The sequence below is a fragment of the Terrapene carolina genome, unplaced genomic scaffold (assembly GCF_002925995.2).
Source record: "Terrapene carolina triunguis isolate 2854851 unplaced genomic scaffold, T_m_triunguis-2.0 Scaffold193, whole genome shotgun sequence".
Lineage (NCBI taxonomy): Eukaryota > Metazoa > Chordata > Testudines > Emydidae > Terrapene > Terrapene triunguis.
The window spans coordinates 3,210,991-3,280,480 of record NW_020664544.1 but is presented as its reverse complement, the minus strand read 5'-3'; the positions used below and the strand labels follow the sequence as shown (position 1 = coordinate 3,280,480).

At 54.8% G+C, this 69,490-nt stretch overlaps 2 protein-coding genes across 2 annotated transcripts; both read left to right on the top strand.

Annotated features, from left to right (window-relative positions):
- Positions 1-9,890: 9,890 nt before the first annotated feature.
- Positions 9,891-41,106, top strand: GRB7 (growth factor receptor bound protein 7). Its single transcript, XM_024205203.3, has 15 exons — positions 9,891-10,090; positions 24,966-25,164; positions 26,446-26,587; positions 31,913-32,069; positions 32,486-32,607; positions 33,155-33,232; positions 33,554-33,691; positions 34,642-34,752; positions 35,328-35,426; positions 35,642-35,722; positions 37,129-37,245; positions 37,875-37,935; positions 39,032-39,119; positions 39,952-40,045; positions 40,625-41,106. The coding sequence occupies exons 2-15, from the start codon at positions 24,974-24,976 to the stop codon at positions 40,769-40,771; spliced, it is 1,626 nt and encodes a 541-aa protein (XP_024060971.2). The 5' UTR covers positions 9,891-10,090; positions 24,966-24,973; the 3' UTR covers positions 40,772-41,106.
- Positions 41,107-44,215: 3,109 nt separating this feature from the next.
- Positions 44,216-59,895, top strand: LOC112110290 (retinol dehydrogenase 8). Its single transcript, XM_024205212.2, has 6 exons — positions 44,216-44,312; positions 45,452-45,613; positions 49,158-49,337; positions 54,033-54,126; positions 55,823-56,006; positions 59,656-59,895. Exons 1-6 carry the CDS (start codon positions 44,216-44,218, stop codon positions 59,893-59,895), a joined length of 957 nt encoding a protein of 318 aa, XP_024060980.2.
- Positions 59,896-69,490: the final 9,595 nt, after the last annotated feature.

Here is a 69,490-nt window from a genome sequence, read left to right as displayed (position 1 = left end):
GCCCTACAGGTCTGTGCGAATTGGCCTCTATAAAAGCCAGGGCTGGTACTCACAGACAGTTAACGACCACAGTCCCTTGCTAGGCAGGCAGGTAAATACCCTCAGCCCCAGTTTAAAAATTGGGAAACTGAGGCACAAAGGGGTAGGGGAAGAGATTTGCCCGAGATCCTCATCAGAAAGTCAGTGATGGGGCCAGGAATGGAACCAATCTCTCCCTACCTGATGGCTGCAGGGTTAACATACAAGGAGGAGGCATGACAGGGAAACCAACCTGAGACCCACAGCTAAAGAGACCACCTTATGGACCCCACAGCCTTCCCAGTGCCTTTTATCAGCTGCCTACTAAAACCAGCTGGCTGAGTTTAAAGAAAGAAAGAAAATCCAGCTCCTCCTCCATGGACGCTCCTGGTGCTTTTCCTAATCAGAGGGGTTTGCTCCTGCGTTCTTCGCCAAGCTACTCTCTCCCCATCGCTACTTTTCACCCCACCTCCCCAGAGGTGGCTGCATCCTCGCTTGTTCTGTATACAACCTGTGACGCAGGCTGGGATTTTTCCCAGTGAAAGGCACTGCACAAATGTTAACATTTCGGTTCCAATCCGGTCCCCAGCAGGGAACAAACGTGAGATTTTGCAGGATTAGCTAAAATCTTATTAGCTTCCTAGGAAAAACGCACAGAGTTAAATTAACTCATTGCTTAAAATGGAATTTATGATAGGCTGACTTTACTGCTCCTTTTTGCTCTGGCTGGGGGCCTGCGTGCTGGATGGAGTTTAATCTAGTGAGAGCAGGTGACTAGGAACCAGGACTCCTAGGATCTATTCCCAGCTATGCGAGGGAGTGTTGCCAAGTGAGGTGGAAGGTCACAGGTTTGGCTGGCAGAATTTCTGCCGTTCCCAGGTCTGCCACTAACTCACTTTGTGGCCACACGCAAGTCACTTCAGCGCGCTGTGCCTCAGTTTCCCCCGCTACAAAGTGAAGATACTGATCTCAGCCTCGAAGGATGGGCAGGCTTTGAGGCTGGATTAATCCACGGTCAATAAGCAAGATGAGATTCTCTGATTAAAGATATTTGTTGGCGGTTAAAACACGTGTCCTCGCTGGGGGTCTAGAAAGACGTGTGCTCCAGCTCACAGCAGAAAACGCAGGGGGCACCTCAAGAGCTTGTGGGTGCCGGTAGGGGTGTGTGTGTGTGGGGGGGGTTGCTGTGCAAAGGATCCCTCTTCTTCAGTCTCTCTTTCCCCTTCTGCACAAAGCTAGCAGCAGCAGCGAGCTATAGCTGGGAAATTACAGCAAAGCAAGAGCCCAGATAAGGCTCCCAGCTGGGGCCGGTGGTTTGGAACAGAAATGGTCATAACTGCTAGGAGAGGACAAGAGGACGCGGAAGGGGAGCGCTAGGAAGTTGGCACCATGGGCGAGGTAGGGTGGGCTCATTGCCCCCGACGGATGGGGGATTCTAGTCTCTCACTTTACTGCTAATTGTCTTTGTGGGGGGCTGGTCAGTGGGTCCCTCAGGCCCACCCTTGGGGGTCCTGGCACTGATTTCAGGGTCATTGCTGTTTATAGACGATTGGCACAAGGGAGGGAAAAGGGGGGTCACATACAATGCCATAGCCAACACCATGGCTGGGGGGTGGGAGGAGCCAGAGCCTTTCACCGGCAGGGCCTGGTGGGATGCAGTGACGGTCTAAGAGCAACGCCCAGACACCATGGTGATGGGTGCAGTATAAGAATCTAGACAGCCAGAGGGGGGCCTCCACTCAGGTCCCATGGCGCTCCCCCCCGTCGCTGGCACTAACCACTCCCCTCACTGGTAGTGAAGCTGAGAGCTGCATGGGCCATAGAGAAGCTCTGGGCTCATGAGGGTTGGGGGAGCTGTTCGCACTTGGTGGTTCTCCCTCTGGGTGCCTGGTGTTCTCCCAGCGCCCCGGGTGCGGCTGTGTGTGCTGGGACTGAGGGACCCTTCCTGTCCTCTCCCACAGGAGAATGTGGAGCTGGGGATGTCGGGGCGCAGGATTCGGGCCTGGATCCGAGGGAGATCGCTCCGCCTCACCGCTCAGAGCCAGGGGAAAGGTAGGGAACACCCCGCCGCACGTGGCCAGGGCTGGATTTCCAATTAGGCACAGTAGGCACATGCCTCGGGGCACCTAAAAGTTAAAAGTGGGTTAAAAGTTTCATTTTTTTTTATGGAAAATACAAAAGTCAGCTATAGGCGGAGGGGGGGGGCACTGAAATGGCACCTAGGGCATAAATCCAGCCCTGCATGTGGCTTGTGACAAACCCACAGGAGCTGAGGGACCCTCCCGCGAAACAGGGTCCCAAGGAGCCTCACAACCCCACCGCATGGCGGCTCACCGTCACCTTCCCTGCCCCACACGGGGAAACGGGGCTGGGGATAGAACCCAGGTGTCCTGGCTCCCTGTCCTGGGCTCTAGCCCCAGCCCCCCACAAGCGCTGTGTTCTCCCTGGAGTGCACCGGACGCTGCCCCCTGCCATCCCCGCCGGCCAGCCCAGCTCCTGGCCCTGGGCACTGCAATCCCACAGCCTGGCCAGGCGACTCTGCCGCACCCGTGGGGGACTGTTGCTAAGAGACGGCTCAGGAGCGTTTCAAACAGCGCTGAGGCAGAGACCGTCCTCGGAGGGCTGCTGGTTGGGGGCGGCGCGGGGGTCCGAAACTCCAAGAACGTGAAAAGGTGCCTACGGGCCTAGTGATAATCCACAGCTAGAGGGACAAAGCTACCTAGAGAAATATCCGTCTCTACGCCCCCGGCCACACCCATCCACTCAAGTGATTGATTTCTAAGGCTCCCAGTGTGCCAGTCGCCACCATCTTACTGTTCTGACGCCAACAGCCACAATCTCTCATCGCTCACGTTTCGACGGCTTCGGTCTCTTCCGTCCCCGTGGGTCCCAAAGCCCTTTGCACCCACGGGAATTGCTTGGCCTGCCAGTGGGCTGGGGGGGGGACAAGACAGCTGTTCAACCGCGCACTGTCGCACTGAGGACATGAGGACAAACGGATCGGGGCAAGGTACCTTGGCAGAGCTGGGTGGATAGGGGAAGCTGGAGGTCAGGACGGCTGTGTGCATGTATCTGGGAAGGAGCGCAGCACGCAGGGGCTGCTTGCACAGCGATCGGATTAAACTCCGTCGAACCTGGGGCAGCCACTCTGCCCAGCTAAGGCTGCAGCGACAGGGGACGGAGGGGGACTTCGGTCACCCCATCGCACTCCCTGCTGGGAACCCCGCTTTCAACTGGGAACGCCCAGTTAGTGATCTAACCTCTGTCAAGTCCGGTGCCACCTGGCGGGAAGTCTGTGTGATTGCAACACTTGGGTAAAAGCAAGAGGAGGCTGTTTATAGACAGGAATCAAGTCTGACCCTAACCCCGGGCCACAGATGGCTTCACGGCCATCAGTGCACTGCCCGCCACTGCCATGCAGACCAGCAGGGCAATGGTTAGAGGCAGAACCCAGAACCTCTTGCTCCACAGCCCCAGCCTCCTCCCACGGGTGCTAAAGGAGCACACCAATGCGGCTACACGGGAGACCCCGTGGAGTGAGTGCGGAGCTGGGATGTCCTGGGTTCTAATCCCAGCTCAGGACTGAGAGCCAGGACTCCTGGGTTCTATTCCCAACTCTGTGATGTGGGACACGCCCCTTCTGCCTCAGTTTCCCCACCTGTGAAAGGAGGATCAATGTCCTGACTCCACTCCCAGCGAGAGGGGCAGAGGGTTAACATGTGCAAAGCTCTTTGGGATCATCAGAGGGGCGGGGGAGCAGGCCAAGAGCAGCCTGAGCGAATGGGAGAGGCAGCATGAATGAGCGATGGGGAATTTACAGGGCTTGTTCCCTTCCCCTCCTGGTGGGAACCCCAACACCCTCAGGGGAGGGGGAAGCTGCAGCAGATGCTGGATTGCAGATGATTTATTGAGCAGAGGGTCTGCTTGAGTTCTGGGAAAATTACACTAGTGCTTAGAGACTGCTGGGTGCAGCAGCTACATGGGACAGCCCCTTCCCCCAAAGAGCTAACTAAGCAAGAAGATCATTATCCCCCTTTAAATGGGGGCGGGGGAAAACTGAGGCACTGAGTGGGGACATGACTAGCCCAAGGTCTCACAAGGCATCTGGAGCAGAACTAGGAATTGAACCGAGGTTTCCGGAGTCCCAGCCTCAGACCATAACCCGCATCAGGATGTCCGAGGGCCAAGCCTGGGATGCTGACTCGGCACTGGCTGGTCAGGCTGATTGACTAATTCCTTCCCACCCTGCATCTTCTCAGCAAGCCATTTCTCAGGCTGGTGGAGCAGCCTCAGCCCCAACCGACGATGAGGGTGGAGTGGCGGAGGGAGGGGGTGGAACGCACCCACTCGGGATGGGTTTAGCTGATCTCTGGGGCTTGTGTCCAGGGGAAGGGGGCAGACGTTGAGGTAAGGCTGGTGCCCTGGGTACGGTCACTGGGCTGGGCAGAGCGGCCCAAACTGGCCGGATGTAGGGCTGACTGTTTCTCGGAAGAAGGGATGGTGGTTTGTGGTTAAGGGCCAGCACTGAGCCTCCAGACTCCAGGCTCTATTCCTAGCTAGCTCTGGAAAGACAGCGGTTCCTAGCGCATCGGAGCAGGGGACTGCGAGTCCAGGACTTCTAGGATTTCTGACTTAGCTACAGCTTCTCTGTGGCCAAGTCACCTAGCCTGGGAAGTAGGACACCTGGGTTCTATTGCCAGTTCTCTGTGCTAGGTCCCTTATTATTAATTATTTGAATTGAGGTTGCAGCTAGGAGCCCCGGTAATGGGCCAGGTGCTATGCGAACATATCCGTGCCTCGGTTTCCTTATCTATAAAATAATGAGCAGCATGACCCTCCCCTCTTTCCCAGCAGAAGGCAGAATAATGCTTGTAAAGTGCTTAGAGATCCTGCCACAGAAGAGTCAATTATTACCCTCTAGACTAGAGGCTCTGCTCTCCTGCCGAAGGGGGAAAGTACTGCCAGCTGCTGTCGTTAGGCCACTGGTCTCGCCTAAGCATGGCTTTCCAGGCTATGCTTCTCCCCAGCAGGGCGTTGGCGCAGAGAGCCGAGAGATTGCTTGCTTGAGGCTGTGTGTGCTGGCAGATTGCCCAGGGAGGGTTAGTATGCTGTCCTCGGTGCTCTGGACAGGGGCTTCGTTGGAAGGGACGTTCCGGACTCAGAAAGGGGCGTCAGCATGGACCCATCTGCGCAGGGACCAGCGAGGCATCCTGACCTACTCCCCACACTCGAAAGGGCAGCACTGAGCAACTGCCCCAGTGCAATATGGGCAACTCCCCCCTCCTTTCCTGGCTCAGGCCTCTGCAGGAGCAGGGTGCCAGGCCTCATGGTGCTGCAGGAGCAGCAGTACCAGGCGGGATGGAGCAGTGCTTGGAGCCAGCATGGCTGGGGAGGACAGGACTCTGCGTTAGGTTCCTGCCAGGAAATCCGGCTGCTAGAGTCCAGCTCTGTATCCACTGGGTGCCACGATTTGTGGAGCGTTTTGTCGAGGGATCTGGCCATCTCGGAGTGCTCTGAGCCCTCTTGTCACCAGGGGTCTAGACACCAGCTCCCCATGCCCCTCAGAATGGGTTTAATGGATTATTGTTTATTATTCATGTTGCAGCAGAACACAGAGTATCCAGCTGCATAGCCAGGCACTGCACAGATGTCCCTGTCCCAAACTGCTGACGGTCTGAACAGACCAGGCAGACACAGGGCGGGAGGGGAAACTGAGGCACTGACTTCTGCATTGTCATGGATTGTCCAGGCATTGCACAGAATTAACAGACAAAGCCTGAGTCCCTGTCCCCATGTTGCTGTCCTGACCCCAGTGCAGGGGAAACCGAGGCACAGAGTAGAAAAGTGACTTGCCTGATGCAAGATTGAGGGGGGCAAAGCCAGGATCAGCACTGAACACCCCAACGGGGTTAGCCCGCAGAGCTGGGGCCAGGTGTGTTGGGCAACAGACACGCAGGGGATGGGGCCGCCTCCCCACGCCCAATGAAGGACGATGGCTGCTTCAACAGCATCTCCTGTCCCCACCCAAGCCCTCTCCTCCAGCTGCAGAGGGAGAAATGGGGAATGTGTGCTGCAGAGCCATGGGTGAGTGGGTGGGGGTCTTTTTTAGCTCTGACGTCTCCCCATCCGTCACAGTTGTTTCTTCCACGGCCGGGGTTGAGAGAGGACGGCGCGGGGGAGGGCACTGATTGTGTTTTGAATTTTGAACATTAATCCCTGCACGTTGCACAAGAGTCTGGTGGAAAATGCTGTCCCAGCACTTTGTCAGGATTTACGACTCTACTGCTGCTGCTGGCTGGGCACGCACACAAAATCTCTCTGTTAAGAGCACCAGCTACCTGGAGGGGGCGCCACTGCAGCAGCAAAGGCACCTGGGCAGGAGCATGTGTGGGCACAAACAGGCTGTCGGCATGCAAGTCAATATTATGTGTGCCCACAATGCACGCTCACCGTGCACCAGTGTACACCACACATACTCAGACCTGCACTCTGCACAGTCATCCTGCACAAGACTATAGCAGGGCTCGGAAAAGAACTAGATAAGTTCATGCAGGATAGGTCCATCAGGTGTCCCTAGCCTCTGTTTGCCAGAAGCTGGGAATGGGCGATAGGGGATGGATCACTTGATGATTCCCTGTTCTGTTCATTCCCTCTGGGGCACTGGGTATTGTTTGCTGTCAGAGACAGGATACTGGGCTAGATGAACCATTGGTCTGACTGCTCTTAATCGTCTTATGTACAAACCTGCAATACGCAGCCAACCCTGAACTCAGACATGGACTATGCACACCCACCACTGAGGACGTGGGCAGTCATGCCCAGTGGTTAGAGCAGAAGTCAGCAATCAGAGCCAATGGTTAGGACTGGGTTAGCTAGAGTAAGGCAAGGCTGGATCGAAGGCAGGAGCAGGGCTGCAGGCACTATCACAGCCAGGGGTGGCTCCAGGCACCAGCACACCAAGCATGTGCCTGGGTGGCAAGCCGCGGGGGGCGGCCTGCCGGTTGCTGTGGGGGCGGCAGTCAGGGAGCCTTCGGCGGAATGCCTGCGGGAGGTCCACCAGTCCCACGGCTTCAGCGGTAATTCGGTGGCGGCTATGCCGAAGCCGCGGGACCGGTGGACCTCCCGCAGGCATGCTGCCGAATCCACGTTACCAGCGGACCTCCAGCAGGCGTGCCGCCGAAAGCCACCTGCCTGCCGTGCTTGGGGCGGCCAGAAACATAGAGCCGCCCCTGATCACAGCCGTGAATAAATTATTCCAGCAGGTGAAGCAAGCAGTGACCTGTGTCTGCTGCTGGCTTAAGAACAGTTCGCTGACTCTCCCAACCAATCAGGCAGCTTATAGACCAGCTACCCTGGTTAGATCGCCTGAGTCGGCCTCTGCAGTAGGCCCCTGATTCCTGACCCTGCACACAAACATGTGCGATGCACAGTCACTGTGCACATAGTTGCACTATGCACAACCACCGTGTGCAAAGCTGCGCCATGCACCTACGCGGTACACAAGCGCACACTGTGCATACACCCAAGCACAAGTACCTGTGCCACAGATGGGCAGATAAGCTCAGCAGGACGAAGCCCAGCGCTGCGCTGTCAGGTCATGCAGGGGACTCCCAGCCCCTTTGCTGTGCAAAGGGATCAGCCCGGACCCCAGAAGGGGGCTGTGTATGGAGAGGGACACCCCTGGAGGCAGTACAGAGGCCCGACACGCAGGGCAACCCTTGCCCCTGCCCTGAGATTTCCCCCACTGATAACAAGTTGGAGCCTGAGCTTAGGGGCAGCTCTGTTCTGTGACTGTTCAAATTCGTCTTCCAGCTGTGCCTGACTAACGTCTGGGCTGGCTGGCACCTCCCAGCCCTCTCTCCGTATCCAGGCAGGGTAATAAACACCCTGGAGTGTATTAGGCCCGGACACGGCTGCTCTCGTTCTGCCAGTCTCCCTGGTGAGCCCTGAACAGTGCAGGTCAGACATATGTTGCTCTTGGCCAGGGGCCAGGCATTGACAGGGCCCTCTGCGAGTTATGAAATCCATAATGAGAGTGCCGGCCCCACCTCGCACCCGCCCGCGAGTTCAAAGGGGCACGGAGAGTCCCGGACAGGGGAAGAGACAGTCAGACCAAGAGAATGGAGCACAGGGGGTACTGGACACAACAGAGCCTCCATTGCGTGGGGCTCCCAGAGTTGGAGCGGCAGGAGGGCAGTGGGTTGAGATCGAGGGGCAGGCAGAGTTGTTGTGGGGGGCAGCCCAGGGCTGGAATAGCCAGGGGGCTGCGGGCTGGCGTTGAGGGGCATCAGCCAGCCACGTGAGAGAATATTGCAGAGCATCTGTCCACGCTAGGCCTGGCCTTCTTTGTCCTTCCTCGTCACCCCCCAAGCGCCCCTGGACCCAGGAGACTCCAGATTTGCCGACCACCTTGGAATCCCTGGAACTGCCCCTTGTAAGCAGCTGCCGCTCCGGGCCTGGGCGGGTGCCTGGCATCTCAAGTCCTGGCGGGTGGCGCACGCCCCTGGGGTCGGGGCGCTGCGTTGGGGAGGGGTGGCATGGAAAGACATTCGCCTGCCTGGGGGACTCGAGGACACAGACCCCCCCAGGGAAGCTGCAGAGCTGGAGGGGGTTGGCGGTAAAGCTGCTTCCACATCCAGGGCTGCTCTGAGGGTCGGTCCATAAAGCCAAGGAAAGGCCTAGGATGGGGGACACACCTCGACGCATCCCCACCAATGGGCTGTGCCTCTCCCCAGCTCCCCTTACACCCGCCGATCAGTCAGGAGGGGTTCATAACGCCGGGAGGGGGAGTGCTCTCAGACGCACCCAGCCGGGCAGGGAGGGGGAGGCACTAACCACACTGGCTGCCATAGGGCATGGGCACCCTGCCCCAGCACAATGGGCCCATTGATTCAGGGCAGGGCGAGGAGTTGCGAGAGTCTCGTCTGGGCCAGGGAGGGGCCCGTCGGCACCTGGCTGGTGCCAGGGAACATTCCTGCCAGCGAGGGCGATGGGGCTCAGAGCCGGGTCGATTCTGTGCAATGCGGAAGCCTGATGCGCCCCAGAGGTGGTTTGCAGGCCCGGCTCGTCCTTCGGGACGTAGGAGCCCCAATGCCTGTGTTTGGTGAGGGGCAACAGCCTGGATTTATGTTCCTTAGTGACCGGGCAGAGCCTGCCCTGGGTGGGATCCAGAACAGGGCCCGTTTCCTGGCCAGGGTGAAGGGCCCCAAAAGGGGAGACTTCGGGTTGGCGGGAGGGAGAGCAAACATGGCAGCGGCTCAGAGCAATGGGCCTTCCGGGGGGCACTGCTCCCCTTCCTCCCACCCAACCCCCCCGCCCCGGCTGCTCAGGGCAGCTTGCGGCCCCCGAAATGCCCGCAAAGGGTCGAGAGGCAGGTTGGCACCCCCAGAGGGCAGGGCCTGCCGCAGAGAGGTCTGTTCCCGGGCGGGGGGGCACACACAGGCTGCTAAGAAAGCCCTGAAGAATTAAGCCTGTGACGGGGGAGAGGGGGAGACTGGTCCAAGGTCACACAGAGCGAACCCCGCTCTCCTGGCTGCTAGCCCGGTGCCTTAGCCACTAGGTCAGCCTCCCTCTCCAGGGCTGTGGTGATCACAGGCTCTTTCACGGCCTCACGGGCTGAGTGAACCCACGGCCCTGTCTCCCTCCTGGTCCAGCATTCCCCTGGTCCCCTGAGGTTGGGACAAAGCCTGATGCAAACAGCGGGACCATGGGGTGCGTGGGGATAGTTGGCATCTCCCAGTTCCCGGCTATGCCGAATCCTAGAGGCTCGGCTAAGGAGAAGGGGCTGGGCGTGGGCGTGTGCACGGGGGGAGTTATCAACAAAGCTACTGAGTTACAAAGTTAATAGCAAAGCAGGCAGCCGCAGCGGGGCCCTGCACCTGCCACGGGGCCTTTTGTTGATCCTGACGGGCCGGTGAAGCTGTTTTTCCTCTCCCCGGCGTGATGTCAAGCAGGGGGCGTGTGCTGCCAGCCGCCAGCGAGGCAGGTAGATAAAGGATTAGAGCGAAACAGGAATCCCCAGTTTTTCCGTCAAGCCAGCAGAGACGGAGCGTCTCCCCACCTCTGGGGCCAGGTAAGCGGCTGGTTTGCTCCCCCCACACACTAGTCTGGACGCGGGGGCACGGTTTGTAACGCGGGGGCGAGGGCAGGTGTGTGACCTCATGCTCCTCCGGCCGGCAGGGCTCAGGGGCAATATCCCTAGTTTCAGACTAACGCGCTCTCTCTTCCGCCATGGCTCTTCTCTAGCTTCGTCGGTTCTTTGTTCCACCCTCCCCTTCCTCACCTTCTTCCTCCCTCCATTCCTACCTTTCTTCCCTTCGTTTCTCTCCCCCTACCCCGCTTTTCCCACCTGCTCCTGCCGCTCTGGCCCAGCCAAGCGAGACGGGAACCGGGCAGAGGAGACGCCCTCGGGGCAGGAGAGCTGGGGCCTGTGCGGTGCCTTGCTCCTGGGGTGTCTGCAGAGGCGGGTGATAGGTGGGAACGAGACCCCCGTCGGCCATCGGGAAGGGAGTAGCCACAGGAAGGGATTCCCGGGGAGCACCTGTTTCTGGCTGCAGCAACTGCAGGGCAGACCCTAACGAAGCCAGGGCCTCCAGCGACATCGTCACCTAGGGAACAAACTCTTCCCTGCAGGGCCAGGGGGCTGATCGTGAGTCTCAGGAGCGAACCCGGAAGCCCGGAGTCCAGCACCTGACTGTGTGCTGGGTTTATTATCTCAGCGGCTGAGGGGGCCCCCCCCGGCCTCTATCTTTGTCCTCCATCGATCATCTCCAGCTGCCTGGGTTACGGGCAGATCTGGCACCTCCGCGATGTGGGGCTTGCCCCAGGATGCTGGAAAGTGCCTGCAGGGGCAGGCGATGGTCAGGCCGTATTAGGGGTACCCAGGGCAAACAGGCACCATTGGTACTGAGCAATCTGACGCTAGCGAGCGCTGACCCGATGCCACGGTGATGGGCAGGGGTAAGGACCTAGTTAGGCCCGACTAGGAAATACAATAGAGTAGGATGGGAGGAGGCTTCTAGCGGGAGCGGCTTCTCCCCAGGAATATCCCAGCGGGGCCAGGTTACCGAGGAGAACAGCGATGGCTGGAGGACCTTTCTGAGGGCCGGATTTTGAGCTCGCAAAGAGGAAGGGCACGGAAGCCGGGGGACGAGGGGAGCCCTTCTTTACTCCTGCCCTAAGCTGGGTCTCTCGTCACCCTGCTCAGAGCCAGGGCAACGGACGAGCAAGACATGGCACAAATGGAAGCCCGCTCCAGTGTAGCCAATGGGGCCGGCCGAGCCAGCCCGCCTGGGACCCCCTGACTGAGCCCTGCTGGGGCAAATATGCTTTGGCCTCTTCCCTCGGGTCATTTCCTCTGCTGCGGAGCCTGTGTCCAAGGATGTCAGCAAAAGGCCCGCATCCTTCCTGCATCCCAGCAGGGCTTTGTCCCCAAAGCCAATCGTCCCTTTCCCTCCCATTAACCCTTTGAGTGCTGCCCGCCCACTCGGGGACTGCTCAGGGCCGGCAGGACCCTACGTACATGTCCGTGCCCCCCCGAGGTCCGTGAACCAGAGTCTGGCTATCCACGCGGCTGCCAAGCGAAGAGTTCTGCTCCTGCTGAGGTGGGGAAACTTCCCAGCCTCTCCCAGCCAGTGCCCTTCAGTCCTGTGGTTGAAATCACACCAACCCCTGCTGGGCCGTGTGGCCTGGCACCGCTTGGAAGTTGCTTGCACATTAAATGCAGGCAGACAGCCTTTTTATGAGATGCTTTAATGGCTGAGCTGGGGGGTGGCGGGCAGGTGAGGGCGTAGGTTACTGATTAAAGCCCTTGGTTTGTGTTTGCTGGGGGGCCGTCAGTGCTGGATGGTCTCTCAGCGGGTGGCAGGGACAGAACATCCAATGAATTAAGCTCTGGGGTACCCGTCTTCCCCACCCGCAGCCCATGAGCTCAGCCAGGCACGGCTGTCCTGAGCTCACCAGCAGGCTGCAGAGCACTGGGGCATTCAGGGCAGGGATGAAAGAAGCAGCGCGTCCGTGAGCCAAGAAATGCTGCGCTCTGGCTGGTTGTTGCTGGTGCTTTGTCAACCATCACTAAGGCCCGTACGGGCAGGCTGGGCGGCTGCTCTAGTCGTGTTTAAACTTTAAACAGCTTTCATGGGCACGGTTGGATTTTAAAAGGTTCGAAATCCAAGAGCCTGGGAGGTTCTAAAAGGACCAAGCTCCTTAAGCCTATGAAGTTATTGATATATAACTGTGTTTTGATAAATGCCAGCAGTGCACAAAGCGCTCCAAGTCATGGGGCCAGAGCATCAGCCAGTGTAAACTGGCCTGCACTCATTGCACTCTGCTGATTTAGACAAGCTGAGAATTCGGCCTGTTGTCCCTGCCCCAAAAGTGCTTACAGTCCAAAAGGAAGTTCTTAAGGGTTCTAAAATCCAGAACCCACCGAGGTTTAAAGCGGTCTCCATTGTAGAACCCAGGAAGTTCTAAATGGTTCTCAGTTTGAAAACCCACAAAGTTCAAAAAGTTTGAGGTTCTAGAGCCTGTACTATCCTGAGAGATTCTTTGTATTGATTAGAAACTTAGAAAGTCAAAGAACCTGTCCGTGTAAGGCACATACTCTAGAACCCAGGATGTTGTCAGTAGTTGGTTGGGGGCTTCCCACCTGTCCAGTTCTGAGCTCTCAGGCATCTCAATCTTGGAACCCCTCTTTCCCTGGGAGCACTGCTTTTCATTGCTTTTTGTTCAGGCTCCCTTGTGGCAGGAGATCACACAGATCTGTGAGGTCCCGGGGGCAGCGTCTTACAGGAGGTGGTTGAGATAATGGGCTGAGTTTCAGGCATGGCATCCAGGTTGCTTGGAGCATCAGACAGTGTTTCTCTGTGCGGTTAAGGAAGCGCCTTCGTGCTTTGGTCTGGCTTCGTTTGATTCCAATATACCAGTACATTTCCCCACTTCAAGCCCTCCCATCAGATTCTCCATTTGCAGAGCTCTGATCCGTCACAGTCTTTCCGCCTTGTCGTTTTGTCAAGGATAAGCTGTTTCCACACCGGGATGCCACTCTATAATCTGCACTTGCCCATTGCAGCAAGGTCTGGGGAGGATGCCGACTCGAGGGCCGTCTTCTCAAACTATTTGGATCAGGTGTCTCTACCCATATTTGTGGCTCCTGTCTCTCCTTCTTGTTTGCTGACAGCTTGGAATTTACAGAATTCATGAATCTGAAGATTTGTGATGATAAGCACAAATCGTAACGAGCTAGCTGTGTTTCAGGGGAGATGTAAAACTGAGGTCCCAGCCACTTGTGGCCATATCATTTTGCTCATGCTTCGCATTATAGGCCTGTATTCTAGCCAAATTCCAGCTCTGCCTCCTTAAATTCTCCTTCATGTTTCAACTGGATGCGGCAATCGTCACTTAAACTCTTGTGTAGCATTGCGGCGACTGTTAAAACAGCTGCTGTGTTTCACCCTAGAGGTGGCTGCATTCAATGGAAAGTGAGCGGAATCCTGCACTTAGAAAACCAGGCTCAAACCTCAGTTTGGCTTGCGTTAAATCCACAGTAAGTGGGGGCCACTCTAGATTTCCACCGGCGAAACCGAGCTCTGAACCTAGTTGTTTGGAAAGCCGCTTCGCAACGTCAGGCCTTGAAATTGCTCCCCCCTCCAGCGGCACGCGTGAACTTTCAAGCACAAACATCTTGGGAAGTTGCTCTTGACAGAGCATGAGCCTGGGACCTTGACCAGAGACAGACAATGGACTCTGAGCTTCCTGCCCTACCAGGCAGGCAGCGACCTGAGAAGGGCTGTGGAGAGACAAATATGCCCCCCTCCCTGGGGACTGTAAATAATAAATGAATGATTAAACCCTGAGATCAATGAACCTCTCGCCTTGGCCTGTTGAACAAATTAAACTTTAAATGGGGCTGCTTTCTCCAGGACGTGCTGTTGTTGGCCGTGTACAGATTTCATCAGGGTTGGTTTTTTTAGAGGGGGTGTGTGTGCGTGCAGGTGCGTGCGTGTGGTCGGTCTGTGTGTGCGCAAGTGTCGGTGTGCTAATGGTCTGTGTGTGGGTGTGTGTCTGCATGGGTCTCCTTTTATTTATGCATCTCTCTCTCTGTGTGTGTGTGTGGGAGGGTGTGGGTATGTGTTTTGCATCCTAGCCAGTGGCTTTGCCTTTAGCCAGGAAGTTGTTTTCCAGGAGTAGGCTCCCAGGCAGAGAGCAGAATACGTAGTTTGCAAATGTAGGAGTGGGCGGCAAGTGGCCCAACTTCCTGCTACACTTCATGTCTGGGCCTCTCAGCTGCCCTTTGTAGAGGTGCTTGGAGATCAAAGAAACAGACTTTTCGATGGAGTATTCGGGTACCTGGCTTTCCGAGGTGCAGTTGAGATTCTGGAAGCATTGATGTCTCCGAGTGTCTATCCGTTTGCAGTGTTGTTGTAGCCATGTTGGTCCCAGGATGTTAGAGAGACAAGAGATATTATCTCACCCACCTTATCTGTCTGTCTATCTATGCTCTTTACAGAGTGCTTCTTCTGGTGGTGTCTCTCCCAGGTTGGCGCCCGCCTCCTTTCACCGGAACACATTCAGTTACTTTCAACCCTGTTTTGCCAGGTTGGAGAGTGACACCCCTGCCCCACCCCCAGTGCCTCTGTGAGCCTCACGTAAAGTAACGCTTTGGGGCAGGTCCCCTGGGTGAGGGGTGGAAGGAATCGGGCCTGGGACTCGGCAGGCAGACTCTAAGAATCCGCATCCACATTAAAAGGGAATTAAATGGTCTACACTTAAAACTTGGGTCAGCGCCTAGCAACCCCCTGACCGACACAGCTGGGCCGCCTTAATTCCCCAGGGTAGACGCTGCTATGGGGGCAGAAGAATGTTTCCGTTGATGTAGCTAGAATCGTTCTGGGAGGTGATGTTCCTCCACTGATGGAAGACCCCTTCTGCCGGTGTGGGTGGCGTCTACACTATGGGGTTATGCCGCCATAGCAAAGCCAACAGAGCTGTGCCAATATAGTCTCCGGAGTGTAGACACAATGTAAGTGGCTGCATTCAGCTCTGCATGCACAGCAGGGCTTATGGTGTCTTCAGAGCGTTGGAACCATGGGCCCCCAGCCTCCCCATTTTGAACCTGTAACCAAAGAACCTACCCAGCCCAGCTGGTTAATTTCAGCCTTTCGCTGGTTTTGTTTGGCATGGTGGCTCAGCACAACTTCAGCCCACAGGAATTTATTTCATGGTAAGAAGTCCTGGGCTACCAGGACACTGTCATGCTTCAGGTTACAAACCCCTCACCCAACTGGGGGCCAGGAAGGAAATGTCCCCTGTTGGACTGTATGGATCAGGGAGGAGCATTATTATGCAGGGTTGAACCTCTGTGATCTGAGGGACCTCATCCTCCTCTCTCACCGCAGTTTCATGCTGGCCTAGCTCTGTTGGTCAATGGAGTTATTCCTATTTATACCAGTGTGAGAGAACTTGTATTCCCCTGTGTCCATGCAATACATTGGTACAATGGTTGCTCTAACACTTAGAAGGGACCAGATCCGGCATTGTCTAAAGGATAAAGCAGGATCAGGACCTGAGAATTGACAAAGAACATCGGCTGACGCAGCAAAGTGTTACCAAAAGTCCTTGTGCCGGTGCTTATGTCAAAACAAGAAATGAGTAGAGGAATAAAGAGCCAAAGTTACTGGGAGACGGCAAAGCTGTAAATTGCTGGAGACCAATGATGACAGGCCGTTGATCTTGAGGCTTTTGGGGGCTTGGTGCTCGTTGTAAGTAGTAACTTGCTCCTGGGCTGTACAGTACATACTGGGTGGGTGCATTCTTGGTATTTCCATGTGGGCCATGTTTAGATGAGGAAGATGGGTCATATTTTAGAAAAGATGTTAACTAGAGAGGATCCTGGGGGTCCTCGCAACCAGCCACCAGGTTCTTAAAGGCGTTAACCCTTTTCTACACTCCTGCATAAAACTGTGTAGCAGACACGTCGTTGGACACGTGCTATTTTTCTACCTAGCTACAGGGTGTCTGTCACGGAGGCACTGGAGCATCGGTGCAAGCAATACTGCATTCCTCCTCGCACCCCGTGTGAGGCAGGGCAGGTCTATTGCCCCCGGTTACACACAGGAAACTGAGATGCAAAGAGACTAAAGGCCACGTGGTTAAAGGTATTTAGGCACCTTCTGGGGAGCCTCTCTGCATTGTTAGTTACCTAAATACCTTAGGAATCTGGTCCTAAGTGGCTTGCCCACGGTCACACAGGACATCTGTGGCAGAGACAGGGCACTGAATCCAATTCTCCAGCTCTTTAACGGCTAAATTACCCTTCCTCCCTGTAGCCTTTGCTATGTCTCTAGTGCACTGATCTGAGCCCAAGCCCCCCTTTCTGTGCACACATAAATCAGTCTGACAGGTCAGCGAGCACTCAGCACCCAGGTCCTCAGACCCTGCTGGGGGGTGGGTCATCAGAGCCCGAGTCCCACTGCGACTTGCGTCCCTGCCCTATCATTGTGCAGTGTGGACGCCTTAGCGCGGCTATGAGTACCAGGTCCAGCAATTGTAAACCCAGTTTTAAAATGCAGTGTGAACGCTCAAGCGCGGGCTTGGAATTACCAAGTCCACACACCTGGATTCACAATGCAGTGTAAACATAGGGTCATTCCTCAGCTTTGGGGTCATTGTTTTAGCCCTCAGCAGGACTCTAGTCTCATATGACACTAGGGTTGTATCGTCGCTGGTAGCTACTGGATTAGCAGTCTAGTCAACAGTCAAACTTTAGACTCAAACATTTCCTGTACACTTGTGCAAATCCCTTAGAAGTTTGTGTGAACAACTAATAAAACTGAAGCAGTTTACATGATTGGTTCACACTCACATAACATTTTTATTATAAACATCTTGAAAGTACCTGTGATTACGGCACCCAGGTGCTGATAGACATCTGGGGTGGGGTTTTCAAAAGCCCCTTAAGTGACTTAGGAGCACAAGTCCCATTGAGGTCAATAAGGCTTGTGCTTCTAAATCACTTAAGCTGTTTTGAAAATCATATCTGTAAAGTGTAATACAGTTAATGTATCAGGTATTTCGGGCGTGGAAGAGTTAAAATTCTGTGTGGTGTTTCATGCACGATGCTATATGTGATATGACATCAGAGAAACGTAGCTACCTTGGTTTGCGCTTCTATAGCAGTTTCATCCCTGAAAATTACGGTGCTTAACAATCCAGGGTCAGTATCTTCACCTGCATTTTACAGCTGGGGAAAATGAGTTACAGAGAAGGGAGGGGACTCACCCAGTGCGCCAGAGGCAGAGGCCTGTCTAGAGCCGAGGAGTCCTGACCACCAGTCTTAGGGTGACCAGACAGCAAATGTGAAAAATCGGGACGGGGGGGAGGGGGTAATAGGAGCCTATATAAGAAAAAGACCCCAAAATCGGGACTGTCCCTATAAAATCGGGACATCTGGTCATCCTAAGCAGTCTCCTGCTCCAAGCGTATATGTATGCTGGATCCAGACCTGTAGATGCGTCTATGGGGAGAATGTTTTTCCCTCTGTGGAAATTCTGCTGCGTTTGCAGCCTCTGGCTCCTCAGAGGACTTTAACCCCAGGACTCTGTCTGCCTCTCGGCCCCTCGTGGGTTCTGTTCTAATCCAGCTCATAAGTTTCTCTCGCGCTGCAGTACGGTATGTGCTAGCGGGGAGGTTGACGAAGCAGCTGCCGTGCTGGGCTGAGTTCCACACACAGATGCGTCTCCACGCATCCCCCTAATCTTCTAAACATGCCCCCGTGTGACTCTAGCCTGGCTCCAGGATTCCTTCCTTTTCCCAGATCCCCCCAGTGCCACAGTCAGGGCAGAGAGTAGATTCCAGGCGCCTGCCATGAACCTCAGCCTCGGGATGTTTCATGCTTTGCTGGGCGCCGCCAGCATGCAGGGCGCTGCACAGACGGGCAGCCCCTTCTCCAGGGACTTGAGGATCTAGCGCAGGGACAGACCCACTGGACCACATTCAGAACCAGCATAAACAGGCAAAGCCCTGATCCCTCATTGCCCTAGCTAGGGGGGCCGCTGGGCGCAGGAGCCGTGAGGTGAAGTGGGGAACGGCCAGAGATTATCTGCACTCTGCTGGTCCTCTACCCCTGGCAAAGCCCCATAGAAGCCTTGAAGCAAGGGCACAATTCAAGGCTGGCCGAGCCAGCCCAGGGAACCTGCAGACCCTGCAGAGGAGAGCTGGCATCTCTGTTTACAAGTGCCTGCTGTTCCTCATCAAACTGAAGTTGCTTTTTTGCGACCTTGGGACTTCCCAGAAACGCACTCGACCGTAGAAAAGGGTTCTTAAACTGGAGCCAAGGAATCAAGCCAATTGGATTACATCCCTCAGCAGGTTTATTGCCGTGGCAGCTACAGGATTTGTTCCAGCCGGAGCTAATGGCTGGGCTTGGGCGTCTCCCTCCTGAGTCTGAGCCGGCGGCTGTTCATTTTCACCTGCATCCATGCGGCATGAGGCGCTATCTGAATAAGCCTGGCACCTACCAGGATACAATCGCGAGAGGTATCGATCCTCATGCAGCAGGGCACAAAGCGACGGCTAACTACAGGGGTCAGGAAGGAACTTGCCCTCCTGGGACAGTATTGCAGTGCTCGGTGTGCTGCATGTGGGTGGAAGGAAAACTGCACCTTCCTCTGACTCATCCAGCTTTAGTCACCATCTGAGGCAAGTTACTGGACCAGCTGGGCCCACTGGTCTGCCTGGCTGTGGCAGATCAGGTGTGATGCAGGGCTAGATGGGCAGCAGGGAACAGGGGATAGCAGACTGGATGGAGCCAGTGGGCTCACCCAGCACTCCAGATTAGGGGGATGATGCTGGGCCAGATGGACTTCTGGACTGATAGTCCCTTTGATTTCTCCCATTCACCCCTTAGTCCTGTGCCATGTGAAGCAGTATGGCCTTGTGTAGCAGGTTCTCCCCCTTGACAAAGGCTCAGGACCACACAGCGCCCTCGTTACGACCCGGTGTCTGAACGTCCCGGCCAGCTGGATGTCCCAGATACCAAGGGGGTGAGCTGTAGTAGGGAAGAGCCAGCAGTTCATCATGCTGGGGAGGTCCAGCTGCAGAACTGGTTTAGCCAGAAGCAGGGAGGCGTATGGGCTGCGGGGTAGGGGGAAGAGGTGATCAGCTCCAGTAGGCTGTGTGAAGCAGTGTCTTACCTGCACTGCATGTACCGCTCATGTGCTATGCAAAGATCTCCAAGCACACTCAGGCTGGTACTTTGCTGGTGGTTCCAGGGGGAATCCACTCCTGTGCAGAGGGGTCTAAGCACCACCTAAATATTGGAGGCAAAACCCATTGCTCTGCCTTGGGGAGGTTTTATGATAAATTAGTTTAAAACCATAGAATTTGTTGCCTACTAAACGATCCCAAGTTTAGCAGATTGATTGTGATTGGGAATCATGTCCTCTTTTTCCCAAATGCAGCCACCTTTGGAGTAGAAGGTCACAGCTGTTTGTAACAGCTCACAGCAACACTATATAACAGGTGCAGTCAGAACATGAAGGAGAATTTTGCACCCCGTTGAATCTCTGGGGTGGAATGTAGGTCAGCAGAACCAGTTACCCTAGACTGGAATTTTGCCAGGATACTGAGGTGAACACCTGGATTCCAGTACAAGGTACAACAGGATTTAATCACTATAAGGGCCTCAGATTTGCATCACATCCATGTGATGGGGACAACGGAGAAAATGTTCACAAGCGCCCGAATGATTTAGGATTGAAGGCCCCTGGACTTTCAGTGCCGAAGGCCATGCCTTCCTCGCTTACTGGAGAGTCACCCTGTGCCTGCGTGCGAAGAGTGCCATTTTCCAGATCGCCAGCACGCTTTCTCCCACAGGATCAGCACAATCTCCCATCCAAGCACAAACCCAGTGTAATACTGCTTAGCTTGGACCTCAGCGGCAAGCATAATGGTTGTAAAATCAGCTGGCTCCCAAGCCCTTGTGCTGAGCCTGTGTATGGGGCTAAGTCGTATCCACTGTGTGCTGATTCTCCCCTCTCTGGGCAGGTTCCATTTGGGCCCTATGTTGAGACAATTAATAACTTGGCACCTGTCTCATCTTTAGGCACCAAAGTACCTTTAAAATCTGACCCTCAGTCCTTACTGGACAGGGTCCATTCCCGGAGGGTTCAGAAATCCTAGCCAGGATTTACTGATGATCTTGCCAGGGAAAAACTTTTCTCCCAGGACGCCTAGGAGCCAGGCATGGGGAGGGCACCTGCTACCTGTGAGCTTGCTGCAAAGTCAGGGGCGGATCCCTCTTCCCACTGGGAAGGGGCTCTGGATGCAGCGTAGCAACTGGAATGGGCTCGCTGGGCCCAGTCCAGCACCGGGGACTGACGCTGCTTGAAGGGCGTTAGATGAATGGGGGACTCCTGCCACCAGCTGAGTGGTTCCACCTGTCGGTGGTTCCCAGTCCCCCAGCCCCTGCGGAGGGAGCACCGCACCCCATTTCCTGTAGGTTCCCTAGGGATCAAGGTGGGGCCCTGCAGCCATCCCTAGTGCACCCTGCTCTGACATGGTGGCTTCTTTGAAACCAGAAAGCAAAGGGCGGGATCGGTCACTCCCTCCCTTCACACCTCCCGTCCCATTCCCTCCCCAACACTCCTGTTCTGTCCAAGGCAAGTCAAAGGCCTGGGATCTGCCACCCACTGCCCATTACACTCCCCCGCCCCCCTCTCCCTGGGGGCAGCCCCCCCATGCCAGGGGGCTGCAGCGGGAGCAAACGCCCAGCATAGTTGGGTGGGTTGTGGTCCCACACCCAGTGCCTCGGTGGTGCCTGGCAGTGCCCGTTGCGCAATCCGCCTGGCGATCGCTGCTTTGTTTTGCAGTTTGTCTGGGGTGGGTGGATGTTTTCGAGCGGGATATAAAAGGCAGGAAGCCGTGAGGGTGAATCACAGCTCAGGGCCCGCCTTAAAGGAACCCTGCCCCATTCCCTTCGGGCCAGGGTGGCTTGAGTCAGAGCAGTGCGGGGGAGGGAAGGAAACAGCAAGAAGTTGCCAAGCTGAGAATCCAGGTGCCCCCTTCCCCTGCCCACATCTGATGCTCCCTCCTCCTTCCGGCCCAGACCCCCTGCTGGATGGACAACATTGCTGTGGCTGGAGATGTTGGTGTGGGGAGGGCTCTGACCGGCTGGCAGGGAGCCTAACATTGCAGGGGGGGTGCCAGCGTGGCAGGGGAAGTGTCCTTTGCCACCCCCCACCCACCCCCCGTCATGCCCATGGAGCCGCAGACGCCTCAACTTTAATACTTCAGTGATTTTAATGACGTTCTCCCAGGCCCATAAAACCTGTTTGTGTAGTGACACTGGGCGGCGGGGGGGCTGTTTATCTCCCCAAAACTGCGTCAGCCGCAGCCACAGCCAGAATGAGTTGGGCTTGTTGTGCTTTCCCTTCCGTGCCCCCGGCAACGGGCTGTGAGCAGAGCTAGCTTGTAGACAGCATCCCCCCAGTGCAGTGCGAGAAGGGTTAACTCAGGGGCCAGGGGCCGGCTTATGTGTGGCCCCCCCCCCCCCCCGCCCTTGGAGTCCCCTACTATCCCCACTAGAGATTATCCAGCCCTGGAGAGACAACGGGGCTGACTGTGGTGGTGCAGGCCCCCAGACTCACAGCAGCCTGGGCTGCTGCATGACAGCATCCGGCTACCACTCACCGGAGCAGGGATCCAAACTGGTGACGGGCTCTGTGGCCCACAGCCATCCCCCTGGAGCCATTCGGTCCCCATGGAGAGCTAGAGGGCAAGTCTGGTCTGGCAGGCAGGACGCTGGCTTGAGCACTGGGGTCGATTTTCAGCTCTGTTACAGACTCCCGGGACAGGTCACTTGGCCACTCTGTTTCTCAGTACCCCACCTGTACTCTGGGGATAAAGCCCTCCCCTGCGGCACAGGGTGCTGTGATGAAAGGCCACACAAAACCCACCAAACACCCTATTCTCTCTCCTGTCATCTCTCTGAGTGGGGCAGGCTAGCTCCTGCTGAACACGCCTCCCTTGTCTTTACTCCCCTAGCACCACGCTCTGGCTTCACCTTCCCTGGGAGCCAGGAGAGGTCACGTAGGTAATTAGCAACCGAAGATGCCAGCGATCCTGTTTCCTCTGGATCGATCCCTCCAGCGCAGGGCCCTGCAAATTATTTCAAGCATCCCCGGGTCAGTCGGCAGTGCTGAGACACCAGGGAGTGCTGTGGGCGGGAGAGGGAGTCCCCTCTCGCTGGGGGCGCAGCCTGCAAACAGGGGTCCCGGGGTGTGAGGGAAGGAAGAGGAGGCGGCTGAGCTGATAGGAGCAGTGGTGTCATGGGAGCCTTGAACGGGTCGCGTCCTGCTCTCACCTGGGTTGGCATGAATCCTGTGAAGTCAGGGGAGTAACAGGGATCAGAATCTGGCCCCGGAGCCCACAGGACTGGCCTCATTATCCAACCCACCCAGTGTCTATTTCACGCTCCTGCTTACCAGGGCCGGGCCTAGTGGAGAATCCGGCTGCCCCAGCTTGTCTGACTCCATCACAGCTTCTCCAGCTCAACCCCGCGTCTCACCACAGCGCCCGGACCCAGACGGAAGGAGGCAGACGCAACATCACGGCAACACAGACAAATCCAGAAAGCTGCTTTTCTAACCTATCCGTGGCTCTTTGGAGCCCAGCCACCATGGTGATGGGCACCTTAGGAAAACTGAGAGTCGTCGGGCCAGCTGGAGGGGCCTGGCAACAGACTAGGAGTGGCCAGTGGGGATCATCTGGACATCGCAGTCCAGGCTGCTAGCCAGTTTGACCATTGGCCCCTTCAGCGACCAACTAGATGGAGCATGTTGTGTATTTGGTTGCCCCCAAGGATATAACAGAGCAGCTAACTGGTTGCCTCTGCATCTGTGGGTCAGCCTGGGCAGAGGCGCCCGGTCCGGAGCTAGTAGGCTGGGCCATGCCCACCCCAGTAGCAGTTACTCCACAGCAGAGTGTGTGGGCAATGCCTGCCCTGACCTCCGCAGCCAACACAAACCTCTGGGCAAGGTGGAAAGGGACCCAGTACAGAGGAAACACTAATGCTGCCTCCGACCTGGCTCTAGATCCCACCAGCCTCTAGCCAGGCCTCCTGCAAACAAGCGCGTGGAGGAGGTCTGCAGTGGGAAGGGCGGGGCTGTGTTGTGTCACCTGCCCACACGCTGACTCATCCCTTCGTTGTGGATCAAGGGAAAACAATGGGCCAAGAGAGCTGCCAAGGGCAGGCTTGGGAGCCGGTGCCCCGTGGAGGCCAGCTGCCGGATTGTGGCCAAAGGGGCCAGATGCCAGCACCCCCTGCCTCTGATTCTGGCTTTGCAGTTCTTCCTTCTGACACCCGGCACATTGGGGTGTAGCCAGATGGGCTCTAGCTCGTGCCAGCAGTGTAGCTGCTCTTGCCGAAACGCAGACAACTGGAGAGCTGAGCCTGGTGCAGCCTGCAGGGTGAGTCAGTGATTGACACCCAGCATGGGCTGCCAGACTGGGAGACTGGCACCTGTAAAAATCTGGTACAGGCTGCCAGAGAAAGCAGGCACGGAGCAGGTGAGACGGAAGGGTAACCGCTCACGCTCAGAGGGGACACTGGTCAGTTTCTGGAGGTGCCAGGGAGCATGATACCCGTCCTCAGCAAATGTTTCTTTAGCCTAAACCAAATGTGGTGCTGATGGGCTGAGATGGCAGCAACTCCACGTGCAACAAGCCGAGTGACACATGCGTGAGACTGGTGTACACTTAGTGCGAGTGCACGGAGTCCATGTGCAATTAGCCGATTGACTTGGGCAATCGGGATAACTGTGCCCAGAAGACCTGCCTGATTGCTTAAAATTCCTGGCCAAGGCCCCGGGTGCACCCACCGAGCCTGCCGGGACAGGACCAAAGGCGGTGGAAGGTTCCTGAACAAGCCAGCTTGCCCATGTGGCTCAGCAGGGCCTCTTACCACTGGACTTCTCCAGCCCTTGCCTGCTAGATCCAGTCCCACTATCTTGGTGCAACACAGGCCTCTGGCCAAGCCGGCCTCATCTGGGACCATCAGGCGTCAGCTTCTACCCGAGTCATCTGACCCAGTTCAATAAGGGGGCTGTTGGATGTGGCCCGAGGCTGTGGCGATAGCAGGGGAGGGGTTGCACCCCTTCGCACCGCAGGGATGAGCTAATAGGAATCCAGCCCCAGTTCAGGGCACACTCCAGGGGCAAGCGGGTGGCCCTCCAGGGCCGGGAGGGGTTCTGGCAGGTTTGGGTACTTCGTGCTTTGCCTCAGATGGGGCTTTCTCTTTGTTAGGGCCAGAATCTGCTCTTAGCCACTCCGGCGCCCAGCCAGAGGGATCCCACTGACTAGAGTAGCTGGTGGTAATGTAAGCTGCAGCTTTCAGAGCCGATGAAGTGTCAGCTTGGCTCTTTGGGGCGCAGGCACCATGGGGATGGGGTGATCACTGCCCTGCCCAGTGCCGCCGATTCCGCACCCAGGTCACAGATGGTCACCTGGGGGTGGGAGGTTAGAGAGAGGGAATCCCCCACTGTTTGGCTGGTGCCCGGGTGCTCCCTGCCGGCTGCCTCTCCCTGGTGTCGCTACGTGCCCAACCTTCCTATGTGCGTTTAGGCCTCATTCACCAGCGTGGCCCGTTCCTGCCGCAGGGCAGCGCTCTTTGCCCCAGGCTGGAGGAGGGGCGTGCGCCTCAGTGCAGCTCCCCGTGGCAGGAGCTCCAGCGGCAGCGCGGGGTATGGGTGAAGGTGCATCCAGCCCTCTTCTGTGCGGAGCAGGGGTGCCCCCCGTCCCCAAACGGCCGTGGTGCCTCTGGCCCAGCGGGACCCAGGCTGTGGCTGAGCCTGGCGCTCAGCATGGCGGGCGGGGAAGGCGCAGTGGTTGGAAGGAAGTCACAGAGGCAGGAGTAACCATCCCAGTCTCCTCCCTTCCCCTTCTCTCTGCAGATAATGCCATGGACCTGGCAGCGCTGCGGAACGACCTGCCCACCACCTTGGACAACCTGTACCAGGGCCACCTGGAGCAGGACCGACCCCAGAGCCTGCCCAATGGCCATGCCTTCCCCACCGGCGAGCGGGACAAGGCCGGGCTGCTGGCCGGCGGCGACATCAAGCGCTCACAGCCACTGGTCATCCAAGTCAACAGGTTGGGAACAGGGCATTGTGGGAAACTCCATCCTTCCCTCAACAACAGGGTCCCATGATTTTCCCAGCAGTGTGTCTGTCCTGCCCACTCGGGGGGGGGGGGGGGGGGAGAGCGAGTGTCTCGGTCCCCTTGTGAAGCTGTGATTCCTTCACCACCATTAGCCCCCAAGCCACATGGTCCTGGAAGGTTGATCATGTTAAAGCACAAGACTGGGAGTCAGGACTCCTAGGTTCTAGTCCCAGCTCTGCCACTGACTGGCTGTGTGACCTTGGGTGAGTCTCTTCCCCTCTTCATACCTCAGTTTCCTCCTCTGCAAAATGGAGGCTTGTGCCACAACCCTCCCCCACGGGGAGGGAGGGGAGCATCAGCTAGTGGAGGGATCCAGCAGGAGGAGACGGGGTGCAGCCTGCAAGGAGGGGGTGCTTGTTACAAGGCAACCAAATCACTCCACATGAACAGAAAAGAAACCAGAATCTCCCAGCCCCCGGGCTTGGGCCTCGCCCCTGGCACTGGCCCCCGGCCGTCCCATACAGCTTTACTTCCCAAGAAGCCAATGTACAGCCCCTGTGTGGCATTAACCCCCTATTCACTGGGATCCGGTAGTGCTGCAGCCCCTGGGATGGGGAAATGGACGTTTGTGGAGGCACCTTCCCTGCCTTTGAGCCTGGATGAACAGCACTAGGGAGAGCCAAGGGGTTTAGGGTTAATTATTAACTTGCCCGCCCGCCTCTAGTGCTCGGAGTCCCTTTAAGAGCAGAGTGAAATCACCAGGCTGCTGCTGCCTGCTGCCTAGGGTGCAGAGCCGGCTCTAGCGTTTTTCCCGCCCCAAGCAGCAAAAAAAAAAAAAAAAAAAAAAAGCCGCGAGCATGATCAGCGGCAGCTCTACCGCCGCTTCATTCTACAGCGGCAATTCAGCGGCAGGTCCTTCGGCGGCTTGCTATGCTGGTGCCTGGAGCCAGCCCTGCTGGGTGGGGGGTAGCTTTTGTTGGCACAGCTGTCAGTCCCTGGGGAGGGGCGTTTGCCTTCAGGCTCTAGATACTTTGGGCCTGATCCTCCGCCCTTTGTGCTGTTGTTTGCATCGGAAGGTTGTGTGGCTCATGTGATCTCAGGGTGGCTCACGTGTCTCTTACATGGGGGTCTGTGTGGCTCCCATGGGTTTGCTTTACCCTCTAACTGGGCCAAACACCGTGCTGCGCAGGGCAGGGCCGTGGCAGGCTGGGGGTGGAGAGCCAGGCCCCTGCACTGCCCGCGTCCTCACCCCAAACCTCTCCTTTCTGGCAGGAAGCTGAAGGAGGAGGAGCCGCGAGCCTCGTCGCTGCCGTCCATCCCCAACCCCTTCCCCGAGCTCTGCAGCCCCTCCAAGTCGCCCATCCTCAGCAGCCCCTCGGCAGGGCAAGGCCCGCAGCATGAAAGCGGCCCCCACGTAAGTGCACCTGCTCAGAGGCTGGGAGGGCATGGCAGCTCCTGGATGGGTTTGCTGCATTGGCCACAGCGGAGGCTGGACACATGGGGAATCATTGGGCCTGTGTGCCAGGACACCTGGGTTCTCTCCCTAGTTCTGGCAGGGGGCGGAGTCTAGTGGTTGGGGCAGTGGGGTTGGGTGTCAGGACTCCTGGGTCCTATTCCCAGCTCTGCCGCTGACCTGCTGTTTGACCCTGGGTGGGTCATTTCCCCCGTCGTGTTACTCAAGTACTAATGGTGCTAGTGCCCCACTGAACTCCTGAGCTGGGTCAGTCTGGGATGTGCAGGGCAGCTGGGCATGACGGGGCTTGACGAGGCAGGCGGTTGGTTTCCATAGGGATGGTCGGCATGGATCCCAGTGTGTTTCGACCCGCAAGCTTGTAATTATAGGTGGGACAGTTTCCAGGCACCCTTGGAAACTTTCCAGCACTTCCCACCTGACACCTCCCCAGGCAATCACCTGCCTCCTAGCTGGGTCCAGCACAACCGCTTAACCCCTGGTGTGCCGAACAATGCACCCTGAAAACACCAGGCACCCCAACACGGTGTGGCCCGCCCAGTGCCCCCGCCCCTGCTGGAGACCTGGATCAGTGCCCCCTTGTGCAGAGACTTTGGTGGGCTGGTACTGGGGGCGGGGAAAGGGACTGGCAGCCCCACGGGAGAGATGGGTCCTGTAACATTGTGGCACGGGATAATGAAATTCACTGATGCCACTAAACCAGGAGCAGTGAGGGCTGGGAAATAACCCTGAGAGAGAGACTGGATGGTTACTATTATTTAACCTCTGTGTCACTGTAGTGGTTAGCGATCAGGGCCCCACCGGGCTGAGTGCTGTATAAACCATCCCTGCCCCAAAGACCCCACAGTCAAGCCAGGTGGATGAGATGGGTTGGAGCAGCCCAGGAGAGCCAGGGAACAGCTGGGAAATGTAGCGGATTCTCGGTGGGAGCAGATGAGCTGAACCACAAGGGAGGGAAGTGGCTGCTCTTTCTAGGCTCAATTCCCTTTCCCTGGCAAATCTGCTTGGCTTTGCTCTCTGATCCCCGGAACTTGTTTTTCTCAAGATCTGGACCAATCGTGGTCACTGAAGATTTCACGGCACCTTTCTGGCCAAATCCCAATTTGGAAAGCTCCATTCCCCCTTGCTAAACTCCCCCTACAGATCAGTACCTTTCTTCACTCCCTGCCCTAAAGTATTAGGCAGTGTTGCTGAGGCCTGGCTCAAAGTGCTGACATGTTCCACCCCAGAAGTGGCTGCATTTCAGCAGGTTGGGACAGCGGACTCTATTTCTTCTATGTGAACAAAGTGCTTTGGGATCCTTTTGGATGAGAAGCCCTGTAGACATGTCAGTCTCTGTCCATGTGTCGGTCTTTGGCTGTTCCTTCAGGTTCGGAGGGACAACTGGACATAGCACAGGGACTCTGTGGGTTTTGATGCTGGCAGCTACCCCGGGTGGGGTGGGGAGAGTGGGATTATGTGTCTGTCCCTGGAAGAGTCGCTGGACGTCTCTTGGAGGTCTGTGTGTCCCGACGTGCTCAGATCTCGCAGCCAATTTACTGACTCGCTGGCAAGGAATAAGATTACAATTAAGGGCTTTGGAGAATAATAACTATAAAGGTTCCCTTGCCTTTCATCTGGGGCGTGGGTGCTGCTGGGTGAGCAGGAGGGGGCACTGGGGTGCTCTAATCCCCGGGGGATTTGATCACAGTCAGGAGGAGCAGCGGTGGGGCGAGGAGCAGACGGCCAGGGGGAGGGGATCGCATAGCCACGGACGGGTCACTTTCCCACAGGGTCACCCTGGTGCCAGCCCCATCCCTTCCCATTTCCCCCAGGGGTGTTGTCTCCTCTAGGGGGCATCTCGCCTGCCCGCAGTGCAGGTCGCAGGCGTCAGGGTGGTTCTGGGGAGCCCTTGGGTAGGGGATGGCACAGCCCCCTCCCCTGGAAAGTCAACGAGCCTTAAATCAACCCATGGCTGCCGCAAGACCCGAATATTCCCTGGGACGGTGATGGGGTCCGGCAGTATCCCGGCGCCACGGGGTCTGGGTTTGGGGCTCGGGTGCGGCCCTTCACCCCCAGGGCTGGGTTAGAGGGTGGGAGCTGGTGTCCCTCCCACACACACTGGGAGGTCCTGCTGAGAGGCCAGTGCAGCCATCCCAACAGGCTGTGGAGGCCACAAGCCAGTGGGACGGAGACCTGCAGCATGAGGCCTAACATGCTCGTGACAGTCTCCTCCCACCATCAGCAGCTCAGAGGCCTCAGTACAGCCCCAGCTGGGCAGCGCCCTCCCCCCAAGCTGAGTCCTACCACATAGGGGCCTTGCTGGCCTGACTGTAAATCGATCCCCTTTTGGCAGCAGGATAGAGATAAAAGGAGCCACCCAGCGGGTGTCATGCGGGGCCAGCCCAGGAGCTGCTTTATTGCAGCCCTAACGGCCGTCTGCCCCCGCCGTGTGCAGACGCTCAGGGCGTGGCTGGCGTCTGCAAGGAGCAGCTCAGGTGGCTGGTAGAGAACAGCCAACCATAGAAAGAGCCTCCTCTCCCCCACCCCCTGCCCCTAGCAGGTAGAACCAGCTGGGGAGAGAGGAGAAAGGTACTGAAGGAAACCTGAACCCTCCCTGCAAAGGTCACAAACTTCATGGCACGTGGAAAGGGGGAGCCTGTGGCTTCAGGACAGTGGCTGGCAGCTTCCCAAGCCACCCCATGGCCTGGGCTGCCTCCTGCCCCTCCCCGCTGGGGTCTGGGTGTTCAGAGCAGGGCAGCCCTCTGTCGCCCTGCCCCCTAGCACGGTCATTTGCACCAGTACAGAGTTGGGCGCACTCCCATGAGAGCTTTGCACTGGTGTTACTGACGACACAAGGCCCAGGGCAGCAGGGTTGGGCCCAACGGAGAAGCTGACGGGTTAGTCGGGCTCATCCAGAAGTCAACGGGACCCATATGGATCCCTCGGCCCCGATTCCTAAATCAATTCAACCAGATTCTAAAAGGGTTACTGCGCAGAGAGACGAGGGATGTTAACAATCCTAATCCTTTGCCCACGGGGAGATCTCAGACATTCACACAGTCCCCCAGCCAGGCAGGGACGGGATTGAATCTGAATTGCTCCACCTGCCGCTGACATTCAGCCACCTCTAGGGTGGGATGCAGCGAATGGGGCAGGAAGTGAAAGCGAATCCTATCCCCAGCTGCAACTGTAGGGCAGGATTTGAACGAGGTGAGAGCAGTTTGTCTAGAATACCAGCGTTAACACCTCATCAGAGTATTTTTTAAGGGGGGGAAATGTGAGAAAACTGTAGAGGCAGCATGATCCAAGGGGCGGGATACCAGCCTGGGAGTTAAGTAGCCTGCGTGCTGTTCCCTTAGCTGCTTTGTGACCTGTGCCTCAGTTTCCCCTCCCACTCTTTCTTAGTTCTATTGCAGTGGTGCCCAGGGGCCCCAGTCACAGAGCAAGGTCCAGTGGTGCTAGGTGCAGTACAAACGCAGAACGAAAAGACGGTCCCTGCCCCGAAGAGCTTACAGGGTCACGAGCTCTTTGCGGAGCGCCTGTCTCTCCCCCGGTGTCTGCGTAGGCTGGGCAAGTATCTGTGCAGTGTATCTGTGCCGTGCCCAGAGAACAGGCACAACAGGCCGGCTCTGCAAAGGGCATTGTTAGACGTATGGCCCAGTTCAGCAGGTGCGTAGCCCCCTCTGGTGGGTTAACTGGGGACTAGCAGGGAGGATTTGGTTTCAGCCTAGCCCCAGGTGCTGCTGCGCTTTGATTTCGTTGTAAATTCCTTGTGGGCAGGGTCCGGCCATGCTGCTGCTTCCTGCCAGGATCCCCTGGAGACGGACGGTCTAACAGGGATGGGAATGGGAGGCTGGACATCCGGGTTCAACTCCTGGCTCTCTCCCAGGCTTGCTTGCGTGACCGTGGCCACCTCACTTTGCCTCCATTTCCCTGCTAGGGGCAATGCTCCAGCTCCCTCTGGGGGGGCTGTTTGGGTTCAGTGCTGGGGGACACCCCTTCCCCCCGCTCCCGGGAGACAGCCCTGTGAAAGGGCTGTACGGCTAGAAACTCAATGAGCTTGTTACGTTCATAAAAGCCCCCCCCCCCCCCCGACCCCTAGCTGACTCACCTCACACCTCAATTTGCTACCAAGTACTGTAATGAGCATGGACATTACAACTGAGCCAGGAATGGAACCCAGGAGTCCTGTACCCCTAGTACCTGCTCTAGCCCCTAGATAACGTTCCCTCTGTGGCAGAGGCTAAGGCTACCTGGCAACCGGGTCGCTGGGCAACCCACATCCCTGGCACCACTTCCCCAGGCGCTGGGAGCAGAGGGACTCCGAAGCTACCTGCTCACTTACTGAGGGAGCCTGAGAGCCAAGGGGCACTCACAGCCAGAGGGGGGAGTTGCTGGGGGGTTTCATAGCTGAGCTGAGGCCAGTGAACTGCAAGAGGGATTTGGGCTCCCGGGGGGCAAACCTCCCTGTGCCAAAGGGTCAGCGCCTGAGAACTGCTCTATAACCCGGCCTCACGGGAGGGAGACAGAGAGAGCTGGTGTCGGGGAGCTCTGGCTTGGATGGGGGGAGGGTCCAAACCGTGCAGGGATCAATCCTGGGACCTTTTGCTCCAAAAGCACAGCCCGCTAGCACTTGAATTAAAGAAGCAGCTGCAGTAGAAGGTTCTTATCCTCTGCATGGAGCAGTTACAGCCAGCCAGCCTGGAGCACTTCATTCCACCCTGAAACCACCACTGAGATATTAACTCTCCTGCTTAGGTCTTACTCCGATCTCTTAGCTATTAGAGACCAAGATGAGACCCACCATGAGGGGTGGCAGATTACCCCACTGCTCCTGCAGGGTTCTAACACCTTCCTCAGAATCGTCTGGTGCTGGACCCTGTCAGGACATTGGGCTAGATGGATTCCGGGGCTGATCCTGGCTGGCAGTTCCTGTATGATCTCACAGTGCAAACACCCCAAAACTGGTCTTGGGGGACAATTGCTCTGGCCAGCAGGGGAGCAGGCGCGGAGACAGGCTTGTTAGCTGTCGCCCTGCTACCCTGCACACGTCACTGCCTCCCCTTGGGAGGGTGATAAACCTCAGCCCAGCGTGGGTTTGTCCTTGGGGCTGGCTATCTGGCTCTCCACACCCCGCCCTGTCCTCCACCACAGAGAGCATTGACCCAGCCCCTCGTGCATTCAGAACTGAGACGTGAGGAGGGGAGGGAGCCCAGGGAGTGTCCAGACTGAGGGGGCAGGGCTGTGGGAGAGGGGAATGAACCTGGCCTGGCCTCTGCCCCACAGGTGGTAAAGGTCTTCAGCGAAGATGGCACCTGCCGCTCGCTGGAGGTCACGGCAGGCGCCACGGCCCGCCACGTCTGCGAGATGCTGGTGCAAAAGACTCACGCCCTCCACGATGAAAGCTGGTCCTTGGTGGAGCGCCATCAGCACTTGGCTCTAGGTGAGGAGGCACGTACACCCCCAGGGGAGCCTTGCACGGCTGGCTTTGTGCACATGGCCACCAGTGTGTGTATGCAACTAGGAGCTTGGGGAGAGACGTGTACAGCTGGTTCTGGGCACGTGTGTCCACTAATGCCCAAATGCAAACACAACTTTTGGGGAGGTTCATGCTGCCAGGTCTGTGCGTGCAACTGCAGGCTTGGCTGAGATCAGCCGAGGGACTATTAGCCCCCGAAGCACAAGCTCCTACCACTTGTGCTAAGAGAGCAACTTGCTGAGCTGGGGCAGTGATGAGCTGCTGTAGTCTCTGAGGCTGGCCGCTAGAAGGAGACAGGCTGACCCAAGCTAAGCCAGCGTGCTGTGGTGCATGATGGTTGGCAGGGCTCTTCCCTGACCCTGTGGCTTTCTCCTCCACAGAGCGGTGCCTGGAAGACCATGAGTCGGTGGTGGAGGTCCAGGCCACCTGGCCCATTGGGGGAGACAGCAGATTTGTCTTCCGGAAGAACTTTGCCAAGTACGAGCTGTTTAAAAGCTCACCGGTAAGTGCCTGCTGACCTTGCTACTGGGCGACCCAGCCCAGCATGACCTGGAGGGGTGGGGGGCGACCGGCCTTATATGTCTTGGACTCCAGTGGGCAGGACACAGGCAGCATCCTAGGCACAGAACAGCCCTGCCTGGATAGAAGCCAATCCCAGACACACATTGACCTGACCAGAGGGGACCTGGTGGGGCTCAGAGGAAGAATCCCCGAAGCTGCTGGGAGATCTGGCTGCCTTCCCTTCTCCTGAACCCCCAGGGTCCCGGAGCTGCCCAGCTGGGAATGAGCTTTGAATATGCTAAAGCAACTGGACTAAGCATCTACCCCTTACTGCCAGGAGATTAATTCCAGCACCACCCGGCATTAATTGGACAGCTGCCCAGGGCACCAGGAGGTCATCCTTACACAAGCTCACTGGTCCTGATCCCAGGGGAGCCAGTCCTGGTCCCCGGCCTGACGCGGGGGGCTGCTATGGTGCAGAGCCCTTCTGCTGCACTTGTGCTTGCCCCAGAGTCCCCGCTAACCATCTTCTCTCTCTCTGATCCCAGCAGTCCCTGTTCCCCGAGGTGATGGTCTCCAGCTGCTTGGATGCCAACAAGGGCATGTCCCACTCGGAGCTCATCCAGGTATGCACTGCCAGCCTGCCCTCCTGGCACTCATCGCCGGAGCCCAGTTCTGACTCCAGGCCACATGGTTTGAAGCAGGAAAGTGACCCTGGGGACTGTCCATAGGCACCGCCCACAAGCAGCTTCGCCCTATAAACAGGCATAGCACGACCCTGCAATGGGGTGGGGAGAAAGCGAATGCACCTGGGATAAACCCGCCCTGCAGCCTCTTAGTCAGAGAGCTTAATGCTTGAGCTGGAGGCCTGATAGCCTCAACCTTTGGGGCCAGTTCAGTGTCATCTCTTCCTTCCCACGCTCTCCCCGACCCCTTCTCTCCTGCAGAACTTCCTCAATTCCGGCAGCTGCCCAGAGATCCAGGGCTTCCTGCACCTGAAGGAGGTTGGGCGCAAGGTCTGGAAGAGGTTTTACTTCTCCCTCCGCCGCTCAGGGCTTTACTACTCCACAAAGGGCACATCTAAGGTGAGGCTGAGCCCACCCTGGGCAGAGTTGACCCTCTCCTTCCAACAGGTCTCCCCAGCACCACTAGGGGGCACCGCAGGAGGGGTGGGGCTGAAGACATCCTATGGCCGATGGGTTTCCTATAGAAGTGGCTAGTTCTTAGTTACTTTGGGTGGAGTGATCTGAACTGTGCCCTCTATGAGTCACAAGTGGGGCTTGAATCCTGGATAGATAGCTCAAAGCACAGGACGTACCTCCCTTGGACTAAAGGAATAGCTCCCTTAGCTGGTAGCAGTAGTAGGCTCTTATCCCAGTATGAAGTGCTACATGCCCTATTGATGCTACACAGACGTCACCCATGTGCATGTTGTGTAGGGCTCTGTCCCCCTCTAGTGGTGGCTGGGCCACACACGCATATTGATGAGCCTGCTGCAGCCCTTGCTAAGGGAGCGGGAGCTTTTTGCTCAGGCACCAGAGGCCCCTCTAATTCAATCCAAAGGTTCCTGGTTCAGTTCCCCTGCTGAGAACCTGCCCAGCAGACTGACTATTAAAGCAGAAGTGATTTTTAAAACCCTTCCTTGACCTTTGATGCCATTTAAATCTGCCCTTCATTCCCTTGAGCCAGTTATGATCAGTGTTTATTATGGGTATTCCACAGGCCTGGTCAGCATGGGGGCCCCGTTTTGCTAGGTGCTGTACAAATGCATGGGGAGACCCAAAGAGCTTAGAGACCAATCGGTTTCCCTACCTCTGGCCAGTCAGTTTCCCTTCCTGGTGTTCATGCTCTAGGGCCACGGTGGCTCCTGGGTTTGAGTCCCCTGTGCCATGTGCTTGGGTCACTGCGGCGTCTGGAGTCTGGTCTCTCCGGCCCTTCAGGGTGCTGGATGGGAAGTGTCCTGGTCCCTGGTCCCCCTGCCCCATGACTGCCTCCCCTAATACAGCACATGCTCTTCCTTCCTCTCCTCCCCCAGGACCCACGGCACCTACAGTATTTTGCTGACCTCAACGAGTCCAATGTCTACTTCATCACACAAGGGAAAAAGTACTATGGCACGCCCACCGAGTTCAGCTTCTGCATCAAGGTGAGGGAGGCCAAGGGATTTCAAGGCGGTATGGCTGCCACCTGGCACCCTAGAGGCCTCAGCGGTGGGTGAAGCAACCCCTGCCCAAACAGGGCCAAATCCATCCCTGCTGTAAACCCAGCAGAAGTGAGGAGGGTTACACCAGGGGCCCAGTGCGCAAAGTCCTTTTGGTCGCTGTTGAGGTGGAAGGGACCAGCGGCAACCATTAAGGCCGTGTGGTTAGCGCAAAGGAGGGCTGGGTGTCAGGACTCCTGGGTTCACTTGCCAGATTTGATTGGAGTGTAGAGCAGAGGGGCCTGGGATACAGGACTCCTGGGCTCTGTTCCCAGCAATTAGAGGAGATTGGGGTCTACTGGTTGGAGGGGCGGGAGGACTGGAACTCAGGACTCCTGGGTTCTTTTCCCAGCTCTCCCAGAGATTTATTGGGGCTAGTCCGTGCCTCGCTCCCCCCCTCCCCCGAAACAGGGCTAACAACTTGGGGGGCTTGGTTAGCGCCCGGGGAGCTCTGTGCCATCGTCTTCTGGCTGGCGCTGGAGACGGCCCCTTGCGGTTACCGTTGTTGCTCTGCTCTGCAGCCCTACAAGGTGCGCAGCGGCATGAAGGGCCTCAAGCTGTTCTGCAGCGAGGACGAGCAGAGCCGCACCTGCTGGATGGCCGCCTTCCGCCTCTTTAAGGTAAGAGCCTCCCGCCGGCCCCTGCACCTTGCTGCCAGCCCACTGGCAGGCTAGAGCGGACAGCGACACCTGCTGGCGGAAGCGGGGACTGCACTTCGGTTCTGTTTCCTGGGGGAGCTCAGCACCACCTGGGCTGGTGAGGTTCGTGCTGCTGCTTAGCACCCCCCTCTTGGCTCTGAGGCTGCCGATGCTAACGACGGCTGCTTCCTTCCCAGTATGGCGTGCAGCTCTACAGGAACTACCAGCAGTCCCAGTCCAGACGCAGCCACCAGTCTTGGATCAGCACCACGCCCCTGGTAAGCGCCTCGCCTGAGCCGCCTTGAGAAGCTTCCTTTGCAGCGTCTCCACGGGACACCTTCCCCATTTTCCCCTGGCTGGCTCAGCAGGTTGCGTTGGCTCAGTGGATTCCAAATTGCAGTGTACTGGGGAGGCCCCATTCCCACATTCTCTCTACATCCTTCCTCACTGACATGCTCACCGAAAGGGTAGAGCCCGGGTTGGAAAGGATCTGGACAGGCGGCAGCTGTTCACTGCCCTCGTTGTTCCAGGCCGATGTTCTCCTGTGTCGACACCTCCGGATCTCCTGTTAGCACAGCAGAAGATGCTGTTTCTTCCTCCCGCCACTGGGGGTGTGGTGAATGCCTTCAGCCTAGAGAGCTGGTTGAAAAATGAGGATTTTTCCTTGGAAAGGGGTGGCAGTGCATCATGGGAGGCCCTGGTGAGGGTGCATCCTGGGAGATGTAGTCCAGCTGAGGAGCCTGGCCCATAGAGAAGAATGGCAACACGGGCCAACTGAACTACAGCTCCCATGAGGCACCGTAGCAGCCTTTCCAAATCAAACCTTTTTGGGCTTGGGGGAGTTTGTTTTTCAGAAATTTCACATTTTGTGAAAAATGTGTTTCATCAAAATCCCAATTTCCCATCAAAAAAACAGTTTCAATGGGAAATTTTCGACTAGCCCTCCCTGGGCTCCTCCACCTCTCCCAGGGCGTGGGAGCGGTGCCAGCCAAGCTGCCCAGCAAGGCACGGTGCTGTTGTTCAAACAGAACTAAAGGCGAGATGGCCTCAGACAGCACCCTCTAGAGGAGGAGCCTGTCAGCACTGGGTGGCCAAGGGAGGACAAGGAGACTGGTGTCTGACCAGATGGAGCCCTTTTGTGGGTTACATATCAGGTTCTGTCTGCACTGCTCACCTGACAATATCTCCCTGAGGGCGACCTCTCTGGAGGGCATCTATCGGACCCGGTCACTGGAGAGCGTCAGTCCAAAGTGACATTCCCTGCAGGACCTATGCAGATGATGGGGCAGTTAGTTGAGGCAGAGGCTGGGTGGTACCCAGCGATGTAGCTGGCCAGGAAATGTTTCCTTTAAAATACCCAGGGATCCATGGACCGCGGCGGGATTTTATCATGCCCATAATGGTGCTTTGATTTTTAAGTCCATTTCATGCTGGGGAAAGGTGCCCAATGAAGAGCCCTGTTTATGCCCTGAACAGCTACAGCTCAACACTGAGAGGCCCCCAGACCCCTCACTGACGGGACTCAGGACTGACATAATGGGACCCTCTCAAAGCTGCTTACAGGGCCCTGAACTGTAGAGCTGCAGGCGGTGTCCCTGTCCGACCGCTCCCGTCTTCCAGTACAGGGTCCCCGTTCCCCACCCCCGTTGCTGCATCTCTCCTCAGCTGCTGTTTCATCCCACAGAGGAGCATGTCTGACAACACCTTGGTGGCCATGGATTTCTCGGGGTGCACGGGCCGGGTGATTGAGAACCCCAACGAGGCGCTGACGGTGGCCCTGGAAGAGGCTCAGTCGTGGAGGGTGAGTCCATGCTTCCATGCAGAGCTAGAAGTCAGAGGCCGGGTAGGGAAGCGGGCTGTGGCTGGAGGCGGTGTTCAGGCCAGGCATCTTCATCAAGCTGTCCAAGCAGCTTCCAGCGGGTGGCTTATCTGCACAGAGAGCTGCACCGGGTTAGCTTAAACAATTAAACTGTGATATGGGCTGGTGGATGCAGTGTTGTTGTAGACGTGTTGATCCCAGGATAGTAGAGAGAAGGTGGGTGAGGTGATATCTTTTGTTGGACCAACTTCTGTTGGTGAGAGAGACGAGCTTCCAAGCTCCACAGAGCTCCTCCTCCGGTCTGGGAAAGGTGAGATCGTCTCAGCCCAGCTCCATCAGCGTCCAGTGGGATGCTCTGGTGAGTGTATGGCGGCACAGTGCCATTGCACCAGATTGGAACGAGGCTACGGTAGCCCTCACATCGCAACCTCCCACTGCTGCAGCCTGTGCTCTCGCCCTCTCTGGGTCTGTCATATCCTTGCTCCCAGGTCATTCCCATCATTCGCCGCGGCACTCGTTTCTGGTTTGATTTTCCATGAAAGTAGCATTGCACTAAGGCCTAATAACAACACCCCATAGTAATGCCCTGCTCCTTGCTTTCCATGCCGCAGAAGAAGACGAGTCACCGCTACAGCCTGCCAACTCCCTGCCAGGGCTCCCCGCTCAGCACAGGTGAGTGGAGACCCCTCTACCCAGCTCCGGTAGGCTGAGGGTCACACAGGGAGAGGTCCTTCCCAAAGGAATTCTGGGCTTGATCGACATAATGGTCTCAAGTTGCAGTGGGGGAGGTTTAGGTTGGATATTAGGAAAAACTTTTTCACTAGGGGTGGTGAAACACTGGAATAGGTTCCCTAGGGAGGTGGTGGAATCTCCTTCCTTAGAGGTTTTTAAGGCCTGGCTCGACAAAGCCCTGGCTGGGATGATTTAGTTGGGGTTGGTCCTGCTTTGAGCAGGGGGTTGGACTAGATGACCTCCTGAGGTCCCTTCCAACCCTGATATTCTGTGATTCTATGAAGGGGAGCCAGAACCAGACACTGAAGGGATACAATGAGCCCAATTCCTCTGAATCTCCTCACACACAGCACACCAAGTGGGTGGGAAACACTAGCAGACCAGGGTGGTTGTATCTTACACACACCCTGCACTGGTGCAGACGGAGACACAAAGTGGAGGGGAACTTGGATTGGGGCTTGTTCCAAAAGTGAATTTTGAAATTAAAAAAAAAAACAAAAAAGATTTTATAGAATCTAAAATGCCGCCCTGGATATTCTTCTAACTTTGGTTATAAGGAAATCTGGGGACTGAATTGAAACCTTCCCCAGTATCTGATCTACATGGTGGATAAGGGCCTACTACTGCTGCCAGCCAAAGAATGGTCTTGTAGCTAAGGTGCTCAATGGAGACTCGTGTTCAATTCCTGGCTCTGCCACAGACTCCCTGAGTGACCTTGGGCAAGTCATTTGATTTCTCCCTATCTCAGTTTCCCCTCCTATCCTTTGTCTTGTCTATTTAGCCTGGGAGCCGTTAAGATAGCACCTAGGAGGCGCAGTCACAGACCAGGACCTCATGGTGCTAGGCACTGTACAGAGACAGAACAAAGAGACAGTCCCTGCCCCAAAGAGTTTGCCTTTTTTTCTCTTTCTTGCTCTCTCCAATGCCCCTTCAGTTTTGCAAACCCCGATATACCAACTTTCTCTGTGAAAGGGTTTGTAAGAGTCAGATCAAAAAAGCTTTTCTTCCTCCATTTTCTTTTCTTTTCTCTTCTCAGCCATCCATCGAACGCAGCCATGGTTTCACGGGCGGATCTCAAGGGAAGACACACAGCGATTGATAATCCAGCAGGGATTAGTGGATGGGTACGGAAAGGCTTTGAACACTGATTATATGGCTTCTATTAACTCGGAGTAGGCATTAACTCAAGGGACTCCCTGCTGCAGGATGTCAGTGAGGCCAAATGCTTAGCAATGTTCCAAAGACACTTGGACAGCGATTTAATCCCCAGTCTCACAATATTTTGCTTAAAGTTTCCTTAAAGCCATTTTTCTTAAAGCCCAGGCTTCTGGAGACATGTAATGACATGAAAATCTCAGCTTTTTTTTTTTTAAGTGAGTTTCTAGCCATTGTGGTTGCAGAGAAAATGTGACCCCTACTACAGGCTCAAAACCAAGAAGGCAAATAAGAAACCCCCAATTTTTTTTTAAATAATTATTTTTAAGATAAATCTCATGCTTTTTGGGGCCTGACTTGAGTTTTTGAATAATTGAGGTTGGCAGCACTGCTTTTGTGGATAAGATGAGCACCAGCAGCGATGCTAGAGAGGATAAAATAATAAAGCTTTTGATCTTCATGCTTCAGGGCACCCATCAGTTCTGGGGTCAGGAGGGAATGTCCCTCCTTGAGACAGGGCTGTGCAATTAGGCAGGATTTTATGCCTTCAGGTTACCCAGCACAGGCCACTGTCTGGGACAAGTTCGTTGCCAGCTCTCACTGCAAAGGGTTACAGTACCCCTTGGTCATGGCATGAGTTTGGCTGCTTTCAACAGCATTCCACGTGCGGCTGTGTTGTTTTCAGCTGAGCTGACTGAAAAGCTCAGATGCTGCTCTGGGCTCCCCCTGGTGGACAGAAGAGGTTGGGTGGGCAGCAGCAGCGTGTTGGTAACAGCCTCCTCTCTTGTTTTGATTTTTTAGGGTGTTTTTGGTGCGGGAAAGCCAGCGGAACCCCAAGGGGTACGTCCTGTCCTTGTGCCACCTACAGAAAGTCAAGCACTATCTCATCCTGCCAGTAAGTGCCCCTCCCCAGCCCCAGCTGCCACGGACTGTGCCCTCCCAGCAATATGGGTGAGGGTGCTTTATGAACTTGCTCAAGGAGCAAACCCATGGGGAGGAGATTCACATATAGGAATGGTGTGGAGCTCTCAGCTACTCCAGCCCGGGCCTTTCCCAGCAGGGGGTGCTGTAGGGAACTGTAGGGATAAGAGTGTTGGCTGTGGGGGGAGCTCCTGTATGCTCCAGCCCTGGCCTCTCCCAGCAGGGGGCGCTGTGGGAAGTGGGGCAGGAGCACTGCCTCTGTGGGGCGCTCACAGCTACTCCAGCCCCAGCCTCTCCCAGCAGGAGGCGCTGTGGGGAGTGGGGCAGGAGCGCTGGCTATGGGGAGCTCCCAGCCTCTCCTGTGTGAGTCCCTGAAGAGAGACCTATAATAAGATAACTCTAACCTTGGGAACGCTCCCACTCCAGTCCCTCCAGTGAGAGGTCCCTGCAGCAATAGCGTAATAAGTTTGTAGGGGAGCTGTTCCCAGGCTGCGCTGTCCAAGCATGGGCCAGGAGAGCTAAGCACACACCTTCCCACCCCATTTCTCTGCAGAGCGAGGAAGAGGGGCAGCTTTACTTCACCATGGACGATGGCCAGACGCGCTTTGCGGATCTCATCCAGCTGGTGGAGTTTCACCAAATCAACCGGGGCATCCTGCCCTGCAAGCTCAGACATTACTGCACCTGCGTCGCCTTGTGATAGGCCCCCGGTGGGTGGCAGGGCTCTGCGACGGGCCACGGCCAACGTGCCGCCAGCAGGACTAGGATCAACTCAAACTTCTGCCCCTCGCCCCACTTCGGCCAGGACAGCGACGGCTGCGGGGGACAGACCTGGCTCGTGCTCCACCCACTGCTGGGGTGTCAGTCACCACTCAGCCCCGTCAATGAGCACCGGCCGGGTGAGAGGCCGGGATGGTACCCCCGGCGCCCAAGGAGCCCGAAGGACCGAAAATCACCGTTCCAAAGGGAGTCCTCGCCCCTGTGCTTCCACCAGCTCACAGCCTCGGATCACTGCTGCCCCTCCCCCTGTACCCCCGCTCCTCTGCCCCATATCCCTCTGTCCTGTAACCCTCCATGCGTGTATTCCTCTTCTCACCTGTATCCCTGCGCCCCCAGCTCTGCCCCAATGTGCTCTATCTGTTTTGATCCTAGAGTTTTTCCTCCCTCCCCACCAGCTACTCAGTGTTAATGGTCGTATTCTCAGTGCCCTTGGGAAGCCAAGCCGGGAGCTTGGGGATGGCCCGGTTTGGTATGTCCCAGCACTCTCCCTGCACCCTGGATGCTCTGTTCTGCGCCCTCCTCCCTGGGCCCCTGCAGCCTCTTGGCTGGGTTCGGCGCTCCTCATCCTTTGGGAAGATCTACCCACTCGTGCACTTTCTCCCCTGGGTTCCCACCTCTCTGGCCAGTGACCGCTAGGAGCCGAGCCCCGGGGGGTGGCTTTTCTCTTCCGGTTTCCACTTCTTTCCGTCAGACCAGTGCCAGAGTGGCTCCTTCTAACCTAGACCACTGGCCTCCCTGGGGGTCGGAGTTCGGACCCTTCTGTGCACAGACTGAGGCCCACCTTTCTGCTCCCCATAGCAGCCACCTGCCTGAGGGCAGTCACCATTCCCCGGCCATGGAGAACTGTACGTCGGTGGCAGCGGACCCTGATAAGTAGTGCAGATCCCACGCACGCGCCCCCCGTGTGGGAGTGGCCACGTCTCCCTTTCTGAGCTGGCGGGTGAAGCTGGCAGGCCCGGTCACAGCAAGAAACAGTACCCAGCTGTATCTGTGCTGGCTGGGGTTAGCCACGGGTTATCAGGCCGCATGGAGGGGGGGGGGGCGTCAATATTGATAGTAGATAACATTCCGTTCCGCCAACATGGCTGGCCTTGCTCCCAATCCTCCGGGAGGAAGTCCCTCCTTGGGAACGAGGCGGAGGGGCTGGCCAGGAGCTAGGGTGACTCATACAGAGATTCCTCTGCCATTTGCCCAGGGCCATGGGAATCAAGGTGCAGTTGGGTCCATTCAGGCTGAGCCACAGGCGGGGAAAACCTGGAGGTGCAGGGAGTCCAGGGTAATGCTTTGAGCTGGGCCTTGTTCAGATGCTGGGGGCTGGAGTGGTCCCAAGAGAAAAGGGGGCTTTGGTGGCAGGTGTCAAGGGCGAGAGCAAACAAGTGAAAGAGCCACAATAAGGAAAGAGCTGGGCTTTTCCCTGTCCCTTCCTGTCAGCCCAAAGGGGCTTCCGCTCTCTGCAGTGTAGGCTGCCAGGACCCGTTGATGGGGCTGTGCACAGGTCTGGAAAGTCGGGGGCGGGAGGGGAGTATGTTTCTATCTCCGACTGCCTAGATGCCGACTGTCCTTCCAAATCCATCTCTGTGCGCTCCACCGTGCTGCAAGCACTGAACTCAACACACCAGAGACCCCCAAAGCCAGGACTGCCTGGGGTGCTACCAACCCCCATAGCACCAAAGAGCCCTATGTGGGAGACAGATGTGACCCACTCGGTGCAGAGCTCTGTCCCCTTCAGTGGCGGCTAGGCCACATACAAAGCCTGCTGTCGGCAGGGCTAACAGAGGTGGGGGTTTCAGCTCAGGCAGTAGAGACAGGTATTAAGATACCCAGATTCACCTCCTGCTGCTGCTAACCCAGCCAGGGGTGTGGTGTTGCTGTGTTAGAAGGATCCCGGGTTTTGCTAAGAGGACGGATCTATCTCTGTTGTAAATACCTGAGAGGCCAGTCGAACTGTGATGTGTTTTATACAAGTAATAAATGTTATTTTTTCATATCCTTGCTTTTATTTTGTACAAAAAAGAGAAAAATAACCCAAATTAGCACGAAGCCCTGTAAGAAGACAGATTTATCTCTATTTATATCTACTCCAAAATCTTCTCACTACAAATAAATCTCGTCTACTTCACACCTGGCTGCTCTGCTTTCCTTACGGCGATATGGTGGGGAGATGGGTCGGGGGAGTTTGGGATCCAGCCGCCTTCCCGCATTGGCGCTGACTTCTGATCTGCATGCAGCGTCAAACTCCGTGGGAAATTCCACGTAGGCCACAGCCAGGGAAGGGTTAAGCTGAAGGAGGGCTGGATCAAGGGAAAGGGGCCTGGAGGTGCGATCAGGAGCCAGGACTCCTGGGTTCTATGCTTGGCTCTCGGGATGACCTTGGGCAAAGTCACCCCCAGATAGGGCTGGAACTTGAGACCCAGGTTAAATTCCCAGCTCTGCCCCAGACTCCTTGTGACCCTGGGCAAATCACCTCATCTCTCTGGGCCTCCGTTCCCCAATCTGTCCCATGGGGATGATGCTTTTCCTACCTCGCAGAGCAGGGGTTGCGAGGCTGAATCCATGGATGTCCGAGAGGGGCTCAGGTATGTTCAGCTCTCACTGCGCCCATTTGTTGCCATGCTCACTAACCGACTCCCTGCAGTTGCCTGCCAGCAGAAGGGCGGCTGTTCCCATGGGACCAACACAGCCCTGGTCTGCCGCCCTGAGAAGCCCAGGAATCAGCCCCCTGCAGCGTTTCAGGCTGGTTCATGGCAATGCAAAACCAAGGAGGCTTGCAATGGCCTGAAGAGGGCTCTTTGCACCCGCTTGGCACGGCTCGGCCGAGAACCTTCCAGGTATTTTATCTGGAAGAACAGAAATCCACCCTCCCATCCCACCAAAGCACCCTGCTCCCACCTCACACAGTGCTGCCATTGTGCTAACTAACTGCCCTGCCTCTGACCCAGACCGTGACCTTCCTGCACAGTGCTCACTTGGACAAGGGCCCAAATGCAAGGCATGCTGGGTAAGAGGTTTTTGCCTGCCGCCTTAGTCCAAGTGGCGCTTTTTGTGCATCACGTGTGGTGGCAGCCAGATGAGATTAGCCAGGAATCATCGTGCAAATCCATCCTGAGATTAACAAGGCCCAGAAGGTTACGGTCTTGGGCGCTGGCCAGTTAGGAGCCAGGCCATCCTTTATTAGGGGTGGAAGGAAGGTCGGAGCAGGATGTGAAGACAGATCTGGGAGCTGCCAAGACCCCTTGAGAACTTCCAGCCTGAAAGCAACACTCTGAGTTCTCCTTCGGCAGGAGGATTTTGAGGGACCCCTGCTGCGCCTGCCCGGCTCATCCAGACCAGACCTCCCAGGTGCCCCGCTTTTCCCGGGAACGGCATGGCTCCCAAGACAGTGCTGATAACGGGCTGCTCCTCCGGCATCGGCTTGGCCTTGGCTGTGAAAATGGCCCGGGACAAACAGAAGCGGTTCAAAGGTGAGCGCTTCCCACATGTGCCCGGGGTGTCGGGCACACGGGCACGAATGCCCAGGTTGTGCCCGGATGGAGCTGGTACGGCTGGGATCATGGGAGACCCACGACTCCCCTGCAGCTGGGAGGGGCTGTGCCTTCCCACCGCCACACCCAGAACGGCAGAGTCCATCTCCCTGCCCCATGCCGCCAAACCTTGAGCACTGCAGCAGGATGGGGAAAGAAGAGCTGGCCAGCTCCCTCACCTGTCCTGGGGCCTTTCTGTGCCGGCATGCAGCCGGGCTGTGGGTGCATTTGGTACCCGGCCTATTGGACCCAGCCGGGAAGGGGTGAGGAACTAGGAACATGTTGCAGGAGTGGCGGGGCACAGGAAAAGTCTTTAAACATGAGGTGGTAAAATAAATAGTTTGCTCCAAAGGGAAAGAACTGGAGAGGGTGATGGGTCCTTCCCCTGCCCCTCTGCTCTGGGGCAGGGGCCCCAGCTTGGAACGCAAGTGGGACAACACAAGGGAGTGGGAGTAGCTGCCTTCCTCCTACCTGCTCCCCTCCCAGGATGGTTTGGGCACCTTAAATGTGATCCAGTGGCCGGGATCCCAGTAAGGGGAGGGGGAGAATCTGACCCAGTGGCCTGCATCTGAGTTAGCGTGACTGCCATCTTCCTTTAGGACATGGTGGGGGAGGCTAACCCCGACTAGCTGGTCCATCTCCCCAGGTCAATACAGGTCCGAAGGCCTTTTCAGGAGGGAATGGCTGCATGGCCTGCAGCAGCCTTGGGCAAGAATGTGCTTGGGGCAACGAGACACAAGCCAAGTCTGGAGTCCCCTCCCTCCATCTGGGCCCATGATGCCAGAACACCTACTAGGAGCAGCATGGCCCTGATGGCCCATGAGGCCCCGCATTGAGCCGAGGGTACCACACCTCCTCTGAACCCCCTGCAGCCTCTGGGGTGCATGGCCCTGGGATTTGCCTTCGCGGGCTGCTCCCCAGGACCAACCCCTGCTGCAGTGAGAATAGCAGGAGAAGCTCGTCGTGTATCGCGGCCCCCTCTACACCCGCCCTCCCCGCCCCCAGCCCTGCAGCATCACCGGGGTCTGTCCAGCTTCAGCACGCCCCAGTGCCTGCAGCCAGGCTGCTCTGTGTTACAGTCATTGCCACCATGAGGAACCTGGGCAAGAGGGGGTGCCTGGAAGCGGCCGCCGGCGTCACCCTCAACAAGACCCTGGAGATCAGGCAGTTGGACGTGTGCGATGAGCGATCCATCATCAGCTGCATCAACAGCATCCCTAACCGGCACGTCGATATACTGAGTGAGGTCCCCTGCTTGCCTCTGCCCAAGCCCCTGCTGCTGCCCCCTGTATGGGGCTCCCACCACATTCCTCCCACCACATTTCTTCCCCTTATCACCTGTGCTTATCTGCTCTTCCCATATATATCTGTGCTCCCCATGCCCCTACAAGTCCTGACCTCCCCTACACAGATCTACCTAAAAAGGGGAACAAAGAGGACCTAGGGAATTACGGACCAGTCAGCCTAACTTTGATACCTGGAAAGATACTGGAACAAATTATTAAACAATCAATTTGGGAGCACCTAGAGCAGTGGTTTGTGGTCCACGGACCCCTGGGGGTGCGCAGACTATGTCTAAGTTTTCCAAAAGGATCCACACCTCCATTTGAAATTGTTTAGGGATCCGCAAATGAAAAAAGGTTGATAACCCCTGCCTAGAGCAGTGCTTCTCAAACTATTGTACTGGTGACCCCTTTCACATAGCAAACCTCTAAGTGTGACCCCCCTTATAAATTAAAAACATTTGTTTATATATTTAACACCATTATAAATGCTGGAGGCAAAGCGGGGCTTGGGGTGGAGGCTGACAGCTCACGACCCCCCATGTAATAACCTCATGACCCCCTGAGGGGTCCCAACCCCCAGTTTGAGAACCCCTGGCCTAGAGGTTAATAGGTTTATAAGCAATAGCCAGCATGGATTTGTCAAAAATAAATCATGCCAAACCAACCCAATTTCCTTCTTTGACAGGGCTACTGACCTAGTGGATAGGGAAGAAGCAGTAGATGTGAAATATCTTGATTTTAGTCAGGCTTTTGACACAGTCCCACATGACAGTCTCATGAGCAAACTAGGGAAATGTGGTCTAGATGAAATTACTATAAGGTGGGTGCATAACTGGTTAAAAGATCATACTCAAAAAGTAGTTATCAGTGGTTTGCTGTGAAACTGGGAGGGTGTATCTAATGGGGTCTCGCATGGCCAGTCCTGGGTATGCTACTATATTCAATATTTTCATTAATGACTTGGATAATGGAGTGAGGAGTAGGCTTATAAAATTTGCAGGCAACACCAAGCTGGAAGGGCTTGCTAGCACTTTGGAGGGCAGGATTAGAATTCAAAGTGACTTTGATAAATTGGAGAACTGGTCTGAAATCAAATAAGATGAAATTCAATTAAAATAAGTGCAAAGTACTACACTGAGGAAGGTAAAATCAAATGCACAGCTACAAAATGGGGAATAACTGGCTAGGCGGTAGCTCCGCTGAAAGGCATCTGGAGTTCTAGTGGATCACAAATGGAACATGAGTCAACAGTGTGATGCAGCTGTGAAAATGGCTAATATGATCCCATTAACAGGAGTGTCACATGTGAGACAGGGTAGATAATCATCCCACTCTGCTCAGCACCGGTGAGGCCTCAGCATCAGTCCTGTGGCCAATTCTGGGCACCACGCTTCAGGAAATAAGCGGACAAATTGAAGAGAGTCCAGAGGAGAGCAACAACAATGTTCAGAGGCCTGTGAGGAAAGGTTAAAAAACTGGGCATGTTTAGTCTAGAGAAAAGAAAACCGAGGGGAGGACCTGAGAACAGTCTGCAAAGGGCTGTTAGAAAGATGGGGATCAATTGTTTTCCGTGTCCACTGAAGGTGGGACAAGAAGTAATGGGCTTAACCTGCAGCAAAGGGGATTTAGGTGAGATATTAGGGGAAAATTTCTAACCATAAGGGTAGTTATGCTGTGGAACAGGCATCCAAGGGAGGTTGAGGAACCCCCATTATTGGAGGTTTTTAAGAACAGTTTGGAGAAACGCCTGTCAGGGATGGTGTAGGTTCACTTGGTCACTGTCTCGGCACAGGGGGCTGGACTTCATGACTGCCCTTCCAGCCCTACATGTCTGTGATTTATGAGCTTCCCCTCTGCATATTCATTCTCCCTCTCACCCTTATATGCCATCCCCTATATATATGTGTGTGTCCTCTTCTGGGCCCCTGGACTTCTCTGCATGTCCTTTTCTCCCCTATAGATGTCTGCTGTCCCCATGCACATCTCTTCTTTCCCTGTGCCCTATGCATGTCTGCCCTCCCCACTTCCGCTGCGCATCGTGCAGGACCGTGACCTTTAACTCCGCTGGGGGGGAAGATGCTAGCAGCACTCTCAGCCCTCGAACTGGGTCAGAGGCTGCCGGTAGTTTGGCTGGCACTGAGTCACGTCTTTAATCACAGGAGCCCTTGACCCATTTGCTGTTCCCGGCTTGCACAGATCACACCAAGGCTGATCTGTGAAAGTTATGTAGGTCAGCGACCCACGTGCCCGGGCCCCCTCTCCTGGGATTACGGAGCAATGTGGAGCTAGCACCCCTGGAGCTTGAGATTGGCTCTCCTGCTTCCCGAGAGCCACGTTGAACGCCGCTGCCCAGCTGCAGCCTGAGGCTCAATCAGAGCCTCTTGGACGGCTCTTGTGCTGCCCAGCCAGGGTTGTGGCTCACGCCCTCAGCAGGGCGAGGGAGTGGAGACACAGCAGGAGCCAGGGTCTAATGTGGAAGCGGTGGCAGCTCATCTCAGTCACACCCACCTGGCCCATTAACTACAATGCCACTGGCCCAGTCAGAGCTGGGCTGGGAGCCGGATTGGGCCAGGTTCACACAGGGATTCTCCAGCCCGAGGAGCAGGCCTGGTTGTACACTCCAGATTGTGCTGCTTGCTAGACCCATGGGGAAGCCAGTCTGCAATCATTCAGCACTGGGAAGGCAGGCATGTTAAAAGCCTGTAGCCCGTCCGGACTCACAAACAGAAAGATCTCTAGGGATGCAACCAGAATGTTGCTAAGTAAGGAAGGGGCCCAGGTTACCTGCCTGGCTTTGAGGGAGGGCCAGCTGGGGTCAAATTTGAGTGAGTGGCACTGCGTCCTGGCTCGCTGGGTCGCAAAGCCACTCTCTTAAATTTGGCCAGGACGGCCCTCCAGCGTCTGGTCAGTAGCCATAGGAGTGGAGGCCTGACTCCCCTTCCTTGTTGCACCCCTACCCCAAGGGGCTTGTCAGTTGTTATGCGGGCCTGTAACCAGAGATTCACACCAACAGTGTGTCCAACTCTCGCAATCAGGAGTCTTACCACGTGTTTTCTTAAAGCCCCATCTCCCGGATTCACAGGATTAGATGAGCATCTCGGCTTTCAAAGTAAGGTCCCAGCCCTCATGGCCACTGAGCACAGCATGAACCCGAAAGGCTCAAAAACCCTGAAGAGGAAGAACCTAGAATTGATTTTTATTTTTAAAAACCCTCCTGATTTCGTGGGCTTTATTTGTGATATTGTGCACTTGAGTTGGCAAAGCTGCACCAACGCGCCTGAAAGCAGGTGTCAGGCAATGAAATCCTAAGCTAAACCAAAATAACTCACTGAAACTGAGATCAGAGCAGCCACACAGGGGTTCGCACCAGTGCAAGCCTGTGTGCAGACATGGCCTGAGACTACACGTGGGCATCTAACGGTCAAGCCCGTGCAAACCAAGCTAACTCAATGCAAGAGGGCCCCATGGCGATGCTACACTGCTTGTCCATATCTTGCAGTTAACAATGCCGGGGTGGGGATGATTGGACCCATCGAATGCCAGACCATCGAGGAGATGAAGGGTGTGATGGAGACCAACTTCTTTGGTGTGGTGAGGATGATCAAAGAGGTGCTGCCCGATATGAAGAGGAGACGGAGCGGGCACATTGTGGTGATCAGCAGTGTCATGGGCCTGCAAGGTAGGTGAAGGCCAGGAGAACATCCCTCTACATCTATGCAAAGCTGGCTGTGAGCTGGTGTTGCCTCCCCCAGCTGCAAACCTCGGGCAGGCGTGGAATTTGCCCCCCCCCGATGTGGCCCCATTGGTCTGACTGCAGCTGCCCCGCTCCCCCGCCGCCCCGCCCAAATACAGAAGTCAAACTACACCTATGTCTTCAGCCCTAATGGTAGCAAGTTTATGGATTTAGTAGTGGAGTTCCCGGTTCAATTCCTGGTGTGTCATCCAAGATGGCAGCCATCACATAAGGATGCCAGTTTCTGGCTCTGGATAAGTATGTGTCTGTCTATCACTAAAAAGGATCTGATTTTTCCAGCTGTACTGTGGAGTTGTAATCTTCTATTTGATACATTACAGTTGTAAAGCGTTAATGTTGTTAAAGTTTTTGGAGCAGAGATCCAGTCTCCCTGCACTCATGCCTCCTGTTTCACCACAGTGTGAGACTCACTAGCCTAAGTGCCACTTATGAGTTACATTTGTGCTATTTCATGTTTTTTCTCAAAGCCCCAACTCCTGGAGTCAGGTGATTAGGTGAAAAATCTCATAGACTGTGCTAGGTGCTGTACAAATACAGAGCAGAAAGTCAGTCCCTGCCCCAAGGAACTTGCCATTTAAATTACTCACTTTTAAGAGTCTCGTCTGCCCCAAACTAGAGTTAAATTAATCCACCGCATTAAGTGGTAGAACCACAAAAAGGGATTTTTCTGAGAAGGCTGAGGGCTTGATGATGATGGGGTGGAAAGAAGTTTCTGTAGGTGACAGGCTCAGTTCCAGTTGTGTTGATCATTTAATACTGCTGAGATTTCAGTGTAGCGTTAACACAGGACAGGTGGCCTAGCCTCTTGGACAGGCATCTTTCTGGTTATTATTTAAATCAACATAAATACATCCATCGAATCAGTCATTTTCAGGGTGGGGAATGGGTAGACCTGACATGGGAAGCTGGACGGATCAGGGATCCAAGCCCTTTGTTAGTGACTGGCTCTTCATAAACAAGGAAGGGTGGAAGGAGGAATTCTGGGGAGGGAAAGGCCCATTGAGAGAGGCTACATTAAATGGAAAGGTCAGTCTGTAGGTTGGGATCATCTCCCGCTTGTCCCCCCACCAGAAGATGAAAGGTGTTTGGAACCTGGTGCCAAACAGACAGCAAGCTATTTGGTGGGCAGGGGGGGCCCACTCACGCCTCCGGAGCGAGAGCACCTGACGGCAGGGTCCCACGCAGGGACGTCACAGATGGTATTTGCTGCTACAGTCGGCACTCCTGGCCCGTCACCCAGCAACACCAGCACACCTGCGGGAGCCAGGGCTCAGCTCCGTGACATCAAAGGGATGAGAGGCGCAGCCTCCCCTCAGCCTGTGGTTTGTGAGGATTTGACTAACTCTCTCCGCTCCGAGGGGGCAGGCCAGGGGGAAAAGGTTTTATCGTGGGCTGCAGCCCTCACACTCTCCGTCACCTAGTGCTGAGGCCGGCAGGCTAACATGGCCTCTTTACCCAGAGCAGAGGTCACAAGAAGGCAACTACTGCCAAGCCCCGAGAGCAGGCCAAAAGTCAGGCCCCTACACATCTCAGGCCAGAGCCTCAGCTGGTGTACATGGGTACCGACAACGACGCCGATTTGCACCAGCTGGGGACCTGGCTGCTTTAGCTTTCGCTTGTAGAGAAAGTGGATTTTGTTTACGTGATAGTAACAGGGACAGCCGCCTCCTGAGTGCCCCCTCAAGACCTGGGGGGGTCTCTGTTGCACTCTGCCTCAGTTTCCCCTCCTGGAGTCCCCCATAACTCCCCAAAGGCATCTCGTTGTTCCATAATCTCTCTCCTCAGGGTCTGCTTTTATTGGCAAAAAGCTCAAAATAAACACACACAAAACAGCTCCCCCCCTGCCAGACTTATAAGTTGGATGCGGCCCCTAATCCCTGAGGTACTGTCTCAAAACTCCCCTGGTGTTTCGGGGTGCCTGCTGCAGGAGCCTTTGTCATTCTCTGAAACCTCTCTACAGCTTCCTCTGCCTTTGGCTTCAAGGCCCAAGCTCCTTTCTCCCCACCCCGGGTCTCAGAGAGGAGCCACCTGCTCACTGCTGCTCCGCTACAGCTTCCTTCCTCTCGCTTCTCCCTCTCTGGCTCTTTATACAGACCAGCTGCCTCGCTCAGGCCCCGTCAGGAGGCTGTTCATGAGGCACAGGTGGGCTGGACCTGGTTCCATTTACAAGGCCCAGTCCACCTGTGACTCTGATCTACAGCAGCTGCCACTGACCTGGTGGATAAGCACAGGGCTGGGAATCAGGGCTCCTTCTGGATTCTGTTCCTAGGCCTGCGACCGAGCTGCTGGGTGACCTTGGGCCAGTCACGGCGTCGCTCTGTGCCTCAGTTTCCCCTCCCATCTTTTGTCTGTCTTTCGTATGCAAGCTTTTTGGAGCAGGGACTATCTCTTACTAGGTGTATGGGCACGACGGAGCCTTGATCTCAGTCACGGTGTCTACACATCCCTAGAACACCAATAAATTAATAACAGTGAAAAGGTAGGTACCTGGGCGATTTCAAGGCTATAGGCGTTGCTGTCCTATATCAGACTCTAGGTCCATCTAGCCCAGTCGTACGTCCCCACCAATGATCAGTGACAGCTGCTTCAGGCAAAGGGTGCAAAATCCCCCAATGATGGACAGGTCTGGAATAAGACCAGAGCATAGTGATGGGGCACAGCTGTTTATACAGGGGGATGCAGGCAGCATCTCGGCCTGGAGCAGGGTAACCCCGCTCAGTACCGCTGTCATGTGACTGGAGCCAGTATCCACTGACTCCAGTATCCCCTATTACAGACCCCCTGAGACTTTCCATGCTCCCGTTGCCATGGCAAGTCCATTTCTGCTTTAATTTGCAGCTTTCCATGTGTTACGTGCTCCGCTGAGTTAGCTGATTGCGGGGTTGGCTTGTTTTGGTTGGGTTTTTTTTTTTCAGCTGTGGTGAGGCACTTTGTGGGTTTACAGTAAAGTCTGGGGGATAAAAATAACCATCCCGTATGAAGTACAAGTGTCAGGAAGCACTTCCTTATCGGCCTGATGCAAATCTAATTACAGAGGAAAATTATGCAGAGTCCACATGTGTTATCCTCCCTGTGACCTCTCTCTTCTTGGGACTTTACACACTGAATAAAGTCCAGTAAGGGCTTCTCCTGGCTACACAAAAAGCTACACACCCAAAAAAGACTCCTGACCAGCAGTGCCAATTCAGACATTTCTTGGGGGGGAAGGGGGCAGAATTCTGGTCTACCGGCTGGGGCCCTGTTCCAGTCCCCGCTCATCCCCTCCTACCTCCCCCCTCAGGGACATGGGTCTCTCTCAGTCAGGGAGTCTCCCCTCTCTCTGACCCACCCAGTGCATGAGCCGGTGCTGCCAGCATTCGCATTCTCAGCAGACTTCCCTGCACCCCGCGGTACAGGGACAGGTTCACTATGTGCCAGGTCACGGCATCATTTGACCCATCCCTCACTCTGTGTTGTGACCACGCAGCCAGAGCGACGATCCGGACTGCTCCAGCAGCAGCCAGACTGATTTAGTACGGGACCACTGCTTAAAAGTGGTCAGGTTGTGGCCCTCCCCCAGCTCCATGGCCTATGGAACTTCGAGCAAGTGCAAAAGCCTTGGGGGGGGGGGTCTGCCCCCCCCACCCCACCCCACCCCACTCCCCAGCTACCTCCTGCACCACTGATCCTGACATCTTGATTGGTAACATTGTAATGAAATCGCTGGTATGCAGGTGTCACCACTATTCCCAGATGGAGGGATTCAGATCTGTTTGCTGTGTGCCATAGGCCCCATATTGCCAGGAGGTAATGGAGAGTGCCCGTTAGCTCAGATGATGGGGAACTAAGGTTTTTGGAGCAGGATGGGGTCAGTTCTGGCCCTGTTGCTGTGACGTTCTGACTGGCCACGCTGTGCAGCGTAGAGACTGATGTGTGGAGGCTCAGCATAAGAACGGAGACAGATCAGGGAACTGTCACAATATTTAATCTGAGGCTTTCTCAGCGTTGGGTCAGATTTATCCCTCTTTCACAGGCTGGGAAGCTGGGGCACAGAGCTGCCGAGCGTCTCATTCCCTGGGCTGCATTGTAATTCAGGAGCAGAACCCAGGTTTCCCTAGTCCCAGTCCCGTGCTCCAACCACCAGACCACATGAGCCCCAGCACTTGGCTCCATGGACCCGAGTTGCAAGGGAATGAAAACGTCGGTGCTTGTCAGAGCAGGCTGATCAGGGCATTGCAGGCTGGTAATTAGCAGTTCTCAAGCTGCCCCTGAGGAGCTGAGAGAGTTGTATCTGCGCCGCACCCCAGTGGGTTCTGCCACCTGGGTCTAACTCACCAATCAACAAGCCTGCACTGTGCCGGGCATTCAGTCCGATCCCTGGCGGTCTGCAATTCAAAGCCACTACCCTGCTTTGCATGACTGGCCAATGGGTCATCCCAGACGGCTTCCCATCAATAGCTACGCCTGGTGTAGCTACTATTACCTGGTGTACACTGTATCCCCCCAACCCCTGTCCACAACCAGCTACTCACCACGTCAGATCCAACTTGCAAGATACTCCTCTGTGGGCTCATGTAACTGACACACCCCCGCTATGGTTCAGCTCTGTTCTCACGCCTCTCATCACTCTCTTGTTTCCAGGCATTATGTTCAATGACATCTACACAGCCTCCAAGTTTGCCGTGGAAGGATTCTGCGAAAGCCTCGTCATACAGGCGCTGAAGTTCAACATCTTGTGAGTTACGGGAATCAGCTTTATGATGTTCCAGACACAGCCGGGGCTCCAAATTAACTGTGCTGGTTCGTTCTCTGTTCTGAGGGTCTTAGCTTAAAACACCACACAGGTGTGGGGGGACATCCCTGGGGTGCAGGTGGCGCAGGCTCTACAGGAACAGACAGCTGGGATTAGCCTTTGTAATCATTAATACCTTTAAACAGGAAACAGACCCTGGAATATCCCCTGGGAATACAGCCCTGGCACTAATCGGAGACAACACGGTACCACTTTCAAATAGGAAACAGATCCCCTTTGGAGAATACACCCTTAGCATTCATTTGGCAAGCAACAGGGCTCCCATGCACAGGTCTAAGGTCCTGTCTTGTGGGACATTCTTGACAAGTGCTCACAACCTGCAGCCAGCCTGCAGCTGCCACCCCCCTTATCTCCGTACTGTGGGTAAGAAATAATGACATTTTCATGCTAGCAGAAAGCTAGGCGAGGCAGCCGCCATCCAGCCAGAACCAAGCCCCAGGAATGCACGTTGGCCTATTAATTATTTTATCTTAAATCTACAAGTGCTTGAGATATTCTGAGTCCCCCACGGCTCAGTGTGTGAAATAACCCCTGGGCATTCGCAGGGGAACCTTGCTGCCCAAACTTCCGTGTAGGCTTTTCTCACGGGAGTATACTGAGGCCTTTGTTCTGGGTTTGTGCTGAGATTCTTTGTCTGCGCAGATCAGGTTGGCTAGGGTGAGTTTTCCTCGGGGGTGACTGCTGCTTGGCCCTTAAAATACTGGCCAGTCCCCAGGGAGGTGTCATTTGGGAGCTAGCTAATTTCCAGAGTTCATCAGAGGCCACTACAGGGCATGCTGGGTTTGGATTCTTAGGAGAAGCAAATCCCAACCCCCCTGCCTTAGCCTAGTCTCCGTCCTAGTATGATCTGCCTCTGGCCTGTCTTGCAGGCTGGGAGTCACCAAGGGAAGGCAGGCCAGGGGCAGGTGCCAGGAAGAGGCAGGGCAGCAGAGTGGCCTGGGAGTGAGAGGCTGACTCCTCTAGTGCCTCATGCAGAGGTAAGGGGTAGCTTGGGGCATGGGAGGGAACTTGTGCTCAGCTGGTGGGAGCTGGTGAGGCTATTCTAGCCCTACCATTGCTCCTGTCAGAACTCCTGCAACATGACCTGAGGGAGCAGAGAACCGGTGAGACACGAGCCCCAGAAAGCCCTAGTGGGATCGGTCTGGGTTCTAAAGGCCGAGAGCGTGGCCAGCTTTCCCGTAACTAGTTCTGCAGTGAAGTTGCCCAGGAGACTGTGTCGTGGCGATGGTCCTGGCCTGTTTTGACATCCAAACATCCGGTCAGTGCAAGACTAGGTGTCACGAGGCAATGTCGCTGAGAGAAGGAGCAACATCAGCGAATGAAGATGGGACGTCGCCGCATAGGGATGTGTTGCTCCCCCTCGTTAACACAGCATCACTGGGCACTGTCACGGTACCATGCTGATGTGGCATCATGATGTCAGAGGGTGTGGTTACCTAGGAGACATTAACACAGGCTGGTCTGGCCTCCAGGGATGACATGGTAGGAGGTGCTGAGGCAGAATGATACCTTAACGCTGGGAGATCAGACTAAAGAATCACAGTGGACTCTTCTGGTCTTAAAATCTCCAGACCCATTGCATGCTGAACAGGGCTGTTATGCTTGCCTGTGTTTCCAGCATCAGCCTGATAGAGCCTGGCCCTGTGGTGACAGAGTTTGAGACGAAGGTCTATGAAGATGCAGAGAATGCAGATTACTCCACGACAGACCCTGAGACGGCAGACATGTTCACTAACCTCTACCTGAAGAACTCTAAGGCGATTTTCTCCAGCCTTGGGCAGACTCCCAATGACATAGCAGAGGTAAAAGGACTCGCGGGTGTGCCCCCAAACACAGAGAGGGATGCCCTCTATCCTTGTTCATACATGCCCTATGCATCGCCCACACAGCAGAAGGCATAGAATAATAGAATCATAGCACTGGAAGGGACCTCGAGAGGTCATCTAGTCCAGTCCCCTGCACTCTTGGCAGGACTAAGTATTAGCTAGACCATCTCTGACAGGGGTTTGTCCAACCCGATCTCCACGTTCCCTCCCTGCAGACAGGTGGTGCCAGGAGACAGCCCAAGCCCCTGTCCCAGCTGTATGATGAGATGCTAAGTCTTAACGTTGACACCAGGCAGCAGTACACCATAGCCGCAATCCATTCTGGGCTAGCGTGTCCCGATTTTACAGGGACAGTCCTGATATTTGGGACTTTTTTTAATATGGGCTCCTATTACCCCCACCCCCCGTCCCGATTTTTCACACTTGCTATCTGGTCACCCTATTCTGGGCAGGCAAGTGTGAGCTAAAGAGGGCTCCCTCAGCTTGCTCGGTCACTTGGAATAAGGAGGTCACTGTCACATGGACTGGAGCACCAGTGCCCTCCTGGAATGGATTCCGGGGGCCACAGTTCACCTGGCAGGTGGAACAATTTTTATAGTAGGGGTGCTGATGATGGAAACCATGTATTTGGTAAAAACAACGAGGAGTACTTGTGACATCTTAGAGACTAACACATTTATTTGGGCATAACCTTTCTTGGGCTTAAAACCCACTTCATCAGATGCATGGAGTGGAATATACAGTAGGCAGGTATAAATACACCGTACATGAAAAGATGGGAGTTGCCTTACCAAGTGGGAGGTCAGTACTAACGAGACAATTCAATTAAGGTGGAAGTGGGCTATTCTCAACAGTAGAATACCAAGGGAGGAAAAATCACTTTTGTAATGGTAATGAGGCCAATGTAATCAGGGTGGCCCATTTCAAACAGTTGACAAGAAGATGTGAGTAACAGTAGGGGGAAATTATCTTTTGTAGTGACTCATCCCAGTCTTTATTCAGGCCTAATTTGATGGTGTCCAGTTTGCAAATTAATTCCAGTTCTGCAGTTTCTCGTTGGAGTCTGTTTTTTAAGTTTTGTTGTTGAAGAATTGCCACTTTTAAGTCTGTTATTGAGTGTCCAGGGAAATTGAAGTGTTCTCCGACTGTTTTTTGAATGTTATAATTCTTGATGTCTGATTTGTGTCCATTTATTCTTTTGCGTAGAGACTGTCCGCTTTGGCCAATGTACATGGCAGAGAGGCATTGCTAGCACATGATGGCATACATCACATTGGTAGATGTGCAGGTGAAGGAGCCCCTGATGGTGTGGCTGATGTGATTAGAATAGATATGCAGACAGAGTTGGCAACGGGGTTTGTTGCAGGGATAGGTTCCTGGGTTAGTGTTTTTGTTGTGTGGTGTGTGGTTGCTGGTGAGTATTTGCTTCAGGTTGGGGGGCTGTCTGTAAGCAAGGACTGGCCTGTCTCCCAAGGTCTGTGAGAGTGAGGGATCATCCTTCAGGATAGGTTGTAGATCCTTGATGATGCGCTGGAGAGGTTTTAGTTGGGGGCTGAAGGTGATGGCTAGTGGCGTTCTGTTACTTTATTTGTTGGGCCTGTCCTGTAGTAGGTGACTTCTGGGTACCCTTCGGGCTCTGTCAATCTGTTTCTTCACTTCACCAGGTAGGTATTGTAGTTTTAAGAATGCTTGATAGAGATCCTGTAGGAGTTTGTCTCTGTCTGAGGGATCGGAGCAAATGCGGTTGTATCTTAGAGCTTGGCTGTAGACAATGGATCGTGTGATGTGGTCTGGATGGAAGCTGGAGGCATATAGGTAAATATAGCAGTCAGTAGGTTTCCGGTATAGGGTGGTGTTTATGTGACCATCACTTATTTGCGCTGTAGTGTCCAGGAAGTGGATTTGGTGTTTGTTATTACTACTTCAAGCCAGGGGGTGCAGCAGCATCCCTAGTTCCAGCACCACTACTGGCAGGCAAATTATTGGTTCTGCCTTCCTCACGCTCACCTGCCATGAACATCTGGATTCTGCTGCCCAACAGCTGACAGGCACCAGTTGCTCTAGTTACTTCCTGTTTCTAAACCCAGTGACTGAAAGCTGCAAATCCACTCTTCTCCCCTCTAGGCCAAGCTTCCCCAGAACCTCCTCACCAATCCCACTTAGCCTCCATTTAGCACTGCCACTATCTGGCCTCCTTTCCTTTTACACAAAGAACGTCATGTCCCGTTAGCTCATATTTCCTCCCTCTGTTTATATCTTCCGGCTCGTTCGCAAATTAATTAATCCCTCCCCCTCAACATTCACAAAATAATCCTCCCTAATCCCCACGTTATCCTGCCCCAAAGCCTCTTAGCATCTCTAAGCCATCAGGAGCCTGTTTAGATTGGCTCTCGCTCTCCACTAATCCCAGCGGGGCCCGCCTGGGTTTGTTTGGAAGGCACAAAGGGGGTCTCTGATTCCCTGCTACCAACGTGCAAAGTCCAGTGGGTCTTCCCGGCCCTGGTCTGCACTTGGTCACACGGCCCTCCGTGGCATCACCATGGGAGTAAGGCAGATTTAGGTTAGATATTAGGAAAATCTTTCTAACTCTCAGGGTAGTTAAGCTCTGGAATAGGCCTCCAAGGGAGGTTGTGGAATCCGTGGCACTGGAGGTTTTTAAGAACAAGTTAGGAAAATACCTGTCAGGGAGGGCCTAGATTTACTTGGTCCTGCCTCAGCACTGAGGGCTGGACCTGCTAGTCTCTTGAGGTCCCTTCTGGCCTGACATTTCTAGGGTTCTGTGTGACTCACCCCAGGCACAGCAGCGGTCCAGGGAGCTGGGGGTGGGGTGGGGTCAGTTGGGAAGGGATTTAGTCTCCACAAGATGAGATTCATCAGTTTGAGGAGCTGTGTTTTGGGGTGGAACCCAGGATTTTCCCCCGGTAGGAACCCTGTCTGGGATGTCTCCCTTCGCCCACTCTCTTGCTTACTGGTGGATGTGTGTCAGGCACTGAGCTGATTCATGGTGTTGCCTCCTACCCCATGATTCACAAATCCTTAGACAACACTTCCTCCCCCGCCCTGTGGGGAGATGATGCATAGGAAACGGCGGGGTTCCCCCTGTCAGATGAGACCGCTGCTCCATCAAGTCAGGTACACTGTAAACATCTGCCACTTGTCTAGTGGTTAAAGTGTAGGAGTGGATGCTAGGACTCCTGGGTTCTGTTCCCAGCTCTGACACTGACCCTCTGGTGACCTGGGGTGAGTCACTTCCCTTCCCCAAGCATCAGTTTCCCCTCAGCACAAAGGGGATTGTAACATATTGGACCCGTTTGGGTATTGGACATAGAGGCAACTGACGAACCCGAGAGATTCAGTCAGAGACCTTTATTGTGTCCTCTCTGAGATCCCACCACCTGCGGCACAACCAGAGTCCCAGGGGGGCATCGCTACCATCTCTCTTAAAAGCACAGCCCGCTGCAGGGCTATGGGTGCTGACCTACCTCCCAGGGCACGGTGAGGCTGATGTTCACAGGGAGCTCTGGGATGGAGCTGGAAAGCATGATGCTGGTAAAGTATTATATTGCTCCCGGCTTAGCTAAGGGCATCACAGGACTCATGTGGGGCTGTCTCGGTTCCCTTGCAGCACACGCTGAGGGTGATCAGCGCCGCCAAGCCGCCCTTCCGCCACCAGACCAACCCCGTCTACACGCCCATGACGGCCCTGAAACACGCCGACCCCACTGGAGCCCTGATGACCGACACCTTCTACAAGATGGTCTTCAAGTACGACACGCTCATGCACATCAGCCTGAAGGCCATCAAGGTGATCCGATGGCAGGCCCGGAAGATGAGGCAGGGAGTGAAGATGCTTGGCTTCAGATAGGCCATGGGAACCTATGGGTGGAGGGGTGGAGATTGGGCTCAGGTGCAGTAGGGCTGGAAAAAGGCTGGAGATACTCCATGAACAATGGGTTCAGTGGACATGTGCCCACTGAACCAGACACTAACCCAATATGGCTTCATTTTATAGGGTGCCCTTTGCACAAGCTGTACCCAAAAGAGCAGGGAGAAGGAGAAATGAAGAAGCATGGGCTATTGGCGGGTGGAAGAGGTTGTAGCTGACAGCTAGAGGCAGCCGGGGAGAAGGCTTTTGATGCAACAGGGATGAGCTTCTTTGGGAGGGACAGCTGCTAGGAAAACAGAGGAGGGAGGGGAGCAGGGTCTTGATTCTCCTCTCAGAATCGATTTACACCAGAGCCCACTGAGCTAATAGGACCCACTCCTGAAGGTACATTTGCAATCAGAGTCAGTAAGCAAGGCAGGGCCGGGAGATGGCCTTTGCTTGCTTGTTACCAGCCTAGGCTGGATTTGAACCTCTGATCTAGAGGCACAAGATTTTCCTTCTCCAACTAACGGCCCTGGGAACAGACTCGTACTCCCCCAAGTAATTTTAAATAGCAGCAAATAGTAAGAGGGGCTGCTGCTTTAAAGGCAGGAGGGAAGTGCTTTTATTCTTGCAGCTGGGTGTGATATAAAGCCAAGAGCTGCCATGAAAGCTAGAGTCCTACTTGCCCACATCCAGTCCCCACCCCACTGCTGTCCCCCAGCCAGCCCATGAGCACCAACAGATGTGCCAAACTGAGAGCATGGCACTCAGTCGTAATACTTGGCTTTTTGGGCCAGGTGCATAAGTGGAAGATGCATGATTGTTAAAAGAATCATAGGGAACTTGAGTGAACGATGCCCAATACCTGTGTAGCTGTAGGATTGCAGAAGTCCTTGCTCCGTCTCCCATCTCCAGCTTGATCTAAGTTACACGAACTTCCAGAGCCGCCGTTCAGGAAAACTTAATGAGACTTGGTGTCACCTCTTTGGAAGCCTTCCAGAAGGACTCCTCCAGTATGCATAAGAACATAAGAATGGCCAGACTGGGTCAGACCAAAGGTCTATCTAGCCCAGTGTCCTGTCTTCCAACAGTGGCCAATGTCAGGTGCCCCAGAGGGAATGAACAGAACAGGGAATCATCAAGTGATCCATCCCCTGTCGCCCATTCCCAGCTTCTGGCAAACAGAGGCTAAGGACACCATCCCTATCCATCTTGGCTAATAGTCATTGATGGACCTATCCTCCATGAACTTAACAAGTTCTTTTTTGAACCTGGTTATAGTCTTGGCCTTCACAACATCCTCTGGCAAGGAGTTCTACAGGTTGACTGTGCGTTGTGTGAAAAAACACTTCCTTTTGTTTGTTTTAAACCTGCTGCCTCAATTAGTGGTTCATGCTCATTAGTGGAGCAAACTCATGGCCCTGTAACAAAACCCATTGAAGTCAATGAGAGTCTTTCCCTTTACTTCAATGGTTTATTTTAATGCCAGGTCTGGGCATAATCTCTCTTGAAACACAAGAGACCTGCCCACAGATGGTTATTATTTGGTGTGGCTGGTTGCAATCCCTTTCTGCCCTAAAGAAAGTCTCCTTCCTGTAAGGTGACCATGTCACTGGTAATCTCAAAAGTGCAAGCACAATTGAGCTCTGAGTCCATGACATTCAGTGCCACATCCAAGTGTGAAACGTTGCAGTTGGGGAGATGCCATGCAAGGGATGCTGTGTCTGAGTATATGTCATTCTTCACCCTTGCAAATTTCATGTTGTTTGGCATGCTACCCACGATGGAAGAGAAGAGCCCACAAAGTGAAGGATGAACTTGGAATAAAACACCTTCAGTTTTTACATCTTGTGTGGAAAAGTTTAGAGTGGAAAATGTAATTATCATGTATACATGTCTGGATACATCTGGATGATGGGTCTCTGTTTGCACACCAGATATCTTGGTGATGATAGATAGATAGATAGTGGACTGTGTATGGAGATAGATAGATCGATCATGAAAGAGTAAAGAGAGACCATGAGATACTGTGCTTGGAACTATGGAACTGACTGTTCTGACTCTGTGGAGGACATAATCACTACTGAGAGGATCTTTCCCAGGGTGGAAGGCTGTTCTTGTGACTAAGGTACCAGACTAGGTCTCAAAAGATGGGGGTTCACTTCCCAGCTCTGGTACTGACTCCCTGTGTTATCTAGGGCAAGTCACTTAATCTCTTTATGCTTCAGTTTTCCCCTCTGTAAAATGGATATAAATTCTTTCATTTTTTTGTCTTGTCTATTTAGATTGCAAGCTCTTGGGTGCAGGGACTGTCTCATACTATGTTAACGGGGCTTTTAGGAACTACTGGAATATAAAATATTCATTATACCAATTCCAAATGTTTAGAGGTTCCGATATTTATCTAAATCTTGTTCAAATGTATCCAAGGAGCTAAAATTCCAAACAGAAATATCCTCAAACAGTTTTCCTTACTGTATTTCAGCATTTCCGACCCAAGGTAAAATAGGAAGCACCAAAGGGCTGGATTTTTCCCCCTGGATGAAATAGTTACCTGAACTTTGCTGAAATACAGAGAAGTTACCAGGATTGTATTTCAAGTGGATTTTTATCACCAGGGGTTCATCCATCCATGCTAAAACCCAAGAGCTCAAATCTACCTAAACTCAATTGATAGGAGCACAGATCCCGCTGCAGTCCACAGCCCCCCTAGTGCGTTCTACTAGTGCTCCGTTCCTGGCTCATGTAATGTTAAGCCCCCTGTTAAATTTTTAGGACATTGTCAGTGCCAGCTATTGGTCATTGGCATTCACAGAAACCCCTGGCAGTGACTGGTGTGTGCACTTGCAGTGACATCCAGTGGTCAGTGCTAGTAACTGCAGCAGTGTATTCTGTCTGGTGCCCTACATGGATGGGACAGAGAGGCCGAGCTGCGAGGGACCGTAGAGTCTTGGGATGGCTAGTGGGGACATGAGAGAGGCTGGGAATGGTTGGATGGGAGAGGGAATGAGAAAGTGGCAGGTGAAGAAGACCCTTAGAGCCTTAGAGCAGCTGAAGCATCAAGACTGAGGAGTGGGAAACAGGGGCGGCTCCAGGCACCAACGCAGCAAGCGCATGCCTGGGGCGGCAAGCCGCGGGGGGCGGCCTGCCAGTCGCTCTGAGGGCGGCAGTCTGGCTGCGTTCGGCGGCATGCCTGCAGGAGGTCCGCCGGTCCCGCGGCTTCGGCGGCGGGGACGCTGAAGGCGCGGCACCAGCGGACCTCCCGCAGGCATGCCGCCGAAAGCCGCCTGACAGCCGTGCTTGGGGCGGCAAAAAACATAGAGCCGGCCCGGTGGGAAAAGTCACAGGAGATTTCTGTCGTGCCAGGACTGAGAGGTAACATTGTCAAGGGAAAGGGTGGTTATGTTCACAGCACACGCACAGAGACATTAGATAAAAACATAAATGCTCTTGCTGGAATGTTGTAATGTAACGCTACTTGAATTCTTAGAATTCAGAACAATAACACACAAGGACCCATAAACAGAGAGAAAACAGGCTACTCCCTAAGGCAGCGAGGCATAACCCATTGCACTTTGCTTTAACCTGGCTCTTTCCAGACTGACTCTGATCACACACTCTGTTGCTGAGCCCCCGCCCTAGCCTGCAATTGCAAACAGGACCAGGACCTCCCTGCACCCTTACTCAGCCCTTTTCTCCCCCGCGCTCTTAAAGTGATGGCTTACTATTCAAACACAGTCCTCAGTACACCACAGGAGTGAGTGGGGATCCAAGGCCCTGGAACAACTGGGGTAGGGAAGAGTGGAGGCAGCTAGCGGGTGAGACCTGCTAACTCTGGACACAGTCTGCGTGTATAGGAGGAAAATGAGCAGAAAGCAATGGGAGGGAGGAATGATGAGGCCAAAAGAAGCTAAGTGGCGCATGCGAGCTGATTTTCAGTGGCACTCTCACTGCCCGGGTCTTGGCCACCGGTCCGGGGGGCTCTGCGTTTTCATTTAATTTTAAATGAAGCTTCTTAAACATTTTAAAAACCTTATTTACTTTACTTACAGCAATAGTTTAGTTATATATTATAGACTTATAGAAAGAGACCTTCTAAAAACGTTAACATGTATGACTGGCACGCGAAACCTTAAATGAGAGTGAATAAATGAAGACTCGGCACACCACTTCTAAAGGCTGCCGACCCCTGTCCTATACACTACAAAGGGGTCACGAGTGAGGGATGGAGCTGGTGGGTGGGGAAGGAATCAGAGGCCAAATGTGGCAAGGCAGAGTGGGATCCTCCAGTTACTCAGAGTAAAGTGTCCCCGTGTTTCACCCATGTGTGTGTGTAAAGAACAGGGACACCGAAAGGCTGATACTGAAAAAATTCCCTGGGCTGCAGAGGTTTTTGGAGGCCCAGGGCAAAATATGAAACAAGGGTGCAAAACATTGAGGGAAGATTGGGGGGCTTGGAGAGCGAGCCAACCCCACAATCACAGCTCCAGTCCCACAGGTCTGGCCCCAGCTCCCTGCGTTACAACCTGGCGCATGAGGTCCCAGTGCCACTCAGGTTTGGGGCCCCTCTCAAACAGGGGTCCCAGGACAAGCTGCCTCTTTTGCCTACCCCTTCTGGGCAGTCCTGGCCCTTCAGATGTTACATATCCATTCTGTCTCACAAACCCTACATTCAGAGTAAGCTGCTTAGCCAGGATGATCTTTACAGAAGCCATGCATCCCAGTAATTTGAAGCTCACCCTTCGTTATAAGCCCAGTTTCTAACACCAACCACAACTTCTCCTAAATGAATCTGATCTTCTGAAAGGTTGCATGTTTCATCTCACAGCAGGGTCCATTTTTGCTGGGAAGTTTGGTTAACACAAATCAGACTGTTCTAAAGTGACAGTGCTTTGAAAACTTGGTTGTAGTTTGCTTTTTCAACATTTTTCCAATGCACTTTTGGTTCTGGTTCTCAATCCAGGTTGGTTGGTCTGGGGACTCCACATTGACCTGCTGAGGACAAATGCCTTTGGGCGGGGGCACTAGTGGGGGATTTAAGAACATATAAAGAATAGTTTTTAAGTGCATAAAGAGTGTCATCTATAAATGTAAATGTTAGACTATGGGAGTGCAAGTCAGGAACCCAATTCCCAGCCCAGAGAGTGTGAGTCAGGTCTGGAGGTTAGCCCAAGGGGAACAGGACTCCTGGGTTCTATCCCTAGCTATGGGAGTGGAGTGCATTTAAGGAGAAGAGGAGGTCCCTACAGGATTAAGGACTCCTGGGTTCTATCCCTAGCTAGTGGAGTGCAGTTTTATGGTTACAGAGCGGGGAGTAGGTATCAGAACTCCTTGGTTCTACTCCCTGAGTTTGGATGCTCATGTAGCTGTTCCATCCCTCACCTGTAAGATGGGGAGTTTTGTTATTTATATTTTGCAATAGCAGCTAGAGGCCTCGTTGCGGAAGGTGCTGTACATAATAAGAGAAAGTCACTGCGTTGAAGAGCTTAGTTAGGCAAGAGGTTTGGAGAGGAAACAGAGGTGAAGTGGTTCACAAGATCACATGGCAGGTTGGTGGCAGTCCTAGGAAGAGAACCCAGTCCTTGCCAGGGCCCAGTCTAGTGGCCTGTCCACTGGGCAGTGCTGCCTCTCTACATTAGCCTGTTGCCCAGAGGGTGAGTCATTTGTAGCTGTAACAGGCTCTCAGGGCTTTGAGTGCCAAGTGCTGGGAAGAGTGGGAGTGCCTGGGGAAGGGGTATGTCTGCCCGGCCTTGGGGAAGGGCAGCTCGAGCTCATTTTGGCAGAATCAAGTGATGGGCTGTGACCAGAGAGAGGGTTTCACTTCCCGCTCCCAGACAGAAATATCTCGAGCGACAGCCCTTATTAAAATCTGGAGTGATATTTTTAACCAGCACCGGGTGAAAAAGTACAGAGGCTTCCTTTGAAAGTGCACCCACTGTGACTTCGAGCTGGGAAGGGCTGAGCAGCTGTTCTGATGGTGGAGGAGAGTCTGGCCCCCCTGCCACTGCAGCTGCTGCCTGAACTTGTGCCACCATGGGCTTCCTAGGGGCCAACTCTGAAATGAATCCAGTCAGCTGCCAGCCCAGCTCCCAGCAAATAGGTGCATCCCATTAGCACCTCTTTCGGCATTCATTCCCTCCTGCCTTCGCTACTCCAAATCCCTCAGTCCCCAGCTACCCGCGGCCTTCCCATGCATACAGCAGGGGTGGGTCATTGCCACCCTTACTCAAGTGACCTTTAGGGACCTAGTCCTCGGTGCCACAGATGCTGCTCCCACTGAAGCCAGCAAAAGTCGCCCCATTGTCAAAGGCAAAACTCCCATTAACTTCAGCGTGGGCAGGTTTAATCTCCCCAGACTCACCCCATCTGACCTGCCGGCTCACTCTGCAGAGGGGAGATCCAGGCCCTGCCCATGCGGCAGTTGAAACCGTGTGAGCAACACACGTGCTGCCTGTTCCTATGAGGTGATAGGGACGTTGGCTCCCACTGACTCTGGGCAGAGGTTTGGGGCTACCCAGTGCTTCCGAGGGATGCTGGATTTTGGAAGTGCTGAGCACTCAACAGCTCCCATTGGCTCCTGTGGGGCATGTGGGTGCTCAGCACCCTCTGACAGCGAGGCCGCTACCGGGGACCGGGCCAAGAAAAGGCAGAAGTGACGGAGGAACCCAGAGGTACGGAGCTGCACCACAGCCACCTTCTTGGCCAACACCAGGAATCTCGACAACTAAAAGCATGAGCTGCTAGGGCTTGAGAACCAGCCTGCACACCTTGTGCTGTAACAGACCCACATCCTCTGTGGGCTAGACACAGTGTGGGAATGCCTAATGCATGCTGACCAATGGGTTACAGTAACTCTTTTCTCCCTCAGAACTGCCCTGGCACGGTGCTGGGGTGGCCTTGTGTTGCCAGATCTTCTGAGCTGTCAGACCAGAGGCCTGGTGCTGGGCAGCTGCTGTTGTTATGGAGGGCTGCTGCTCTCCGCACAGCCGTGCAGGGCTGGGAATGCCGAGAGAGCTGCCTGCTGCAGCTGGGACCCGGCTCTGGCTTGGGTGCTGTGAGGCAGATGGAAAGCTAAGATGGAGCTCAAGCCAGCCCTGATACTGGACTGATTGTTCACTCTGTGGAGTTGTGTTTGCTCTGGGGTCCTGGCCAAACATCAGCCTAGGGAATTAAAACCCAACTGCAGATTCAACCGCGTGTCAGACTCTCCTTCACTTCCTGTCCTGCCCTGCTGCTTTGCGTGGCTAAACAGCTGGCCATCCCACCGACAAGTGCATTCCTCTGCACTGGCATGGCCGTGGAGACCTGCCGTGGTGCACACTAGGGCAGCTCCAGATTTGCCCTACCTTGTGACCCCCCGTGGGGCTTTACAGGGGAGCAGAATCGCTGCGCTACAGGTCTGCCTCAGCCACACACCTCTCCAATCTACCCCCAGCCCACAGGAGAATGCTTGAGGCTAGAGCAGGGCCTGTCTATGAGGCGGATATTCTTCAGTGAGGGCTTACACTTCCCTATAGTGCCATTTGCACCAGCCTAGCTGGCACAAACGAGCCATCATACACCATCCAGTCCGGCCCGAAGCGCTCCTTGCTCAGGTTTTGTTGCTCACTGGGGTGTGTCGTACTCCCCCAATGCAACCTGCTGTCTATAGCTCCAGCAGCCACTGTGCTACTGCTAGTATTATTCACTGGCTCTCTGTCCCACAGCCACCCTTTTGCAATGCTAGCCACCGTGTGGGCGCCCAGCGTGACTGAACTTTGAAGATGATATAAGAGAGAGAAACCACAGAAAGGTCCTGGATGATTAAACCCCAGGCACCATTTCTCAGAAGCAATTCTCAGCGTCCGCCATTCGGCTCCTGTGGCAACTGAGCCGTCTCCGAGGCTCGCTCTGAAATGAATGTGGAGGGAGCTGGGAGACAGTGTGAGAAAGCCTAAAAGTGCCCTTTCTCCTTTTCTAGATGACAAAGGCTGTCTGCCAGCGGGGCGGACTCTGCACCGGCCTGGGAATTCATCTCGCAACTGAGACTCAGCCCATGAGGAGCTCTCTGTGTGTGCATACACTGGATAGGGGTCAGGGGAATTAGGAAATGGAGGGGTATAGAGCGCCACAACAGGGGGCTAATATGGCCACCTGTAGGGCATCACTCTCCTTTTCTATCCACTGACACTTGGATCCATGAACCCTGCTCACCAGCCTTGTTTCCTTGGGCTCAGAACTCGGGAGTGGCCATCAGCTCTGTCACTGACTCGCTCCATGACCCTGGACAAGTCCCGTCCCTGCTCTGTGCCTCTGTTTCCCCCTCTGGAAATTGGGTTTAGGAATAGCTGCCTCCTGTAGAAGGGGAGGAGGATGAGCCAATCAGGCTCTGCAAAGGCCTGGGGTGAAAGTGCGACACATCATGAGATGTGTGAGGAGGGGAACACCACTGATACGACAGGCTGCATTCTAGGGAAAGGTCTATTTACAGTACTCATATGGGCCTTATCACCAGAGTACCCAAGTACCTCATAGACTGTAATGCATGAATCTTCACAACATCCCTGCAAGGCAGGGCAGGGCTGTTGTTCCCATGGTGCAGATGGGCAATGGAGTAATGGAGAGGCTTAGTGATTTGCCCAAGTTACACAGGAAGTCTGTGGCAGAGCTGGGTCTAGAATGCAGGTCTGCCAAGTGTTAAACTAGTGTCCTAACCACTGGACAACCCTAGCTCAGTGTCTTGGGATGCTGCTCCCCTTCCCCTGTAAGGCACTACAGGGGAGGCAGTATGGCCTAGTGGACAGAGCATTGGGCTGGGACTCAGAAGATCTGGGTGCTCTACTGCAGGCCTGCTGGGTGACCTTGGGCAAATTCCTTCCCCCTCTCTGGGCCTTAGTTTCCCCACCTGGGGATAATAATAATGACTTCCTTTGGCGGGGAGGACTTTGAAATCTACAGATGAAAAACACTATATAAGAGGTAGTCATTGTTAATATCACAGGCTCTTACTGTGCAATTAGTATTTGGGCTGAATTTAGGTAGAGATGGGGGGCAAACAAGCTCAAGAGCAGCTGCTGCTCCCCCCCAGCACTGGCCCACTGAACGTGGAGTCCCAGGATACATGCTGCTGCACGTTTGAGACCAGTCAGCTCACCCAGGAGGCAGCTCTGTGGCTCCTTTCTTTCTGGGTTTTTTTTTTTTTTTTTTTTTAAGTCAATGTTCATCAGAAAAAGTAGTCAGGGGATGACTGCCTCCATCACCACGGCAACAGCAGCCGCACCTGCGGGACCCAGGGTTCAGATCAGTGACATCAAAGAGCCGAGAAGCTGCAGAGACGCAGCCTCCCCCCAGTCTGTGGTTTATGAGAATTTGACTAACTCTCTCCACTCTGAGGGGCAGGGGCGAAGGTGGGGGGTGGTTTAACACAGGGAAGAGAGAGAGACAGTGGGAACAATTGCTATTACAGAGTTGCTAACGCTGAGTGTTCAAAAACCGTGGATCAGGCCCTGTAAAAACCATTAGATTGGCTTAAAAATCATGAGTTTTTTTAATGCCTCCCCCCATATTTGGGGGTGTCTTTGCCATCTGGTGTTTGAGCACAAGGGTCGGGTTT

Coding starts and splice junctions, on each gene's coding strand:
- GRB7 (XM_024205203.3), top strand. CDS start 24,974: ATGGACCTGGCAGCGCTGCGGAACGACCTGCCCACCACCTTGGACAAC. Junction 39,120..39,951: donor CAGCAGGGATTAGTGGATGG/GTACGGAAAGGC, acceptor TTGATTTTTTAG/GGTGTTTTTGGTGCGGGAAA. Junction 40,046..40,624: donor AGCACTATCTCATCCTGCCA/GTAAGTGCCCCT, acceptor ATTTCTCTGCAG/AGCGAGGAAGAGGGGCAGCT.
- LOC112110290 (XM_024205212.2), top strand. CDS start 44,216: ATGGCTCCCAAGACAGTGCTGATAACGGGCTGCTCCTCCGGCATCGGC. Junction 45,614..49,157: donor CCGGCACGTCGATATACTGA/GTGAGGTCCCCT, acceptor CATATCTTGCAG/TTAACAATGCCGGGGTGGGG. Junction 54,127..55,822: donor GCGCTGAAGTTCAACATCTT/GTGAGTTACGGG, acceptor CTGTGTTTCCAG/CATCAGCCTGATAGAGCCTG.